Genomic DNA, 72,089 nt, shown 5'->3' with positions numbered 1-72,089 from the left:
TGTTTCTAATGTACATTTAAATTTAAAAATAAAAATAAAGAAAAAACATTAACAGCTTGATTTGCAAAGAAAAAGTCCTTTTTCACAAAGGAAATTCCCAGGGTTTGCTCAATGATTTTAAACTTCCAGAATGGAAACTCACTTCGAATGTTAAGTTAGGCATGGAAAAAAAAACACCCTATTTTTAGCCATGATTATGAAATATGTTACAAAGTAATGGAAGTATTAGCCTGGTTAATAAGTACTTCAAAATCTAGACAAGTAAGTCTTCCTTGAGAAGACATTGAAAGAAAAAAAAATGGAATAACTTAAACCCAACACACAAACTCACTTCGATACAGCACTCTTTTCCAGTGATTATTTTATATTTCTGGAAAACAAATCAATTACAGTTGTCCAAACTACCAGAATAGCTCGAAAGCCTATCAATTCCTTTCCCCAATAAATGACATTTTAATTACACTTGTGAAACATATGGAAGGGCATCGTTGCAAGAGAAAAATCACACAATATAAATTTGAAATTCCCAGAGCGGACTTTTCTTCTAACTGCCCCAGTAGCACTCAACAGACACCGTAAGCTGCCAAAAAAAAAAAAAAAAAAAAAAAAAAAGTCTGTTAACAGGTTTAAAGCAAAACGTTAAATATCACGGTGTAGATTTGCGAGGGTGAAAAACTCAGCCAACAACACCTCAGTAGGGATGGGGTATTTTTGCAATATTAGCGTATGTGATAAGAGATACCGTTTCCCCTCCTGAATACCCTTGGCACGTCCTTGACGAGCGGCTTAGCAAATCTCAAGAAACCGTATCTCAAGAGGTGGCACGGCGGGCAGAATCTAAAGGGACTCGCATTCTTGAAGTCTTACTAAAACCAAAGTCACAATTCTTGTTGCATTTCACCAGGCACGGAGTGGGCAACTGATTTACAATGATCTGATGCTTGCGGTTCGTCCAGTAGCCCGACAGCTTTTTGTGTTTTTCTTGTTTTGTTTTTTGTTTGTTTGTTTGTGTTTTTGCATCCTCCAGCCACAAGAGACCATTAGAGGCGAAGCCTATGTGACACCATGCACACACACACGCACACACACGAGCATATGCACACGCACACACACGCGCATATGCACACGCACACACACGCACACACACACACACACACACACACACACACACCAAGTTGGTCGCCGCAAGCCATACTTTTCCAGTGAGATGGTGGGTAAAGAGACTTTTTTTTTCTGGTTCGCACTGGGAAGTGGAGTGGGGGAGACGGTGGGGTGGTGATAACCGCGGTGCCTGCCTCATTTCACAAGATGAATTTCCCCAGGAAGAAGCCCACGAAAACAGCTCCAATCACAAGCAGCGCAACAGGGAGAGGCGCGGCGCGACCCCGCTTCAAGGCCGCGGCCGAGGCGAACCAGGGCTTGTGGCGGCGACGCGCGGCCTTCCTCAGTCTCAAGCCGCCCGCGTCCTGTTTGTCGTTCTCTTCCGGGATTTCAAACACGCACCTCAGCTTGGAGTCCATGAGCTCCCCGGGGCTCGCCCGCTTCCACACGGCGCCCGGATCCGAGGCGTCCGGGGGAGCGAACACGGCCTGCACCAGGAACTTGTGCTTGACCTCCTGGCTGGGGTCGTAGGAGAAGGGCTGCAGCATGGCGGTGACCGTCACCGTGCTGCCCGGCTCGACGACGCCGCTGCTGGGGCGCACGCAGTAGCAGTAAGGGTTGGTGCTCTTCACCTTGAAGCACACTTTCTTCTCCGACGGGTTGCGCAGCTTGAGGCGCCTGGTGACCACGGTGGTGAAGGGGCCTTTGAACTTGAGGACCTTGGGCGGGTTGAGGACCAGGATCTGCGGGAGCTTCTCCGGGGCGCGGGAGGCGGACGCCATGGGGACGGGAGTGGGCGGCGGTTCGCGACCCCGGGCCCCCGCGTCACAACCGCCGCCGCCGCCGCCGCGGCCACGCAAGGCCGCATCCCGGGAGGGCGAGCGGGCGGGCAGCCCCCCAGGTCCCTGGATCTCTGCACGGCTCTGTGGGGCAGGTGGGATAAACCGCGCCTGGGGATAAACGTGGGTTGCCGAGCGTGGACAGCCAAAGAACTGTAAGGTTAACGTCCCTTATGATGATTACCTACATATCTGAGCCCCACCCAGCCAGCACCTTGCTGGACGGAGGGTCCGTTCGTGTGCATTCAAAGTGGGGGTACATGAAGCGCCATCTGAGACCTGCCTCCTACCCTCCAAACTCTCCACACAGTGATGACAATCTCCCTTTAACATTATTTCGTGAACATTAAAAAAAAAGTGGGAAAACACACCGTATTTAAAAAGTTAACAACCCTCACCATTGTTAGGTGTGTGATTTGGTGGCAATAAGCAAATTTACCCCCTTTTCCATTATTGCAGGGTCATCTCCACCTTCGTTGGATAGTTTTTGTCATCAACTTGACATAACCTAGAGTCTCACGTGGGGAGAGCCTGAACTCATTGTCCTATGATAGCCTCTGTGAGACTCACTATTAATGGTTGATGTGAGAGGCCCCATCCCTAGGCCTATGAGCCTGGGCTGTGTGTGTGTGTGTGTGTGTGTGTGTGTGTGTGTGTGTGTGTGTGTGTGTGTGTGTGTGTGTGTGTATAGTTAAGCACCTGCCTGGAATTCCTGCCCCGACTTTCCTCAACAATGGACAGGAGACCTGGAAGGGTAAGCTAAAATAAACCCCTCACCTCTAAATGACTTCGGGTCGTGGTGTTTATCCCAGCAACAGAAAGAATCCAATCTAAAGAGAAGCCTACGGTCATTGTCATTGTTAATTTTCTTGGAATTTTTTTATATATATCTTCCCACTTACAGCCTTTCCTCTGGAGAGGTGGCATTTACACTTAAGGAATGTATCAGTTTTCAGACCTGGAGGTGGGACGGAAGAGACAGAATTGCCCCTTCGCTGAGTGCCATTTGCATAGCATTCCAGCCAGTCCCTTTCAGCCCCAATGTCTACAAAGCAGACACTAGGAACGCAGATGTCAGTGCTGTGCGGGTTGAGTGAAGGAATACACATCATGAGTCTTTACACACTCGAACTTGTGAGTCGTGTGCCGTTCTGGCCCTCGTTGTTACCATTAGGCTACAATCTCCTAGGTACGGCTGCCTCTTGTCTACACATAAGAGACACCCAGCCTAGAGAGGCTGCTGGCAAATACTCGTTAAAGGACCAGAGGGGTGAGATCCCACCATCCTATTACAAGATGGTTTTGTTCATTTGTTCTGCTGGGTGTCACACATGTTTACACAAGTGCCCCAGCCCAGGAGAAGGATCTTAATGTATTCCAGAGGAGAAGCAGACAGAAAACAAAGGCGTGTCTGTGTGGCCTGACACGCTGGGCCCGGAGGGTGGGAACCACTCTCACTGTCATTGCTCAGGTTCTGCCATTCACAAAGTGGTGCTTCCTAGAGCACAGCGTGGCAGAGTGCATCAAACCCTTCAGAACATCCCAATTTCACACAAAGCCCCCGTTGTGGCTTAATGAAGTCACAAGAGACGTTCAAGAGTGTGACAGCTAGTGTGGTAGCTTGGAGGGGAGAAGGCGGGATTTGGATTCCACTAAGGGGTGAGATGGAGCCTTACCAGAACCAGGGGCCAGCTGGAAACGACTCATTTTTGTCCTGCATCCTTTGGCAAAAGAAAAGCATGTCTCCCTTGAGCTTCCCCAGCCTGTGTCACCCATTGCCATTCTCTCGTGGCAAGGCGTGGTGATCAAGTAAAGTTAGGAGGTACGGGTCTATGTTCTGGGTCACTAGGTCAAGTCTAAGGCTAGAGCCACAGGGCATCCTTCCAGAGCAAACAGTGAGGCAGGAAGCTTCCAGGCAGCACAGCCAGCCAGTTCCTGCCAGACCAGGAGCAAGGCATGGGGTTCAGCCCAGAGTGACTGCTATACAGACTGACAACCTAATCTAGAGCAAAAGGAAGGGGAGCAGAACACAGAGAGCATTCCGGCCAGCCATGGGGCCACACACCTGCAAGGCCCTGTACTCTCGAGCTGGAAAGGCAGAATTAGGAACTCGAGGTCATTCTCAGATACATAGCCAGTGTGAGGCTAGCCTAGGCTACCAGAGATCGTGTCTCAAAACAAGAACAAAATTCAGAGCAATAACCAGAGAGAGGGAAAGAGAGAAGAAGAAAGAGGAGGAGGAGGAGGGTCCAGAAGTACCAGTTCCATTTTTTGAAGTTGCTACATCTTCTGGCTAACAATTGCTTAAGTCTCTTAATGTGTTCTTCCTTGCTTGTCTCTCACTCTCCTAAATCCTGGGGCTCCCCATGCCTCTACTATGGAGTACGTATGTCCATTCAAAAACCCATGGCACAGCCACAAAATTATATATTCGTCATAGACTTTTATTATCTGAAAATGTGTGACCTTGTAAACAGCCTTCTGCATCATCACAAGTTCTGAATCCTCTTGACCCACTCAGAAGAGACCAAAAACAGTTGGTCCTGTACCGAGGAGTTGAAACACCAATTGTTATTGGGTAGCAAGCGTGATCTTCCTAATAGGCATGAGCTCATAGCACAGGTTTCATAATACACGGAACTGGGGCTCAACAGATGGCTCAGAGGTTGAGAGCACTGACTGCTCTTCCAGAGGACACAGATTCAATTCCCAGCACCCACATGGCAGCTCACAACTATCTATAATTCCAAGATCTGACACCTCACACAGATATACACCAATGCACATAAAATAAGAACGAAAATTTAAAAGTAAAGAATACAGTGATTGGGGAACTTTGCTTGGTAAGGCTTTGGTTTTTAGTTGATAGGAAACCCACTATAAGTGAAAAATCAAAGACAAATGTATTGTATATAGGAAATGAAAGTTTCAAGAGTGAATAGTTGGATCCATAGTTCAGGTCAAATGATACTAGGGCTCAATCCACTTCCCTCTTGCTGAATGCTCACCAACTTTCCCTTATATTGGCTCTGTTCTCAGAGTACTGGTGGACTTCTGTCTCCCCAAGAACATTAGAGAAAATGTACAGACACTTTCTCTCCAGGAAAGGAGACCCTTTCCCCCCTACAGCTTCATTATAAGATAACTGAGAAATAAAAAATGCTTCCATTATGGCATGGAATGCTTTGGTGTATGTACATATTCTAAAGTTACTAAGTCAGACTAATCACCACATCACACACTTACCACTTTGTGACTTCTTTTTTAATTTTTGTTGAGATGAATTCTTGCTATGTAACCCTTGAACTCATGATCATTTCAGGTGTGCACCACTTCACCTTGCTTGCAACGCCTTTAGGTTTTTAGTTAAATGTAGTTGCGTGAGTCTACTTCTACTTTTTCTGCCCTTGTTTTTAAGTCATGCTGCTAAACACTGTCCAGGCCAGTCACTGCCAAGGAGATTTTACCCCCATATTTTCACATTTTAGAGACAAATTCACTCCATTCATGTTGACTTTTGCACACAAGATGGATGTCCCAACACCACTTATAAAACTACCTTTTCTCCTTTTTATCTTTAATTCTATGTGTTTGTCTGGGTGGGGTTATGTGCACCTGGGAACAGTACCTTGAGAGGTGTCTGATACCTCCAGAGTTGAAGTTACAGGCTACTGTCAACCACTCAGCGTGAGCGCTGCAAACTGAACTCATGTCCTCTTCAAGAAGAGAACACGTTAACTGCTAAGCCATCTCTCCAGCCCCCTGGAGACTATCCTTTCTTTACGGTGTGCCACTGGCACCTTTGACACTTTTGTTAAAGATCAACTGATGGTAAATTCACAAGCTTATTCCCAGCTCTCTATTCTCCATTGACCTCTATGTGTAATTTTATGTTGTACCATGCTGCTTTGATTGCTATAGCTTCATAGTGGATCCTTAAATTGGGCAGTGAGGTACCTTACTTTCTTCTTTTTGCTCACGTTTGTCTTAGATATTCAGGATCCTTTGGGTTCTATATGAATTTTAGAATTATTTCCTATTTCCGTGAAAAATATTGAAATGTTATAGGGATCACACTAATTTTCTAGATTGCTTTGAGTTGTGTAGGCATTTTAATAATAACTGTCTCAGTCCATGAATGTGCCATAAGATCCATTTGTGTCTTGAGTGTCTTTCATTTCATACCCATTTTATGGTGTGGGTTTACAGAGTGTTTACCTCTTTGGTTGAATCCCCCATCAGTTCCCTGGTGACTTAGGTTAGAACCTGCTTAAGGTGTGCTCAGAATAAGCTCTCTTTCAGCAAATCATGTGACTTGAGAGATGAACTACACTGATTGGTCAGGTTTAGTAGGAAGCCCTTCTCCAACTACTCCAAGGAAGATTTGAGGTGATGTCTCCAGGGGAAAGAAGGAAGGATGTAGGTGAGGCAAAACATTAGCTGTCCTCCTCCATGGGTGTGCCATCTTCTGTGGAGCAATGACTGAGTAAAATAAGAGCAGGGACACCTCAAGAGTCAGTGGCTACAAAGACCAGTCAGTAGGTCATAAGCCTAAAGGGGTTGGGGGAGGGGTGGAAACAGTTTTCAGAATTATTCGTGTTGGAGTTGAGTCATCATACCTCCTAAATGATGAACTAACTTGAGAAAAAAAAAAAGCCTCCTCTAACTTTAGGGAAAGGGCCTTATCCAAGCAGGTGGATTTGAAAAGGCTTCGTGATTCCTGAGGAATGTGCAGATTTAGACTGAAACCTGGAGAAGGACAGCCACCCAGATCTGTGTGAAGAAAGGAAAGGGGGATCATGGTGGTCAAGGGTCCCGAGTGAGGTAACCCTGTAGGAGAGGAGGCAGCAAGCCAAGAAACCATCTAGGAATTTCACTCCAGATCAGTGTTTCTCAACTGTTTGAGACCCCTTTGAGGGGGTCAAATGACCCTTTCACAGGGGTCACCTAAGACCATCAGAAAACAGGTGGCTTCAGAACAGTATCAAAATTGCAGTTATGAAGTAGCAATGAAAATAATTTTATGGTGGGGGAGGGGTCAGCACATCATGAGGAACTGTATTAAAGGGCTGCAGCATTAGGGAGATTCAGAACCACTGCTCTAGACCTACTCCCTATCACTGATGCTAGCAATGGGTCTTTCGGTCTTCCTTTTCCCTATACTGATCTGATTTGTAGATAGTATATTAACGTCTTCAATATTCTGAGGCTGGAGAGATGGCTCAACAGTTAAGAACCCTTTTCCAAACGGCCTAAATTCAATTCCCAGCACACATATGGTGACTTGAGGCTATCTGTCACTCTTAATTCCAAGGAACTAAACAATCTCTTCTGAACTCTGTAGGCATCAGGTACTCATGTCATGCCCAGACATACATGCAGGCAAAACACTCAAACACAGAAAATAAAATTTAAAAATCTAACAAAATGTCAATATTCAATTCAATTGGCTTGAATATGAAGGGTGTCCCCCCTCTGATTTATGCCCAGGAGCAGGGTTATACACAGGAGCTGTGTTTGAGCTGGCTCAGCTCAGATTTATGTAGGGTAGCATTCCAGTCAGTGCCTGGCACAGCAGACTGAAACAAACTGGAAAGCAGCTGTGTGACTTCCCCTGTTTAGTGGCTGCCACCGGTCTCAGATCTGCATCTTTTCATCAGTGGTTTAGGATTGCCAAAAGGCAGGAGCCCAGGCAGGACACCTGTCCTAGTCAGGGCTACCACTGCGGTGAAGAAACACCATGAACAAAACACTTTGGGGAGGAAAGGGTTTATTTGACTTACACTTCCACACCACAGTCCATCATTGAAGGAAATCAGGATTGGAACTCAAACAGGGCTAGAACCAAGAAGCAGGAGCAGATGCAGGGGCCCTGGAGGGATGTTGCCCTCTGGCTTGTTCCTCATGGTTTGCTTAGTCTGCTTCCTTATAGAACCCAGGACCACCAGCCTAGGGATGGCCCCATCCTCAGTGAACTGGTCCCTCCCCCATCAATCACTAATTAAGAAAATGCCCTACACACTTGGGTACAGCTCGGTTTTACAGAAGCATTTTCTCAGTTGAGGCTCCCTTCTCTCTGATGACTCTAGTTTGCGCCAAGTTGACATAAAGCTAACCAGCACAATTCCTATTCCTAGGCGATACAGTGGTGAAGTTACGTACAGGCGAGTGTCAGTGGTCCCCGAGAAGAGAACAAAGCCTGGGGGAGAGGAGCAGCACGGGGAGGGGGAGGAGAAGGAAGGGCTGACTTAAGGGCTGAGCAAGGAGACGCATCAGTCTGAGAAGAGCCTAGACCCACAGGCCTGCAACCAGAAAGGCCGCAGTGTGTGCCCTCCATTGACCAACTGCAGGGCAAAACTTCACCTCTCTACACCGCAAGTTCCTCACCAACAAAACGAAGATAACAAGGCATTTGTTGGATTGTAAGAATTAATAATAAAAACAAAACAAAAACACCAAAGTTTAGTGTCTGGGCCTTCAGCTGTTGCTCAGTGACTTCCCATTGGGAATCCTTCGACAGATTAACTCCACGGGGCTGTAATTTCATTGTGTGCAAAACAGAAACGATAAAAGAAAAAACACTTATCTTATAGGCTGTAGCGAGGACTGAATTAGATAATGCGCAAACAAGCTCGACATGTCTGGTGCGAGTGAACAGTCACTAAGCAGTGTTGATGTGATGGCATACTGTGGACTAATTCCGTTCTAGCTGTCTGTGAGATGTGTAGGACAAGCAGAAATGACGCACATGGGAAGCAGGGATGCTGCTTTTCTGGTGACGAGAATCCCTAAGACAAGAGCCTTCAGAATAGGTAATGTGTTGTTCCAAAACTGTCACCAAGTTGGGTACTGTGGAGCATATTGTTAATCCCTGCACTTGGGAGGCCAAGGCAAGTGGATCTCAAGATCTGTCCTCTTTTCTATCTTCACACTCAGTGCGTTGCTGTTTCCCAGCCTGGGTTGTTCCCCCAAGAAGCAAGATGGCCACATCCAGACAACCTACACAACTGTCACCACTGGTGAGAAATGGGAGGGAAGTGACACCCCTTTTAAAAAATGGACTACATCGTGATTTTGTGTGTCATCCTTGTATAGAGGCCATGCTCATCTTCTCTATCATTCCAATTAGAATATACCTCAATCTCAGATGGACCAAAAAGGAGAGAGACAGCAAAGAACCATCACTCTCAATGTGATCATTCACCTGACTCTCTGGTTGTCATGCCTTTCCCTTGGTGACGGACTGTCCCTTCACACTATGGGCCGAAATAAGCCCATCCTCCCTCAAGTTGCTCTTGCAAGTATTGTGTCACCACGATGCGAAAGATAACCAACACAGAGGTGTTCTTAAGAAAAGAGTCTTTGGGGCCAGTGGGATAGCTCAGGGGTAAGGCGCTTGCTGCCAGGCCTGACAACATGGGTCCAATCCCTGGAACCCAAATGGCAGAAGGGGAGAACCGACTTCCACAGGTTGTCTTCTGAATTCCATAAGTGGGCTGTTAGCACATGGATATCACACACACACACACACACACACACACACACACATACACACACACACACACACACAATAAGCATCATAATTTTTTTCAGAACCTATGGAGTCACAAAGCATGAAACTGAATCTGGGGCTCTGCCCCTAACTGTGTGAGCTCTGCCGTTGAAGGCCACCTGAAGAACACTTGAAAACAAAAACAAAACCAAGCCACAGACAGTAAATGCTCAGTTGATAAACTCCATCTCTGCTACTCCTGGCTTACAACAAGAACAGAAACCAGTGCCCATCTACGCTGTGAAGACAGCACGGGTCTGTGGGCTCAGCAGAGCCTTTCCTTTCTATCATGTGAGAGCTTATTCTGGCAGAAGAAGGGAAGACACGAGGACTGCTGGGGGACAAACAGGATCCCTGCTCTCCCACAGGAGTTATATCATCTCAGGGAAGTTAACAACCCACCTGGCACTTCAGTTTTTTCACCTGCAAAATGGAGCAATAGCTCATTAAGTTACGAAGAATAAACAAGCTAATTCGGAGCCTGTGGGTAAACTGTGAGTCAAGGTCAGTAACTGTTGACAGCTTCCTGTTTTCATCACACAGATGCAGGAGTTCTCTTCCGCTTCTTACTCACTACAAAGGCCACTACTAGACCAACAGCAATAACTGGAGACAAGTCATAGACCATCCCCTGATAGCCACATATCTGTTCAATAACATCAAAGTCCACACCATCCCCTCCAGGGATGAGAGGCTCCAAACACCGGGTTCTGAAGACCCAAGCCCAACCTGTATTGTCAAGATGTTGTGCTTACTATGTCTTGTGACACAGACTGCCATAGGTCTCTTATGGCCCATGCTTTTCCTTCGTTTTCTTGGCTGGGACTTTTCCCTCTGTCACTCCTTTCCTAAATCTCTGCGATCTGTTTTTCCCAGAAATCTTTATGCACCACTATTAATAATCTCTTGAGTGCTTAATATTTCTATCCTAAAGCAGTGGTAAATGTGCAGGTGCTTTTCTTTTTAAGTTTTTGCACAGCCCATGGGGACTGAACCAGCAAAGGTAAATAATTATAGAATATTGAAAAGCACTTATTAGAAACAATATTGAGCTATTGACATTTTCCTCTCAGCCCAGCCCTAACCCTGTCTCATACTACAAGGAACACTGCTGAGAATTCCCTACAGTTCCTTGCTACTCACCATGGTTCCTCTAAAACAAATGTCCACGGCCTACCTGAGGGCCCCAAATGCAAATGGTGATGATTTTATTACTCTCATAAAGCTAGGGCCACATGAGCAGGGAACTCTAGGATCCTGACACCCAGAGTATCATCTAGAAGCGTGGGCATGTGTTCTGGTGAAGTCACAGATCAACTTGAGACCCACTGAAGCCCTAAGGCCCCTCTTGTTTGGTTCTAGGATAGACACTGCTTACAGCAAGGGTCCCATTCAGCTTTCTTTGGACCACACTTCTGGTGATCCTACCACACACTGGAACATCACCTACAAGAGGCCATGTCTGGGTGATACCACCCAATGGCCAAGCCCAAGTCATTTGTCTTCCCTGGGGCTGTTCCCAGCAGGGAATGGCCCATCCTGGCTTTTGCCAAGGCCATCAGATAGCTTCCTAACTTTAAAGCAACAGCTATTGAGACTGTCTGACCCTTAATTTGGTGTTTATTCATGCTAGGTCTGGAAACATAGTTTCTGCCAAGCATGCTCAAAAGAAAACAAACATCTGTTTCCCCATTTCTTTCCTCTTCCTTCTCCTCCTTCCCTCTTCCCCATTTTTGTTTCATATATGTGTCAAAACCCAAAACAGGAAGGGAATAACAGAGAAGGAATTTGGAACACCATGGAATTCACCCTGTCATTGTTCGAATCAGTTGCTATAACAAAATTCCAGAGATTGGGTAGCTTATACAACAGAAATTCCCTTTCTCACAGTTCTGAAGGCAAAATAAATAAATAAAAAATAATAATAATATAAAATGTCAATGTGCTAGCTGATTCCACTTCTGATGAGTATTTTCTTCCTGGCTTGGTCTTTCCTTGATGTGTAAGTTTTGTGACTGAGGGAGTTCTTTGGAGTCTTATCTTACAGGATTCTAACACAAAATGAATCTGGGCCCCATCCTCATGGCCTCATGTTGTAATAATTCCTTCCATGTTAGCCCTATCTCCAAATGTAGACTCACTAGGAGTAGAGAACTTGAACCTAGGGGGTTTTGGGTGTTGGTAAGCAGAAATATTCAGTCCATAATTAAGTGAAGAGTCAGTGATCTTAAGGATTCTGGGTTTGTTTTGCTTGTATTCATTGAAAAGAGATTCAAGCACTGAAAAGTTATATCTATCTAGATCTTATGCCTCTCTAAGGGTTTAAACACTGATAGTGATTAACAAGAGGGAGACACTTTCTTCACTATTGTAGCCACTGATAGGTTTGTAAGCAAGCCTCCACCCATGATCCTCTAAGCTATCCCAATAAAACTGGACACACACCCAAAAAACACCACATGAAAATGGAAGAGGAGCTGATTAGGAAGAAAGTGATCAGAATGAGCAAAGAGGAAGGCAAGAAAGGGTAAATGAGGGGTGCATATGATCAACATACATTATTTCATCTAGAAAATAATTTCCCTCATTGTGCATAATTAATATACAATAAGGAAAACATATTGAAGATTCACATTCATGTGCAACAAGCAAAGGAAGAAAATGACCCTTTAGAAGAAGCAGCCTGGTGCTCTGATTTGTAATAATGACCACGACTGCACTGTTAAGAGGGACAAGCTAGTGGACGAACACTGTGATGAACCACATGTGTGTGTGGGAGGGGGTTACATACACATCCACACACGTGAGTTTAAAGTGTCAGGGAAAGATTATGTGGGCAACTGATCAAAGGTGGCAGGGCCTGCTGGTTGGGGCACAGAGAATGGAGGGACACTTGACAACTTTCTCTGTTGCAGTTCCTTCTGAAAGAGCATGTGTGAGCATGAGGGAAACAAGCATGGGCGTGCCCTAGAATGCTACAAAAGAGATACATGTACATGTGTTCTCTACACAGAAAGAAAAAAGAAACACATTTTGTTGATAAACCTATAGAAGCAAACCCACCACAGCAGTACTGTATGCTTAACCCACCATTGTAGTCCTACATGGCTAAATCCACCACTGCAATACTGCATAGCTAAACCCACCACTGCAGTATTGCATGGCTAAACCCATCAATGAAGTACTGATATACTGAGGAAGCCTCTCCCTGAAGCAGGGCTGTAAGCTGCTATGCTTACTATGGCCTGTGGTATTCCTTGGCTCCTGATTGCCAGAATACCTTTCCACCAGAGCTGTAACACCCAGTATTATGTGACTCCCGAGTGCCAGAATACCTTTCATTCCAAGCTGTAACACTCAGTACTCTTTGGCTCCCGAGTGCCATAATTCATCCCCATTCATCCCATTGGATCTGTTGAAATGCTTACAGAAGGGGAAGTTACTGTGTTTGCCCCCCCACTTTCTAAAAGGCATCTGATTTAGCAAGAACAGAAAATAAGTGAGGCACATGTCCCTATTCTGTCTTCCAGTATGAAAACGGGAAGCTCCTGGCACCAGCCCTCAGTTGCTGTGTTGGGATGAGATACTAGGGTAGTGCTGACAGTGGGGAGGGTGTTCAAAACCCCGTCTGGCTCCTCACCTCTCTTCTATTGGGGTCAACCTAATTCCACACATGGCCTATATACTCTCGTGCTTGAGTTAATTTGTAAGACTGCCCTACATTTTCCTTTAGAGGGCAACTATTTGAAGGTACTTCGTCATCAGGGCACAAACATCTTTTCTAAACGAGGCCTGTTTCTGCTAATTAAGGAAGACTGAAAGCAGGAAGAAGCCAAGAGGGCAGTCTCTGACTCACTCTGTGGCTTCATTTGTGCAAATGGACCATGGGGGTTCAAAGGAAGAACAAAGATAAAAAGGCTGGCATCACTGCTGGGCTCCTTAGGGAACATTTGAACATGGATTCTGTCTGACCCAGAAGCAGGGTTTCCACAAATGCATCTAAAACAAGCCTGCCTCCTCTCTCTACCAAAGCGTCCCCGAAGCCACAAAAATCTGAACTTGAATATTCCAGAACACCTCCTCCCCTTGGCAGAAAACGACCAGAGCTGTCTAATTCTGGGTCTAACAGTTGGCTTGCAATTAAAACTATATTTATATGGGCCTTGGAGGAGAGTAATTTATTTATGGGTAAATTAAGATCATTGCAATACAAACATGCTCCCACAGACCATGAATTAGCTTTGCTCCCCTGGGGACCATGAGAACTCTGCCATCTTTTACAACATGGAGCTTATTGTCCAAAAACAAGCAAAACATCAGGCACCTCTACTGTCTGAAAACGGATCTGGAGTCCACTTTTCAAAATCTGTTCCAAATGTTGCAGCATTTTAGTATCCATAATGACTCAGGCAGGTTTTTAGGTTTTTTTTCTTTTCCTGAAAAGCCACAAAATTATATTGTTACTAAAATTCAGACAGAGTATTTTTGCTTATAGTCCCATCCCACCCCCACCCCTGGCCAGAGAAGTAAACTGGAGTAGATGACAAATCTACACAATAGTTTACTTTATGTCGTGGGCTTTCTAAAATAGAATGGAGGAAAGCATGCCTTGTGCTTAAATGAGGAATGAAACAAAAATAAACAAACTTGTCCATAGTGAGGCCATTATCCTATGAGAACAGAACCATGCCCACATTCCTCGCAGCTGAGTCAGCATTACCTTTAACTTTTTAAAAATTTCCCAATCTAATCAGAGTACTTCTCCATTCCCAACACAGTGACTTATACAAAGTAAATAAAATACGCAAAACCATGTGCTGCTCCCAGCTAGTAAAAGGAAAGAATCTCCCATAGCCTTAGTGGACATCATGTTGTTCCTTTAGGCCTGCGTTTATGTTATGGTGCTGTAAAAACTCTACAGCCCACAACTAAAATTTAGTGTTGTAGCTCCCTAGTCTTTGTTGTTCTCAAGTTGAAAACTTTCTCTTGGAGTAACCTGTTACCACACTCTGTGTTAATTCTGTGTCTTCTTTTACTGCCCCACACAGGATTGGCAACGGCTCCTGGCACAGGTACTTAAACATAATTTCTAAAACAGGTACTTCCACCATCAAACCCATTCAACACGAGGAGCAGTAGGTAGCTAGTAATGACCCCTTGGCATCCATCCTAACTGTACATCCAGGCTCCCTTAACCTGGGCTTCTCATCAATGCACCACCCGTGTGGTTTCATGCTGTGTAAGACACACATGTCCATTTATTTGTTTCAGTGCTGAGGAAAATAAAATGTCTTTCTAAGTCATTGCTGTATTCCTCACCATCTCCTAGAAGACAGCCTGCTATGTAACAGGGATTCACTAAATGTGTGACTAATGACGTCTGGGAGCATTATAAACAACGGATCTCTAAATAATTTAGACTCTTCTAGAAGAAGGACTCCTATAGACAATCGACGGTAGACAGCCTAGCCGCAGGGCCACATGATGAGTGCCAGAGCTCTGTGGTCATACGGTAGCAAGGAGCTGTCAGACAGCAGGAGCATGACTGAGCATGGCTGTGTAGCCACAGAACCAGCCCTGTGAGCTAGTCTGCTGGCCACTTCCAGACCAGTGGGGCTCCAGGGAATTCTATGAAGAAGTTTTACCAAGGATCATTAAAGGAAAATAAAAGTCTTTACTGAGGTTGTTTGTAATGTTGATATTTTTTAATTTATAGACCACCCTTCTCCCCTTTTCTCTGAGTGTGTGTCCTACTTGTATTTTATTTATTGTTGTTTTAAGACAGAATCTCACTATGTAGCCCTGGCTGACCTAGAACTCCATGTAGATCAGGCTAGTCTCCAACGCTTACAAATCTGTAGTTTTGTTTGCTTGTTAGTTTGCTTGCTTACTTGTTTTGTTTTTTCCTTTTTACTCTTTGGGGGGCCTGCCGCCCAGTTCCCAAATAAATACAGCGAAACTTATCCTTATTTATGAATGCCTGGCCTTAGCTTGACTTGTTTCTAGCCAGCTTTTCCGACTTAAATTATCCGGTTTCTCTTTAACTACATTTTGCCTCTGGACTTTTTGCCTTTATTCTATATATCTTTCTTTCTTACTCCATGGCTGGCTGTGTGGCCAGGTGGCCTGGTCCTGGCATCCTCTCCTCCTCCTCTTCTTGCTCCTCCCTCTCTGCTCTTCTCTCAGGCCTAGATTTCTCCTCCTATTTGTTCTCTCTGCCTGCCATCCCCTCCTATTTCTCTCTCCTCCCTTGCTACTGGCTGTTCAGTTCTTTATTGGACCAATCAGGCGTTTCAGATAGGCAGAGTAACACAACTTCATAGTTACACAAATGCAACATAAAAGAATGCAACACATCTTTGCATAGTTAAAAGAATGTTCCACAGCATAAATGAATGTAACACATCTTAAACTACTTTTCCACAACAGAAATCTGCCTGCTTCTGCTGGGATTCAAGGTCTGTGCTACCATGCTTGGTTTGAGAATATTTCCTTTGTGTAGGGAGTGGAGGCCCTGAGTGTGTGACGGCTTGAGTGTGTGTGTGTGTGTGTGTGTGTGTGTGTGTGTGTGTGTGTGTGTTGGTGATATGGGCTAGTCATATCACCTATATGACTTCCTAAGACAAAGCCTTCCTCTGACCTGTGTATATACATTGGCGAGGTGTGTAGAAAATGTCTACCAGGGTGTTCTCCCCTCCTCTCTCCCCAGATACTTATAACATTAAGACAGCTGCTTTACAGAAGCTGCTCATACTGAGATAAACTGACTCTGCCTCCTTAATTCAACTTGACACAAGCTAAAAATCATCAGAGAGGAGGGAATCTCAATTAAAGAAATGCCTCCATAAGGTTGAACTGTACACAAGACTGTAGAGCATTTCCTAAATTAGCGACTAACGGGACAGGGTCCAGTCCATTGTGGGTGGTGCCACCCCTGGACTGGTGGTCCTAGGTTCTATAAGAAAGTAGACTGAACAAACCATGAGGAACAAGTCAGTAAGCAGCGCCCCACCATGGTCCCTGCATCAGCTCCTGGCTCCAGGTTCCTGCCCTGTGTGAGTCCCTGCTCTCACTTCTGCTGATGGACTGATATGGGACAGCCAGTGAAGTAAGCCCTTTCCTCCCCAAGTTGCTTTTGGACATGGTGTTTTGTTACAGCAATAGAAGCCTAACACAACCATAACCCTCAGCCCCCTGTTTATCTGTATGCCTTGTCTGTCTGCTCAATGTATACAGTAAGTACACTGAGCTTCCGAGATGTTGAGGTCTCTCCATCAGACAACCTGATTCCAGCTTGTCTGTGTCTCTGTTTGTCTTCTCTTTATTCCCTCCACGTGTCAGTCAGGTCTGTCCCTGGACTACGGCTGGAGGTGGCACATTAGCTAAAATTGGAGTAATGTTAAATTGATGTTGTGTTATGATCCTTTTTTTGGAGAAGCAAAATGTTAAAAACCTCAACAACCTTCCAATATATTTTTGCAAAATCCAAACAGCTGAGAAGCAGCATGCTTCCAGCCCATACATGTGCCACAGGAAACTACATGTGTGGTGAAGAGAGCCTTTCTGTCCAGAGGAAGACTTAAGATTCTCTGCTTTGCACGCTTAGTAAAATCCTGGCGCTGCCTCCCCTCTACTAGCAGCCAATAACTGCCAGGACCCAAGTCCATTCCTCCTCTACAGCCCTGTCTGCACACCTGAGACCTGAGGCAGAACCTGCCTGCAGAGACATGGAGTGTGCGGAGTTCTCCAGTCAGCCAAGGACGTTGCAGCCCCTGCTCAGAAACACACTGTGGCATCTTCCAGGAAGTGCTGATGCTGCTTGAGCTTTGGCTCTAGGGCAAGGGAACATCAATCATATGCTTTGCAGCTTAAGCAGCATCAGAGAAGGAGTGGGGGGTCTCGGGACATTTGCAGCCCATTAGTGAAAGCAGAGAAGTAAGAAAGTGCAACACTTAATGCAGTTCGGAAAACCTTCCTGATCCAGGCACATGGTAAGAAACAAGAAAAAAAACCCCACCATTCCAACAACTGAGAAGTCATTCTTTTCTCCACTTTCGGACGTATCCTTAAACTCCAAAGTTCAATAGGAGATGGTCAAGGTCACTTTTAAGATATGAGGGCTACACATGCACCTTGAAAATCTGAGGAATGTCAATGTAGCCAGTTGCTCTAAAATCCAAAGATTCTCTTTTACGCCCCATCTACTTATCCATTAAGTGTCATTTCTTTGAGATAAAAGCTATGAACACAATTTTACCAGAATGTCTGTCTTATCCTGATTGCTTGACTGTGAAGTTTCACCATGAGAGAGAAAGGAAGCACACCATGATTTCAACAGTGACCACTTCTATTTAATAGGTTTGAAATGATACTCATTCTTTATACACACACACACATGCACGCACACATGCACGCACGTACACACATATCTATTATCTATGATAATCCCCTTTAAATGGGGAACAACTTACTTTCAAACAATATACCCATATGTAGATAGAACTCATTATTAGCTTTTCATTGTATATTTATAGTTTATTAAGTACAGGATAACTTTTAAAACATGAGTATACTTGATATATTATTTCTTTCTCATTATGACTATTGAGTGGACAACATGAATAATATTTAGTAACAAATGACATTACAGATACTCCAAAAAGCCCAAGGATTCTTGGAAATATTTAAGAAGAAAAATTGTTCATTTTCTGAAAAAAGAAATGTGGCTTGATGGGGGACGTCCTTCTGTATGCTGTGAATATGTTTCTCTTATTAGTTGGTGAATAAACGCTGATTGGCCAGTAGCCAGGCAGGAAATGTAGGCCAGGCTACCAGACTAGGAATTCTGGGAAGAAAAAACAGAGAGTGAGTCACCAGAGAAAGCCACCTAGAATGTAGGATGCCTGGGAATTCTCTGGTAAACCAAGATCATAAGGAGATGCATAGATTAGTAGAAATGGGCTAATAATTTAGAGATAGTTAGCCAATAAGAAGTCTGAGCCATTGCCAGTTTATAATTAATGTAAGCATCTGTGTGTTTATTTGGGACTGAAGGGTGGCAGGGCCAGGAGGGACAGAAACCTTCTGTCCACAGTGGCTACCATGTACATTTGAAGTCCGGTTTTCTGTAAGGGGAAGAGGGAATTGAAGAAAGTGGAAAGAAGTTCACTGTGTTACAGAGAAGAAAACACACATGTATACAGTGGCTAATGTTTGCTGAAAATCTTACTAAAACTTTGTCCCCAATTTCTTAATAAAATCCAAATGACCAAAAATACCATCTGTGTATATTTATGTAACCAGTTCTCTCCTTGACTAAAAATACACTAAAAAGTCATGGCCATTGAATTTTCTAATAAAACAAATCAGAACAAAAGATGTTATGTTCAAGCGTTTGCAGTATCAAATGTCTTAGTCCATTGTCTATGCTAACAAAAATTCCATAGACCAGACAGCCTGAGCAACCAAAATATATTTCTCATGGGTTTTAGAGGCTGGAGGTCTAGGCACTGATAGAATTGCATGTCCTGAGGGTCCATGACTTAGTTCATAGGCCAGCATCTTCTTACTGTGTCCTCATAGGTGGGTCAGGGGAGTTCTGTGGGTCTGTTTCATAAAGGAAATGCCATTCATAGACGGTTACCCTCGTCACTTAATCACCTCCCCAAGCCCTACCTATTACCATCCCACTAGGACCAGGTTTCAAATTACGAATTTTAGGGATGGATGAGGCACACAAATGCTCAGTCTACAGTAGCAGGATAAGACAAAAGATCCCAGAAGGTGTTCTAAGTGATAGACTCAGCCCCTCTGCAACTACCTCTGTGAAGTGTTTCACTTCTAAAAGTAAAAGGCAAAGCTCTCAAGAGGTTGGAGCAAGCTCTACACAAAACATATCTTATTGAATTAATGTTTTATTCTTTTCCTAGGACTCATGGTTAATTTCCAATCAAAGATTTTGTTTTGTTTTGTTTTGTTTTGTTTTAAAGACAGGTTATCCCCCATGTAGCCCTGACTGGCCTAGAACTCATTATGTGGGTCACCCTGGCCTCAGACTCAAGAGATCTACCTCCCTCTGTCTCCCAAGTACTGGCATTAAGCCACCACCATCAGCACTAATTAAAGACTTTTTAGGGTCTCTATTATAGTGTTTTGAGACCTTCTTTTCCACCCACATTAAAGACACTATCTGTGGCAATCTCCAAAATGTAATCTGTATTCAGAAACTCATTTTTAAGCAGTCTTGTTCATGAACATCTAGTTGCAACTTAACCACAATTTCATGAAAATGTTAGTATTAGCACTAAGTTATTTAGGAGAGTAAAAAGGGATATATCACCGAGGGAAGGAATTAGAACCAATGTGTGTGGTCATTCCAAATTAAGTATCCCAGGGCAGAATGAAACTGATATTTGCATAGGTATTTGGAACTGGGCCACAGTCCTCTCTCCTCGTATCTATTTATGTCTACTGACCTAAATGGAGGGCAGGCTGGGAATGCATCAGAAGTTAGTTGCAGACGTGCACAGGCTGGCAATCTTCAGGGTTCTGGCAGAAGCTCAGGGGGCTTCTAGTATGATCTGGAAACAACCTGGGAGATCATGTAGCAAGTCTTCCTTATCTAAGTGGTTTTCTGATGAACATTTAAATCCATCCTGACCCAACTGCCAAGGGACATATCTGCCCCCTTAAGGCATAGGGCTGATAGAGGTTCTTCACAACTCCCTAACCACCCACCTTCTCTCTCTCTCTCAAAAAGAAAGCAGAAACAAAACATGCCAAACAAAAAGTGCACAAACAAGTCTCTTTGGTGTCAGCCAACTAGGCCTGGACATGGTTCCACTGGAGAAAACGGACCTTCCCTTTCCATACAGCAGTCAAATGCCAATGGCCCCTGAGCTAGGAGTGGGACTCATGTCCACCTTCCCTCCTCTGTCAGGCATGCTGTCTGGCTGGAGCTTCTGTGGGCCTCGTGTGTGCCGGCACAGTCTCTGTGGGTTCCTATGCGCATCAGTCCTCTTGTGTCTGAAGACACTGTTTCCCTGAAGTCATTGGCTTACCACCTCTGACTTTTAGAATCTTTCCACCTCCTCCTCTGCATAGATCCTTGAGTCTTGAGGAGAGGCTTCATAAAGACATCCCATTAAGGGCTGAGGGCTCCAGAGTCTCTCCCAATCAGTACACTGTCCTGTCATGGGTCTCTGTGTTAATTGCTATGAGAAGAAGCTTCTCTCATGAGGGTTGGTTAGTGTACTCGTCTATGGGTATAACAAAATATCATTAGGAGTCATGCATTGCTATGCTCTTCAGCTAACTAATACTAGTATGTTTTCCCTAGGGCCTATGGCTTATATGTTCTCAGGTTCTTGGGCACTTCAGCAATGTCAGGTATGGACTCTACGTCATGGAGTGGGCCTTAAATCCGACCAAGGCCACGGTCTTGGTTTCACTGTCACCTCTTCTGAGAGGCTTCTCTAACTACAAGGTCTATTTGTTTAACCCCTTCTCTTCCATCCTCAAATGTTGTTTTGATTTCTTCATGATGCTTATTGTCTTGAACCAAATTTCCTCCCAGTGGAATCTACCACTAGTTTTCTGGGTCTGGACCTTGGGCCCACATGCAGAGGACATGAGGCCTCCAGTCAGCACCAAAGGAAGCTGCTGCCTCTTTCCTGGTTAGCCCAGATAGAAAGGACAAAGAGATACAGGTCTCCTGGGGGTGAATGTGGGGTCTTGACCTGAATCAGCCATGCACACTTCGAGAGGGCTCAATGGATGGAGAGTATACCTGCTTTACAAGCCAGATCAAGGGGAAATGTGGGCTAGATCATCAGCCTCCACCATCAGTTAATTCTTCAAAGCAAGGAGTGCAGGGGAGGGGCTGACAGGGGAAATGCTAGGTAAAGGTCTTAGGTAAAGATCCTCTATCTGTTATTTTAAAAGTTTGATAAGACAAGTGGCTGAGGTGTCTTTCAATCGCGACGCAGTGCTGTCTCAGCAATGTCGTCCAACACCTTGCTTTTTAGATAGAACACTGTTCACACTTTACCAGTACCTTGTTTATGTGTTAAGTACTCACTGCCTCCCTAACACTCCTTCTGCATGAACTAGGTTGCATAAGTAAATTATCTTCCTACTCCTGTCTCTCATGTCATTTACAAGTTAAGCTGTTCTTGGCTTTGATGGCATTATTTTCTGTCTGCCTCTGACTGTCTCCTTTAAAGTGTATGTAGACCCCTCATTTCAACCAAGGTAGCATCACGGAAGTAACAGGCTTACCTTGCAGAGGGGCACATTTGAAAAATGGACAATAGAAGAGCTGAACACCCTTTCCTTCTCCCGCCTTTCAGAATAAACCCTCTTCTCTCCCCACAGCCTGGATGCGAGGACAGAACCTATTCACACCTTGCCAAATAGCCATGTCTTCATGGCCTATTCCTCTCAATTCCCTAGTCCAAGCTAGGGAATTACAAAGCCTCTTGAAAGACTTACAGAACAGGATGACAATGAATCGTGAGCGAACTCAAGGCCAAGAAGGACATGCAAGGCAAATATGGACCTGGATGAGACAGAGAGCTGTTGCTTTAAAACCCTACACAAGGGCAGCTGGGAGCTTGAGAACACCATTGCTTTAAATGAGCAGCTACATGCAGAAAGTCTCTCCGTGACCATCACGAGAACTGACGTGCAACCCGTTTCTAAACACACAGTTGCTTGGCACAGTCACCCTGAAGTCACAGCTGGAATTAGTTACTCAGAGCACAGAAGTCCACTCTCACATCCTTCCGCTTAAACAGTTTTTTAATAAGAACAGCATTTTAATAAAAAAGAGGTAATTTAAATGTTTCAGCTAGTACTTTCTCTTTGTAAGCAATAGAAACGAACCCCTGCTAGTTCCCCAGAAGAAAGAGGGGAGGCAGGAGTCATCGGGAGAGTGCAGTCACTGACCACTTGTTGAGAAACTGCTGAAGAACGAAGCAGGGGACCAGACTGCTGTGACAGCTGAGGTACGGGAACTGACAGTATCTTCTAAAATGGTCATAGCCAGGCTTTGGGTGCATCGACCATTTACTAATGTTCATGTTAAATTCAGGTTGGAACCCCAAGGATTGTACAGCTGACTTCTCCCAGACAGAAGCAGGAAGCTCTTGTCACAGGATGAAAGCAGACGACCCTAGGTGGTGGTTGGGGCGGGAGACGGATACCCATTTTCACCATCAGGTGACTCGTTGGGAATGTCGTTTCCATCTTCACTATGTATCTTATATATTAATCTCACCACACTACAACGCTGATAGTAATAACTATGTAAATCACAGAATTAATTATGTTAATGCCTTGACTTAGGAATAGGGGTCAGACTGCTCCCTGTCGTGGACTCACCCTGGTGAGACTGAGTTCTGTCCCCTTTTCCTTTAGGGGTTTCTCGGTGCCAATGCTATATGGTTATTTTATAGTCAATCCTTTTTCATCATCAGCCCATACTTTATGTCTCACTTTAACACTTAGCCTCTGTACCTTCGCATAGCCATCAGACATTGCTATCATCTGCTCCAGGAGCACCGCTGTCATATCAGGAGAAACATAGTCCACCCATGGATGCCTAAATGTACCCCCCAGAATCCCTAACAGGCTCGCATCCTATTGTGAGACTGTCTTCTGTGTTCCATGTGAATCAACAATCACAAACAGAGCTCATCTATTTAAGTTTCCTTTGTCTTTCATCACAATATTTGCTTTTTTTCTGAGACAACATTAAAATAATTGGAATGAAACATTTTAATTCTTCAGCTTTCAGCAATCCTGGTTTGGTTATACACTGCTGCCATGTTCCAGAGAGATGCATTTTATAATATTAATAAAATAACATCTGGGGCTAGAGAGATGGCTCAGTGGTTAAGAGCACTGGCTGCTCTTGCAGAGGACTTGGGTTCAGTTCCCAGCACCCACATGGCAGCTCACAACTGTCTGTAACTCCAGTTCTAGGGGATTCAATGCTCTCTCTGGCCTCCTCTGGCAAGTAGTACACAGATATGCATGCAGCCAAATACCCATACACATAAAATAAGAATAACCCTTTAAAAAAGAAAGTGACACCTGTCAAGCGTCTGACTCCTCCCCTCCTCCCTGTTCACATCCCACCCACCAGGCAGCCTTTAGGAACGCCTGATGGGCACCAGCCTACACCCTCGCGCTTCCCAGCATTCCTAGGCTCCATCTCCTTCACCTTCTGGCTGGAGCACAGGAAGAGCTCTCCTGAGGTTCCCCGCTCTCATTCACAGCAATGCGTTCCTCAGCCTGTAGTCAGACTTACCTTTCAGTGACAAGGGCATGCATGCCGCTTTCAGGACAGGCTTCCTGACACACCCAGGGTGAACTCCACACTCTTCTATCTGGCCAGCAAAGCCTGATAATGCCTACCTGCCTTCCCTCCTCTTGAACTATGTTCCTCCCATTCCTGAATCCGCAGTCTGAAGCCCACTCCCAGCCTGCACAAGGCTGCAATAGCTTGCTTCTTCCTACCTCCTTCAGGTCTCAGCTGGAGTGGCAGGTCCCTAGATAGCCTTAGGTGATTCATCATCTACAAACCCATTCCTACTCATGCTCCATCCCACTTCACTGCATATGAAGCCAACTACAGAGCACCAAGCTAAAAGTCTTGTGTCTCTCTTCCACGGGAGAACAAGCTCCATCAGGAACAGGGGCTTCATTGCTGTTGAGTCTTCACTTCCTGCAATGCTGCTATCACACAATACCTTCTCAGTTGATTCCCATTAAAAGAATGAATCTTGCCGGGCATTGGTGGGGCACGCCTTTAATCCCAGCACTCGGGAGGCAGAGGCAGGCAGATCTCTGTGAGTTCGAGACCAGCTGGTCTACAAGAGCTAGTTTCAGGACAACCTCCAAAACCATAGAGAAACCCTGTCTCAAAAAAGAAAAAAAAAAGAATGAATCTTACTACTTCTGAATACAACATTGATTCCTACAAGCTGTTTTTGAAGCCAGTTATGATAGCGGAGAACCCAGGTGAAAGGCGGGAAGCGAGGGGTAGGACAGCAGCCCAGTGGGAACTCTGGAGACCCCGCCTTTGCAGGCAGCCCCCACCACGGTGTCAGACTGCAACATCACACCTGCTTTCGGTGCCTTACAGGTCTTTGGCAAGATGCCTATTCAGCTGAGGCTAGAGTCCCTTTAGACCTAAAATAGAAAAGGAAAATGAAGGAACTCCTACTCAGAAAACAAAGACCCAGAAATAGAGGCACTCCAGGCCTGTGTCTGAATGTTGTGGAATGTGCCTCATCTCTTGGCAGCAGTGGGCTGACCTGGCTCTTGTCTGGCCTCTGACGGTGGATGCCTGGGAAGAGAAGTGTTAAACACTCTGCATTTGGGCCCAGAAAATACAGGCTTGAAGTTAATTAATCAGACTGGCACTTGCAGCCTTGCAACTTTGGTTAAGTTTCTGATGGACTCATTCCCTCCATCTGAAAGGGGAAATAGCACACCTACTTCACAGGGTACAGTGGACAGTCCTTAAGCAATGGCTGTTAAAGGGCGTGGCCCAGTGCTCGCACAGAAACACTCACAGCTGTGCATTCCCTTGGAGCTGGCAGCCACTGAAGAAGGCTTTTCATGCCGTCTGTGCTTCTGGAGCCAACACACAGGCGCACAGACAGGTCAACTAGATCTAACCATCAAGAGCTGCCCTGGCCACCACCAGCCTTAGTTTTTGAGAACACTCCTGCCTTTGCTGTGTCTCATTGTCTGTGCTCTGATAAATGGCGGGCTGCTTTTCTCAGAGTGGATCAGGAACCCTGTTTCTTAGCAACACCCTTCCCATAGGCGTAGAAGACAGAACATAACTCCCTTGGGGCATTGGGAATCTGTTCACGATACTGAAAATGTGGCCAGTTTCTCCTTACATGCAGACTAGAAATCAATCAGCTCTCTACCTCTGAAAGAAAACACAAACAAAACCCTTCAAAGGAAAGACTGTGAAATTTTTATCGTTTCTCATGTGTTTCGAGAGACATTTTTAACAGATATTGCAGAATCTTGATGTTGTCTCACAGACTTGACTGTCATGATTTAAAATTAAGAATGAAGCTGTTCTAATTCTGTTATTTCCTCCTACAATCTCCCTAGTTCATCTTTCAAAGAAAGCATATCAGTTGCTTGCTTCAAATACAAGCTTTACTCTTCAGTTTGATATTCTAAACTACAGAAAGTAAGAATTTCCTGTTTTATCAAATTAAAATGAGTTCATTGTAAATATAAAGTCCATTTAAAGGTTAAAAGCCAAAAAAAATCTAGCATCTAAAATATTGAATGTTCTGCTTTTCCACCAGTACTATACTTAATAGACATTGTGTGCCAGATGTTCTGCTTAGCTATGTTATTTATACCTCATAAAATTTATTCTCATGGATATGACATTGAGACTTCAAGGTCACACAGCTAGTAGACAAGGAAGCAATGGTGTCACATTTGCTTTCTGATACTTTATTCATTAGCTACCTTCAAGTTTTTGCAATGCATTCAGCTTATCATTTCCTTTCACTTAGTTTGTTGATTCTAATAGCTAATGTTACACAGAAGTTAAAGCTCCTAGAAATGACATGCTTTAGAACTTATCCAAGAAAACATGAACACATCCAGAATTAACACTTAATCCTTTAATGCAGTATTGTATATTCCCGAAGCTTGAAAGAATTCAATGTAGTAAAAGGAGCCTATGAGCTATGAGCTATTTTCGAGCAGATTTGTTTCTCACCAACCAGGGCCAAACTATTTTTCAGCTATTTGATAATCAGGGTAATTGACCATACCTTCTCTATGACTGCACTCTGTCATGCCCTGCCCTATGGGTTGCTAGGCAACTAGCAATCAAAACAAATGTGGTCACCATTATTTAAAGTGTGTTCCCATCTGATGGATCTAAATTTTCTAGACACCTGACACTTTTTATGACTAAAAGCAGTCTTGCCATTATGAATTAATAACCCCTGAACAACATGAGAACCCCAGCAAATGCACTGTCTGTAATCACTGGCTCAACCCGACAGTACACTTTACAATGACAGCTATGTGAAATAGTACCTATCTGTATCTAGGATAAAAATTAATGCACGGGGCTGGAGAGATGGCTCAGTAGTTAAGAGCACTGGCTGCTCTTCCAGAGGACCCAGGTTCAATTTCCAGCACCCACATGGCAGCTCACAGCTGTCTGTAACTTCAGTTCCAGGGGATCTGACACCCTCACACCAATGCACATAAAATCAAAAAAAGTTTTAAAAAATTAACGCACATACATATTTACTTATGCATTAAATGGAATGTATTGGGGGGAGTCAATGTATTAAACAGATAGCTTGTGCTATAGCTAAAATATGCCTCTTCTTTCAGTTGCTTTACAACACTAACTCACTAGTAGAGACAGAACATTATCTTAAAACATTTTTATCTTCACAAGCAGGTAAGAATAAAGATAAAAAGTGTACCTTGTACCTGAGAATAGGCATGAGTGAGTTTTCCTAGCAAATGAAAAGAATTATGCAAACTCTCACCTCCCTCTCTTGCCCTGGACCTAGCAGGAAGGTCTAGTTGAGCTGGGTCTACATCTATGACCATAAAATGTAGACAGGCTGTGTCTCAAAGGGTTTTCAGTTCCAAATACTGACTCAATGTGGGTTGCTCCAAGCAACTTTGTTTTCTGTTATGGCAGAAGAAAGATAATGATCACATTCAGAATCGAATGCCATGGGTGTACCCAAGGTCACTCATGATTCTCAGCACAACTATAATTTTACACTTTCATGTTCACAAAATAGGACTGAATTCTAGGGAGTATCAGGGTAAGCGTAAGAGTGGCCTTGAATCAGCTCTGATATATGAGACAATAAATAAATGTCTTACTGTCTTCAATAATAGTAACCCAGCACAGTTGGAAATCACAGATCAGCAGGCATAGAGAACCTTGATAAACAAAAAGTTTAATCATGTAACTGATCTTGAAAGCAAAAGTCTTAAGTTATAGAAATGAAAAGAACTCAAAGCCAGAGACCTAAGTACATACACTAACAGCCTCAGCAACAGGACCAGAGGAGAAGCAAAATGGCATTTACAAGAGGAATCTCCTTGAGTCCCTGTTTGATAAGAAGCTGGAGCTAAAATCCACACACCGTGTCAGGAAAGAGACTCAGTAAAGGAAGCCAAGAACACCTTAGCCTAGTAAAACAGCAGGAACTGAAGCTGTCTACCCATTTTACTCTGGACTGTGTCAAAACCCAACATGCTCCCATGGCAAATTGGAACTATGTGGCTGCACTTTGATAGACTCCAAAATTCTCTTGATACAGGATGTCCAAGATGGAAACTTTTTGAAAACCTGATTCTAGTGGTTGGGGCTCAGCTAGGGGTACCGGCTTGGTTGGTAGAGTGCTTCCTAGGTTTGGGAAGCCCTGAAGTCAATCTCTAGCGGCACATTACACCCGGCCTGCAATCTCAGCACTCAAGAGGTACAGGAAAGACTTGAAGGTCATCCTCGGCTATATATCAAGTTTCTGTGAGGCTTGGCAATTTGAGATCCTATCTCAAACAAAACAAAATCAAGCCAAACCAACCAACAAACCTAGCACAAACCTTCTTTCTGGGAATCCCTAGGCCCTGATGGATCTGTAGTGGGCACAGGACATACTTTTTAACCTGGTTAAATATTAACTGAATACAGTGAGGAAAGTGTATAACCAACATAAGAAAGAACCCATCATCCTCCTGTCTACTATCAAAGCGAGCATTAACAGAACCTGGGCTGGGAAGCGGGAGAGGACATGGAGTGAGGTGTTAAAATGAGATGCTCAGAAGCTGAAAAAAAGAAAGAAGGTAAATTGGGGAGGGAGCGGAAGTTCTAGAAATAAAAACAAAAGCAATGAAATTTAGAAACTTAGTATGCCAGACAACAGTCTAGCTAGGAGAAAGAATTTGTGAAAGTTAGAATGACTAAAGAAAGTCACAGAGTTCAGCAAACAGGCAGAAGGGAAGACATGAGAAAAGCTAAGACTCACAAGTCTAGCAATGTGTCTTCTAGTGGGAGTTTCAGGCACAGAATAAAGAGAACAAGAAGAATCGCAGAGATGAGTGCTGATATCTAAAACCAAAGGTAAAACCCGGAAGTGACAAGCAGGAGAAATAAACAAAACCAACACTGGTCATATCACAATACAACCGCAAAATGCCCAAGGCAGAGAAAGCCTAAAATGAAATGAGAAAAAACAACCACCCCTAATAGAATGACAGACATCAGCAACTTTAGAGGCTAAAAGGACAGAGGAGTCACAACTTCAAAGTGCTGGGGAAGAGAAGTCACAATGAGGCCAACACAGTGTGACACTCACACCCCCTTCCTCCAGAAGAACATTAAAGGAAGTAGTTGAAAAGGGAGTAAACTTTTCACCATGGGGACAGAACTCCAGCAACAGACATTGCTGTCAACAAACAGCTAACAAGCCACAACAGAACCATTCCATGGATGGAAGGTCTAAACAAGGTGGACAAATACCTCAGGCATATAACCACCTAAGAAAATGAGGATGGTGTGGCTAAGCTAAGCCATTCCATGGTGAGGTCCATAGCTTTGCCAACCAGTATGCTTGGTGTCAAGTCCCAAGGACCACCATAACAAACAACCTCCACCTCAACGGTTCAAAACAACAGAAATCTATTGGCCATGGTCATGAAGTCAGAAGTCCCAAACTAAGGAGTGAGTGTGTGTGCCTGTGTGCGTGCATGTGTGTGTGTGATACCTTCACTGGCCATTATATTTGTCACTCTTTGTATTCACTATGTTTACTTTTTTTGTCGGCTTCCTTTCTGCTTTCAACCATGTTGGACCCTGTCCTGTATAGTCTGAATCTATCTACCACCATTTTGCTTATGACAAAGACTCCTATCTGGGAATTCCCAGTTGCACTGTAACACTTTCAGAACTCTTTTGTATGTAAGTTAGAAAACCTGTGTGTAAGTTTCTCTACACTAGTGGTTCTCATACTGTGGGTCTCAAAATCTCAAACACTGAGTAAGTTTTAACTTTTTTAGATGAAAAACTCTTAGAGACATAAACTCATTAAATCATCTGCTTATAATAATAGGCCCATTACCCACTGCATGTTCCCTGAGGACCCGTTAACATTCTGAGAGCTTAGAACTCTGGAAACTTACTATCTCAGTTACCGAGATCAAAAGTAGGAAATCCAGTGGTAGCCACAGTCAAGCCTCCCCCAGAGGCTCTAAGGAAGCCACTCTCCCCTCCTATCTCATGGTTAGGAGTTCCCCTCCGAGTTCCTTGGCTGGCAGTTACATCACTGCTTCCATGTGTCCTTCTCTCCCTCTCCAGCCCCTTGGATTTTTTGAGACAGGGTTTCTTTGTGTAATCCCTGGCTGTCGTAGATCTCATTCTGTAGACCAGTCTGGCCTCTGACTCACAAGTGCTGGGATTAAGGGGTAAGTCAACATACCCATCACCTTTTCTTTTAAGAACATGTTGCTGCATTTAGGATCACCCTAGTACAAATGACACCATCTTGGGATCTTCACCTTAATTATATCTGCAGAGACTTGCTCCAAATACATTTATGCTCTTAAGTTCTGAACAGACAAATCTTCAGGGTCCAAACAAAATTCAACCCAGTATTCATGATAAAAATATAAAGGTAACCAGGTAAGAAACCTAAAAAGTAGAATGTGTAGAAGAAAATCACCCACAGAAAGCAATCTCCTTAAGGGTAGGGAAAAGGAAACGAATGCCAAATAAAGGCAGTTAAGACAACAGTGGCAGCAAGTATAAATAAAGATTGCCTGAAATATTAAGAAAACTGTCGATAGTATCATATTAGATTGAAAACAAAGTGAGACAATACACATGGCTGCTTTCAATAATTATAGACTTTGGTCTCAACTTCTTGCATGCCTTCCTCAGTGCCCTGGCTTATCAAGGAAGTCCAGTACTAATATGAGAAAGGCACTCAAACCACCTTCATGTGTATGGCGTCCTTGGGCTAATGTGTACACCTTTAAATGTGTCTGTTTGGAAGAGGTCATCAATAGAAGGGACCCAACTGAATATGTAGAGGAAAAAGAGCCAGATGAGAGCTAGCATTCCCTGCTCTCTTCTTCTTGGTCTAACCTGATGTGAGCAAGCCATCTCTACACCTTCCCACAACAGTCAGTACCCTCAAATCAGGAGCCAAAATACACCCTTCCTTCATGTTGCTGCTTGTCAGGTTATTTGGCCACAGCAACAAGAAAAGTAACTAACACAGTGTGTGACACTATTGGGAACAGACAATATAGAGGTTACAGAACATAAGTTTTAAAATTGACTTTTACAAAAGGAAACACACTCTTTTTTAAGGTAAAATACCCTTTACAGGCAGTGGCTAGGGAGCTATTTCTTCCTGGGCCAATTTCAAGGATTCGAAAAAAAATGTTTTAATTACTTCTAGATGATTTAAAAGATTAACAAAAGTTTAAAACTTAACATTGTTTTTGATCTCCTCCACGTCTTTATTCTTCAGCCAGCTCCACATCTTAATAATAAATTCCTTGAAATCCCTGGCTGCAAAGAACAAACAGATCTGAGTAATTTCCAACCGTCATCATAAATACAGTTTAGTACTACACAGGATGAACTAGTTTTAATGAGTTGATTTTTTTAGGTCATTAATAAACATACACTCACATTCAAAGGGTAATTCTATGATTTTGTAGTTGTTTGAGACAATGTTTCTTGTAGGTCAGGTTGGCTTCAGGTTGGCTTTGAACTTGTCATAATGGAGGATGACTCTGAACTCTGATCCTCCTGCCCTCACCTCTTAATTGCTGAGATTAAAGGCATACTCCATTAAGCCTGGCTTCCAATTTTATCTAAGACAAAATATAAGTTGCAATCACAAAGCACAAATTTGAGCATAATGATGATGTCTAAAAAATGAAGAAAATTGTTAATAGACTATGCATCACTCACAGAAGTTGAAGGACAGTCTGGGAAACATAAGGTCCCGCTAAAAAAAAGAAGAGATCAATTGTTAAGAACAACAGGTTTCTATTTCACCTGTCTTTATGGTGAAGGTTATGGCTGGTAGTCAGCATTTTATATCACTTTGGTTCCTAGGACACCAAAGTGATATAGATAGGTAATGGAGTCAGCAACATGGCTCAGTGAGAGAAGGTTCTTTCTGCCATGCCAAGCTTGACCCACCTGATGGAATGAGAACTGATTCCTACCCAAGTATCCTCTGACCTCCAGGTGCCCACAGTGGCATGTGTGCAAGGGTATTTACACACACATGTGAGTGCAAACACACAGAACAAACCAATCACAACTACACTGTAAATAAGAGGTTAGCTTTTCCTTGGAAAGGTACCAAAGGAGGAACAAGAAAGAATTTGAAGGTGGTAGATTAGGAGTTAGAGATACAAAGTCAGGCTTATACATACACAGGCAGAGCTGGATACTGTGGCCTGCTTAGAATTCTGACACCAGGGAAACTGAGGCAGGAGAGCTGGGAATTTCAGGTCAGCCTCAATAACATGATTAGACTCTTGTTTAAATTGTACTCAACCAAAACAAACTGAACCAAGTCAAGCCAGACCTAAAACAGACATCATTTCAGAGATGCATGTTAGGACACATCCCCAGCTTTCCTAGACTGGCTCACCAACCTCAAGACGTAGCACGTCCCAAGGGCATGAGCACATTCAGCATACACATCCCAGACTGTACAAAACTGTACTCCCACTGGAGGTGGACAATGCTTCGGGACAATGCCTGACTCCAGAGCTGGCACAGACAAAATACATGATGAGCCTAAAGGACTTGGCAGTGGTAGCAGCAGCTGGGATTGAGATAGTGACCACAAAAGGCAGATAAACTCTGGTCTGGTCTCTTGACCAGTTAGTCATTAAAAACATGGGTGTTTTCTTCTGTCCTCAGTCTCGGACTCACAAACAGGGTTGGTCAAATTGTTTAAAGGCTAGAAGCCCCTTGACTAGAAGGGCTGGACAAGACAGGTATATCTGCAATGGTCATGAAGATAAATTCACACAGATACTAAATCCCTCAAGATTATGGGGTAAACAAAGACAAATGGGGAGACTGTAATGGATGAAAAACTTCATTCCACAAGCTGGCCCCAGATATACCCTCATAACCAACAAAGTCAGATCTGCTAGCGCAACTAACTCACTGCCCTTGACTTTGGATGTCACAGTTTAGACAGACACTGGTTTCCCAATAGCTCCCTAGATCACACCTGACATTTGAATTATGGTAATAGTTGCCAAGGTTACTTTGCAAAAACTTAAAAGGCTACTTGCACTACGAATGCTGAATTTACTCAAACCTGAAAAGGTTGATGGGTGACTCAAATGAGACAAAAGTCCTCATGTTGCATCGAGCCTCTCAAGTCTTACCTGGTTCAAATCCTGCTTAGCTCTACATGCTGACCCCAAACTCCTACTCAAGGTTAAGTTGGCTTATTGCTGATTGGGGCTGGAATGCTTTTACCCCACCCTAGTGCTTTCTCAGCAGCTCAAGTACCCAAAGTCCCTCAGCCTGATCACAAGACCCAAACCAAGCCAAGACTAAGATGCTTGTGTACTACGATACACCTGCTAGGGTAAGTCAGCAGTTCCTAGGTTAAGTCAGCCACAATACTCAAACCAGAATACTTACAAAGGAAGGAAAACATCCTTCCAAGTAGTCCATGGATAATGAAACGTTATCAAACCTTAGTCTCCCCATCCTTTATCCCCAAATGAAAGCTTGAACAAAAGGAGTGGTCCAATCACCTCTTTGATCAGCACTTGCCCCTTTTTACAAAAAAAAAAAAAAAAATGAACCCCCCAGTGAAGAAGTCCAGCCTGTCTTATTCATAGTATATGGCTTGGTTTCATTTCTACTGTCTCCATACCATGAGATCCCACTGTCTGGTTTTGTGTGTGTGTGTTGAACCCAACCCAAGTATTCCAGCACTGAGCACAATCCCAGCCTTGAGCATCATGTAGTGGGTCATTTTAGCAAGAGTTGGAACAATTTAAGCAACAAAATGCCATTTTTTAGTTACAAAAAGTACATTGATAACATATATAGAAACATGATTGAGTAAATGAAAAGGATCAAATCTCCTTTACATTAGAATTCCAAGTAATACAGGCAAATGGTCCTTTCTAGAAAGTAAAGTTTAATTCTCCCCTAAGCATTGTTTGAACCTAGTGGCTTGCTTCCAGAGTATAATGTGAAATGAATGAAAAAATAGTAACTTTAAAGACCTGGTAGTTACGTTCTTAACTAAGTGACTAATGTTCACAACATCAAAGATGACAGGGCTGAAACCGTATATTCACTGAGAGAACTCAGAAGGGTAACATACCCCTCTCTAGACAACTACAGCCCTGCCCTGGTATAATAGCAAATAAATATGAATTAAGGAATGTGCTATAAGATATTTTAAAGCACTACTTTAGAAAAAAATGAAAGCTAGAGACTAATTAAGAAAACAAAAGGACTAAATGCAAATGATCTTCGAATGGGTCCAGATACAAGGACATTAGTGGAAAACTGATAAACTCTGAAGTGTTCATAGTTCACCTAATGGAAATGTCCACTGAGGGTATATGCTCTACTACATACTATAATACTCCAGTTGTTAAGATCATAGACAAGTCAGAGGTCTGTATTTTACAACCCTTTCAACAATTTCTTTACAAAATTCACATAAGCTACAGACCTTTTAACATTAGCTACCAGATAGTTGACTATTGGCCAAGAAGGTAGACTTACTAACTGGGCTTATTCCTGTAATCCCAGCACTGGAAAATGAAAACAGATACATAATAACTAACTCAGACATCCTGTATTAGTAGAACTCTCTTCACCAAAGAGAGATTTTATAATTCATAAATATAAGAGACTGAATGATACAGTTTTGGCATTATGTCAAGTCCTGGGTACCTCTTAGTTCACACCACAGCAAACAAAGTAAGACTACCCCAACTGCACTAACAAAACCAATTGTCATCAAGTCATTAAAAGGAACTCATGAGGAAAACCAACTCAATTCACATAATAATATTGTAAAGCTGTAATTTAATGAGAAAATCTTATTTAATAGGATAGGCCTTTTATAATAAACATAAAATAAAGTAACATGATACTCAGGAAACAATGATTCCTCTTAACTCCCAACGCCCAAACTTCAACGAAACATGGCATTGTGAGGAACAGGATCTCAACACATATATCTTGTTATTCAAATCCTTAAAAATAAGATACCCTTTTCCTCTCAAGCTTGGTAAGTTTTTTCTTTTAAATATCTGTGGTGATGATGTGGACAACCATTGTTAACACACAGATGGGAATAAAGACGAATGGTAAAAAGACCCCTATCAAAGGATGTACACTTGTCACAAATAAGGCACAGACAGTAATGTTCCAAAAGGGCAAAGCTATGACACTGAATTCTAATTTATACTCATGAGATTAGAATTATGACTAACTTTCTAGATCAATTAATATCTTGTATTAGATAACTTAAGACACAGGGAAAGGAACTTAGATTTTATTACTTGAAATAGGAATACAGAAAAACTACCTTCACTAGGCCCCCTAAATACCAGTGACAGTGGATGGCTTGGGCAGTTTGTAGGGCCACTGGCAGTGGGACCAGGAGCTATCCCTAATGAACTAATTGGCTTTTTGGAGCCCATTTCCTATGGAGAGACACTTTGCTCAGACTAGGTATCTAGGCTGATCCTGCCTCAATGTGGAATCCACTGTAATATATTTCCAAGTACCACTCATCAAGAATTAAAGAGTTAGTAAGAGCACACTTGGGTTTGGTGCAAACTTAATTTTATTAAACCTTACAATGCTGTGGCATATCGTTTTTTCCATTGTGTGACAATTTATTGGCTGGCATCTGGATACAGTACTTCTTTTAAAAGATACACAATGGGAACCAACAAAAGGGAGAGAAGCTAGTTGTTGAGTGATACATAAGAGGGAAAAGAGAAGAAAGAAGATGGCAAGCACTTTAAGTTTCCTTAGTACCTAACTTTAAAGTGGCCCAGGTTCCAAGTAATGGTGTTGCTGACTAGGATGGAAGAACACTACTCTTTACCCAGCCCCTGCTGGGAACTACTTACAGGGATGAACACATGTGCACATTTTGAGGGGCTCTGCTGGACAATTTGATTTCAGGAAGCTAGACTTCAAAATACAACCTGAACAACTTCTCAACTTATAGTAAATGGGGTTTTTCAAAGTAATACTTCTTTGTGAATGAGCAATCACTTAACTTCAAAATCTATCAGCTATATTGCTGAGAGAGGCTTATACTTGTCAGACTTAAGGATAAGAAGACAATGACTTGTTTGAGGAGTTTTTTGTTTTGTTTTGTTTTTGAGACAGGGTTTCTCTGTAGGTTTGGAGGCTGTCCTGGAACTCTCTTTGAAGACCAGGTTGACCTCAAACTCAGAGATCTGCCTGCTTCTGTCTCCCAAGTGCTGGGATTAAAGGCATATGTCACCACGGCCCAGAAAAAACAGTGACATTTTTAAAACTGTAGTTCATTTGCCCTTAGAAAAGAGACTGGTATCTGAATAAAATAACCATTTCTCTTTAAAAAATAATTAAATTGTAGAACATCTGAAATTCAGGGGCATTTCTAGAGAAACATTGTTGAGATTTAAACATTAATACTAGCCAATACTATCATGCTACAGTGTCTAGCTTAGTTGATTCAAATGAATACAATTAGATCATTTCCTTACCATGGACAAAAACAAACCCACAAACTTGAGAATTTTATTTTATTCAATCTCATGATTTTCAGAGGAAGACCCTAACAGCTATCTGAGGTTGCACTCCTGAACCAACTTATTCTAAAATAAAATCGTGGCCAATTTTGAGCTTCTTAACTGCTTTTTAGGAGCTCCCAATGGCATTTCTGGAGTGAGCAAACAGAAAAGGGAGAGCCACATCCTGACTGCAAAACAGCACTGTGGTTTTCAAGACTAAAGACCAGTTCCAAGTTATCTGTTCTTCTTGAAGGAAGCCACTATGTGAGGACATTCTTATTTCATACATGGTTATGAAATTCAAGTCCACCTGTCCAACAGTGAGCCTTAGGTTGAGCCTTGCACTAAGAACATGTAAGCCAGATTCTTCTGGGCAAAGCAGGGAGGCCATGTATTAAATCCCTTTAAGTCAAATTGTCATCTTTTACCCCAAAGTGAGATCAACCAAAATGGCCAAGATTTTTTTAAAAAGTAGTTCACATATAGTTTTTATACCACAAAATTACAGGCAGATGATTTCAAAAGCTAGATTTTCTAGAATATCTGTCTAAATGGCATATTATTCTTATATATAGCAGCTCAAATATCTTATCAGACTTGCCCAAAGTAAGTAAAACCTCTTCATCAAAGGGTTGAAAAGAGCCCATTGATAACTAATCCATTTTTCAATGGTAAAATTTAATTAAAAATGTAGTAAAATAAGTAAAGATACCTGTTAAAGAATTAAACCTCAATTGTTTAATGAAAAGGTCTAATGTTCTTTATTCACTACCCTTCATTACAATTACTGAATAAAGATGAATGTGATTGCAATGACAATTCTTTAAGTAACATTACATCAACCCTCAGAATAAAATATCATCCCCTAAATCCAAATGACCCAGAGTTCACAGGTGAACTGACTGGTTTTCTAGAATCAATAAGGAGCATTTCATTTCATTCAGAACATTTTTTTTTACTATATCTTCCGTGCAATGTACTATTGTAAATTCTACTGAATACAGTAAAGTGCTGAGTGATTACCTGAATCTTTTGAATTTTCACTTATCTTTTCTCAAGTCAAAAGAGCCCTTTCTGTGGTATTAACAAATCTTTGATAAGAAAAAAAAATGAGAGGGAGAGGAAAGAACGGGGAAGGGGGGAGGAGGCGCTTTCATTAAGGGGACAGAAATCACTGTGCAATCTTTTGTGTTTAATAGGGTGACAAATAATTAAGATCAAAGTAATTCATGCACGTTATCTTTAAAAGATATACATAAACTTGAAGATAAAAGAACACTGTTATTGACCTTTGATACTATGGCAGTAAATTGCATACTAAAATACCTTAATTATCTGAGATGCCTAGATCTGGCTTGACAAGCATCATGCCACTGACATGCTTTAGCCTTTTTGTAAATAAAAGTGGTCTGCAGTTCAGTGACTGAGCAGCTCAATGTGACTCATTAAGCTGTGTGATGATAAACTCTGAAGCAGATTCTCTACACCTAGGCACACCATCAGCACAAGCAGGACAACGCTGGAGCGGGAGAGGCAGGTCACTTTAGAAAGGTCTTCCTTTACTTTACTGCACGACAGACTAAGATGACAGACCTAGATTTCAACTGGGTTAATAGTTGTAATAGATTTGTTTCCCAAATTTAGCATATTAAAAACTTTCTGTAGATTGAGGAAAGAAATCAGATGTGAAGAAACAAAGCAAAAACAAACAAAACATAAAATTAAAGCTTGAGCTTAACTTGCTTACCGGCAACTCTAAAAACTGACATGCTCTACGAGTGCTCTTGAGACATGAACTTCCTAACTTAAGAACAGTGTTTTGAGTTGAAGTTGACCAATTGCTGCATAGAGAATATGCCAACACACGACAGTCCTGTTTAAGCCGGTGCATAGAGAAGATAAAGCACTTATGGTAACTGCAAATGGTGAACAAGTCCATAAGGTTTATAACCTAGCATGGATCCAATGGTTCGGGGACATTGTAGCCAAAACGGTTAGGGGAAAAAATGTGGAAACGGGCAAAACTCGAAATCAGAAGAAGGGAGCCGGGGAGGATGACTTTCAACCGTATAAAAGTCACTAACTAGTAAAGTATAAAGACATCACTGAAAACAGTTAACTCTGTCCCTAATACCCAACAGCAAACAAAACCAGAGTGGCCTTTGGCAGACAGTTTTAGAAATTTGAATATAGCATCACATTTCTCAATAATTCACAAACAATATATTATATGGTATATTTATATTAAATACTGGGAACCAATCCTGCAAATTTGATGCTTACAATGCTTTAGCCAATGAGAGCACAATGATATCAAGCTAAATGAATGCTGGTGTTATCACAACAGTGCTCATTAATGAAACAACTGTTACCAAGTCGTGCTTTAACAGTGCTGCAGTACAGTTCGAATCATCATCTATGAAGTGAAACAAAGGTCTCTAGCTTTTCTGGGATATTCCCTTTATAACATATTCTATGACTCACGATGACACGCGCAGCGAGGCACTGCAATGTGATGTGATTTATCGGCTGGATCAAATTTTTAGCTATCTCCTTCTCGTCCAGTAAGTCGCTAGCAGTTTGTTTGTGTAAGTTTGTGGCATCAAAATGTGCACCTGATTTAATAAGGAGATTCATGATGTCTGGATGGTTGTTCAGAGCAGCAATATGCAGGGGACTGTTGTCATCAGAGTCCCTGACGTTGACATCAGCACCACATTCTATCAGTATCGCAGTAACTTGCAGAGATGGAAACTTACAAACAGGGTACCGCCCTACACATGTAGTATTCTTGTCCACAGCCAGATGCAGAGGGCTGAAGTTATTTTTTCCTCTTGGGTGCAGTTTAAGAAACCTGTAGATAGTCTGCTTTTTGAAATGGTCCTGTTCTAGAGTACAAGGAACTTTTTCTAATAAGCAAATTAAGTGCAAAATGATGGAAAGAGCCTTATTCAACTGCAATGGGTCAGCTGGACACTGAGTTTGTTTGATAGCTCGCTCAATTTCAAGGACGCTTTTGCACAGTATGCCCATGAGGTCATCAAATGTAACAGTAGTACCCAGCAAGCCTTTAGCCCTGTCCTGTAGCATAAAGGAAAAGAGTTCCGCAAAAGACAGCAAGCTGCTGGCAGTCATTGGGCTTAAAGGGTCCAGATTGCTCTGCTGCATATCCAAAGCATACTTCCATAAGTTGATGCATCGCTTAAAATTTCCAGAGTCGGCATAGACAGCGCCCCTGTATCTAATGTAGTAAGAGGTATCAGGATGAGAAGGACCGAGAATACGTTCTCTAATTAACAGTGCTTGCATTCTCATTTCATCAGGGTCAGCAATGAGACCTTCCAGTTCTTCTGCACTGTTTACCTCCTTGGCATAATCATAAGCCATTATTAGTGTCTGTGGAACAGGTTTACTAATTATATTAGTCCTATCACTGTACCTCATGTTCATTGCCTTTTTCCAGTATTTCAAAGCCCCAAGTAAATCTCTTTTTTTATCTACAAATGTAGCTCCCAGAAGCTCCAGAGCATTGATACGTTCTGTTTTGCTGGTCTGGGCATGGTGTGTGAGAAAATCCACAATATTGGTGTGACCAGTCACACTTGCTGAGAGAAGAGGAGTCATTCCATAGCCATCTTTTTCCATCTTGGCACAATACATAAGCAGCATCTTCATGATGTCCAAGCTTCCAGATTCTGCACAATCGTGCAATGCAGTGTTGCCTGAAAGAGAAAGAAAAGAACACACTTTGAAGGACCAGGCTATAATGCAACCTCCCCCCAAAAAAGCCAACTGTAAGTAGGACACACTATAATTACAATGGAGAAAACAAGTATCTTCAGCACCTAATATTAGTGTCTGATACACAGCAGGAATAGAAGGAAATACTCACAAAACTTCTTGAATAAACTTCTTGAATAACTTGACTAAAATGAGTATGCAAAACAAAACAATCCACCGAAAGCCACCAGATAAAGCTTCCTTAATCAATGGCCCCTTGGCACTTTTCATTCATATTCAAATGAAAGTGATAGTCTCTGAACAGAAATGAGTGAAATGAATTTAAGCAGTTTGTAGCTTTGCTGACAGTCAAATTTCTGGGTCAGTTTCTTCATTCATAAATGAAGAATCTAGTCTTCAGAATCTAAGATTCTTCTACTTGATTTTAGTTGTGGGCAATTTTTTCTCAAAGCAACTGATTATCAAATGAGTTTTAAATTTAAAGTCAAAATTTATTACAGAGTATTCTTCATAACACTGTTCTCACAGGAGAAATAAGTTCACTAAAAATCTAAAAATATGTGTGTGGTTAATATAAACTTTCAAAGGAGATATGCAAACCCTTTTATAATGGGTTATTTCCTGTTATAATTTAATGTTTTGAGCATTCTTTTTAGATGTACTAAATGTTCTAACACTAACCTGTCACTCTACACATGGATTAAAACTGACAAAAGGCACTGGCATAGTACTTGCTATACGAGCATGAAGATCTGAGTTTGAATCCTCAGAAACATGTGAATCTGGGCATAGTAGTGTGAATCGGAAATCCCAGTGTATTTACACTAATATGGGAGGGTTTGGGAAGCCTGTGGACCAACCAGGCATATACAGCAGACTGACGAGAGCGAGAGAGACAGAGACAGAGACAGAGACAGAGAGAGAGAGAGAGAGAGAGAGAGAGAGAGAGAGAGAGAGAGAGCATGACATGGCCCATCAAGAGAGCTTTCCAAGTAATGGCACTTGCTGTCAACCCTGCTGAGTTCTGTCCCTAGGTCCTACAGAGCTGAAGGAGAGAACTGACTGTCTAGGTGTCCTCTCACTTCCACACACACCCTGCACCCCAACTTCTAAATAAGTAAATGTCATTTAAAATGATGTTTTTTTTTTAGTTACACAAAGGTTGATCTCATTTGATTTCCCACAATATCTTTAAGTACTATATGAATCATTTAGAATCTGTTTATTCTGTCCCAGATTTCAGTGATTAACAACAAAGTACTGTCAACCACCTAGGGGCAAACAGAGGTTCTGATTACTGATTGTCATTTGTTTCAAATTCCAATTAAGCATAACTACTATGCCAAGTACATAAAAAATTTAAATATTCTGAGTTACAATCCCTATTTTCACACACCTCCCAATAGATGATTTAAAAAACCAAACAAACAAAAATTTGAGCCAAAAGAAAAGGCTTGGATGGCACTCTTTCCTATTAAGAGTAATATAAAATCAAGAATAGGAATGCAACAAGTCAGTTTTAAACGAACTAAAATTCTGTATTTATTGAAAATTAGAATATGTGTATTTTGAATTCACCCATGTGCAGGCAAAAAAGTCTGTCTTGAAGACAGAGAAGAGAAGGCTCTTTCATCTAGTAATAGCAATGACAGAGCGGTTCGATTACTCAAGCCTATGTACTGAGCCAGGAGTGACTGTGCATACCTCTATTCCACCACCTGGGATTCAGAGGTGGGAAGGAAACTCAAGGCCAGCCTGCCTGGTCTATGCAGACAACACCTTACCTCAAATAAAACAATACTTTATTCATTTTTCCTAGACCATCTGTCCTTCCTTCATTTTTGTTTGCGCTTTGATACAGGTCAAAGCTATTCTCAAACTATTGAGTTCCTCCTGTCTGTACTTCCTGAATTTTGGGGTTACCAGCATTCACCATCATGTCTAATAACAAACTTTGCTTAAAAGCACTTAGGAGCCAACAGAGCAATCCAGGATGAGAAAGACTAGAAAAGTCTAGAATTGGGCAAAACTTCCCATGTTCTTCATTGGTTCTAGAAGACAGCTTAAAAAAACAAACAAGCAAACAAAAAAGCAGGCCTGTTAACAGCCTTGTACTGCATAAAGGAAACTGCAGCCACAAACTATTGGGAAATGAGCTTTGCAAACTCCCATACCCACAAACAGATTAAGTCATCATAGAAAAGTAAATCAACTTTAGTAAAATAATTGAGGGTGCTACTATATGGACACAAACTCTAGAAGCAAATATAGATGCCACTTGGAGGATGAGACTGTTACAGCAGAGCTCCAATCATGTGTGTAAATGTATATGCCCGTGGAAGCCAGCAGTGTCATCCTGCAGGTACTGTGATGGTTAATCTTGATTGTCACTTTGGCTGGACTGGAATCAATGTGCCTCTGAGAGCATGTCTGTTTAGGAAGCTAAGTGAAGAGTCAGGATCCTCATTCTACCCTGAGAGGAGAGCATCTGGTGGCATGGTACCAGAGCGTGGGATGGACAGCATGAGGGGAGCAGGCTAGGTTTTGCTGCTTGCTTTCACCCCTCTTTGTGAGCACATCTATCTTATTACTACCGCTGCTACCATCGGCCTGTGCTCACGCCAGAACCTGGTTTCTTCAGCCTTCCAAGATGGACTGAAGACCAGTGGCTCGCTCTCCAAGAATACTCCAGGTCTTCATTTCCAGATGGTAACTCCAGAGGCAATCCTCGACTGAGCAGCCACTGCTGAACTATCCTGATTTCTAAGACTATCTCCTGAAATACTGCTTCTGACTCATTTTCATGCTTTGGAATTACGGCTTTAGACATGTTGACCTTTTAGTACTGTTCCCTTTGTCTCTTACAGTCCTTTCCCACCTGTGAGTTTTCTCTCTGTATTTCCATCTGACCCACCTTCTACTTCATGAAGTTTCTAGTCTGCTGTGAGTAATCCATTTTTAAAAGCCACCCACTGATTTTTTTAGTTGTAAATGTCTATTTGGTTTTGTAGTTTTCAGATTTCCCTTTAATATCCAATTTAAAAAAATTTTTAAATGCTAAACTTCATATAAAATTTGTGTCAATAACTGTAAAGACTAAATGTCTTACTGGGCTTTTTCATAGCTCTTGTGGTTTGTATGTTCTGGTTTCTCTTTAGTGCATTATATGATGACAACAAAGACAAGTAGATTCCTGGGACTAGCCAGTCAGCCTAGCCTACTTAATACCTTCAAAGCTGTGGAGAGATCTTGTCTCCAAAATTAAGTGGAGGACACCTTTTTTAGGGTTTGCTAAGGGAGTGTGTGTTTCATATATATGAAAACTAAGGTCAAAGAGAAAAGCATTAAACCACAGAAGGCTTCCCATTTATTCTCTGCTAGAAAGTAACAAGACCAACAGCAAAGTTTCACTAGGAACAGAGCTGAGACACAGAATCACAATGAAAATCCCTAACAGAAAAGAACTGCCAAATTAGATCCACATCTTGGATAAATAAAAATAACAAACTATCAGATGCAGAAAACTAAAATACATATTTGTAGGAAAAGGCTAAATATCGTGGAGTACTTTTTTTTTTTTTTTAGCAGAAGGAATAAGTACATGGATGCCAGGACGAGGGAAAATCTGTGGGTAAATCTAAGTAAATATAACTTTCTCAACAATATCTTGTGGGCTTGAAATACTGCATAAAGTAAAATACTTGGCAGCAATATCACAAAAGCTAAGGAGAACACTGCAGCTAGCGTGTCCTAAGTCTCACTGCAGGAAAGCAAGAGATGTCTTCCAAAGTTCTAGTAAACAAGGGCAACCACTATAAAAACAGTGAGAGGATTGGGGAAGAATGTTACAAATGTGGATGTCTGGACATAACATGGCTACTACATTCATGAACTCACTGCATTTACAATTACTTGCACAGGACCAATCTAACATAAACTCCAGCAGGCAGCACTAACTAGCTTCAGTAGGTTATGGAGAACGGGAAGGAGACATGTTGGAGGTTGCCCAAGAATTAGAATAAATATGATCAAGATACACTGTATAAAAAGATAAAACTTCAGAAGTGAAAAAACACATTAGGTTCTACTTTTATAGTATTATGAAATTATTTTATTTCATTTTATTTATTTTTGGTTTTTCAAGACGGGGGTTCTCTGTATTGTTTTGGAGGCTGTCCTGGAACTCGCTCTGTAGGCCAGGCTGGCCTCGAACTCACAGAGATCTGCCTGCCTCTGCCTCCCGAGTGCTGGGATTAAAGGCGTGCACCACCAATATTTATATGACTTCTATTCCTAGTTAATGAAACATTTCCTCCTGTTGTACAAAAAATTTTTCTCCTTTAAAAAAAATTAATGAAAACCAGAATAGTGGCTCACGCCTTTAATTCTAGTACTCTGGAAGAAAAAGCAGGTCTGAGGCCAGCCAGATCTATACAGTAAGTTCCAGAACAGACAGAGATACACAGTGCCCTGTCTCAAAAAAGGGGAAAAAAAACCCACATTTATTTCAAACTGAGATTTGTCTATATATAAACTCTTTATAATCTGATAGACAATTATTTGTTACATTTACTACCAGTCATTTAAGTGATAAAATACTGCTAAATGTTGTAAAAAAATTACTATTCTATCCAAATTTAAAGATCAAAACATTATATTCTTTCTAATCATACAGGTTAAGTTTACATTCCAAAGACCATGTTTTTGACAGCTATTATCACTGATTTTAAACAATATATGCCAATTACTACACATTTGACTCAAGAATTTCCTGTATTTTAGAGCTCTTAAAACACCCCCAACAACACAATGATTGTACCTCCAAAAGATTCTAGCAGGGTTACCTTTATTATGTCTTCTACTTTCAAAGTAAGAAACAATGAAAAATAGAATGCAATGTTTAAACATAAATGCTACCAAGCATCCTAAATCAAATAAAGATATTTGGGGGCTGGAGAGACGGCTCAGCAATTAAGAGGATGTGTTCCTCTTCCAGAAGACCCAGGTTCAATTCCCAACACCCACAACTGTCTATAACTCCAGTTCCAGGGAATGCAATGCCTTCACACAGACACATGCAAGCAAAACACTAATGCACATGAAATAAAAATAAAATTTTTAAAAGTTTAAAATAAAGGTATCTGACATTGAAATTTCATGAATTAACCTTTAAAGGAAAAAAAGGAGGAAAAGAGACACACTTTGTATTACATGTCTTTCAATGCCTGAGCAAATTCATTTGAAGAAAAACAATTTCCCTTCACCAAACTCATAATGGGAACTTCTATAATTTCTCAAAAGACACCTCTATTAAGTAGACATCCTTTTAAAATTCAAACTAGCTAGCTAATGGCATATTAAACATCAACTCAAACTCTTTCTTTACAAAGTTCATATGATGTGACTACAGCTATGTATCTTCAAAACTAGATCAAAGAAAATTTAGAAGAATGAACAGGAGCAATATTCAGTGGGATGTTTCTGTGCTTATGTGTAAAAGCTTGGTTATATTCCTTAAGAAGTACTTGGAGGGAGCATTTTCACTGATATAAATGTTAAAGACTCCTGTAATTAACTGATAGTAAGCACATAAAAGAATTCATGCTGATGTATGAAAGTTTGAGCCACACAATGGGGACTGTATGTTTTTCAAAGTCAGCAACCCAAAATACTAGTGCTCTAGGAAGAATGGTTTTGAGGTTCAAGAATTCTCTGTATTCAGCTCTGCCTGGTGGTACAGAACTGTAATTCCCCTACTTGAATAGAATGCAATGTTTAAGCATATGGGTCCTACTATGCCCTGCTGTTTAGTCTAAATTTGAATGAGTCAAAGTAGGAATATAGTATATATTACAATTAAGTCACAATTTTCATCCTTGGAAAAGTTCTTAAGCCATAATCAGTGTCAGTAAACCCTATAGCTTTATCTCTGACCACCACATGTATGCTGTGACATATGTGCACCCACACATACACACTAACACAAAATAAAAATATAATAGGCAATTGTCTTAAGTCAGATATACAACAATGGGAAGCTTTGAATCTGCAAAATAATCCCAATTGCTACAAACAACATAATCAAAAATGATCCATTGGATGGGGAAAATGCTTATAAATATGTATCTGATAAAAGTCTTGTACACCCAATACAAACAACTCTTTATTGTCCCCCCACCTCAAGGCAAGGTTTCTCTGTGTAACAGCCCTAGCTGTTCTGGAACTCACTTTGTAGACCAGGCTGGCCTCAAACTTACAGAGATCCACCTGCCTCTGCATCCCAAGTGCTAGGATTAAAAGCGTGTGTGCCAACAGGCCCAGCTATATAAACTACTCTTAAAACTAAGTAATGCAAAGGCTAACTAAATAAATAGCTCGATATAAAACATACAAAAATTTATACAGAAATGACAAACACATACTTGAAGAGAGCATATGAATAGATACTAAACATTATTAGCCATGGGGAAAATATTAACCAAAACCACAATTCTAGGATGGGTATTTATAAAAAGAACAAGTGTGGAAAAATTAGGCCCTCCTGTATTCCGAGGAATGCAACTGCTCTGAAAAACAGCCTGTTACTTGCTCAAAAGTTACACAATGACCATTATAATCCTAGTCCACTCCTGGCAACACATACGTCTGAGAAACAATGAAAACATATACCCACAGAATTTTTACACAAATGCCCATGATGGCATTACTCATAATGCTGAAAAATAAAACAATAAAAGGTTCACCAATGGTCCTCAACCGTCCTAATGCTGAGACAGTTCCTCATGTTATGGTGACCCCCAACCATGAAATTATTCTGATGCTACTTCCTAACTGTAATTTCACTAATGTTATGAGTCATAATGTAAATATCTGTTTTCTGATGGTATTTGCTACCCTTGTGAATGGGTCACTCATCTATACAGAGGTATCATTTGACAATAAAAATTAAACTGACATGCTACAATTGAATGAACCTTTATGCTAAGTGAAAGAAGCCAAGTCATGAGAGACCAACCACAAAGTCTACCTGTACTTTCACAACAAGTCTAAAACAGGTGGATTTACAGGGGCATAAAGAAATTTAGTGATCATTTGAGGCTAATGCAGTAGATAATGAAAATGGAGTTTGGGGCAGGAAGATGAAAAGTTGCAGTAGTAGCTATATAACTCATTAAACACATTAAAACCCCCCACTAAATTGTATACTTTAAATAAGTGAATGGTGTGTGAATTAGATCTCAGTAAAGTTGCTTGAAAATCCAATAACAATCAAAACACTTATTATTTTGGTAAAACATAGTTTTGATCGACAGGAACAAAGAGCACACTGTAGAATATGTGTCTGAAAAATAAATAATTCATTTTTCTTCTTCAGCTTGCTATGGTTGACCAATGACTCATTCTTCCTCAACTTTGTTCTGGGCTGAGTTTACAAGTGATAGACACGAGTGGGGATGGAACACGGGCACAAGAAGGCAGATTGCTTTCCGCCCCATGTCATTTTGCACACACTGGAGGCATGAGAAATGTAGAAGCGATTTAGAATGTTAAAGGAATACCAGAAGGTTCTCTGTTTCCTTTCCCCCGTGTATATTCTATTCTATCATGGGAGACACTAAGAGGCAGGAAAAAATAAAATTAAAACCAAACCAAAACAAAAAACTAACGACAAACTGCCATGACTATTGTGTGCCTCCCTTTGTTAACTGCTTCTTCAGTCACTGAGTAGAAACACAGAAATAACACAAGCCAATGAGCTCACAACAAGATTAAACACTTTGTTGTTTCTATCTGCCAAAGTAAGGTGTAGGATGGATAAGAAAGGGTTCCAGAAGACTTGCTATGAAGTAGGGATTTCAAGACTTAAATCCCTGGAGCAGCCGGGCGGTGGTGGCGCACGCCTTTAATCCCAGCACTCGGGAGGCAGAGGCAGGCAGATCTCTGTGAGTTCGAGGCTGGACTGACAGCCTCCAAAACAATACAGAGAAACCCTGTCTCGTAAAAACCAAAAAAAACACAAACAAACAAAAAACAAAAAACAAATCCCTGGAGCACAGGAACAAGGACAGAAACCAGCTCCATCTGTAAAAAAGCTCATTTGAAGACTGAAAATAAAGTTACATCCATTTCCTTTCCAAGCTGATCTAATTCACAGGCTCCGATCTAACTACAGCTCTTCCCAAAAGGAAGGGAAAGGTGGAGGGGAGATGTTTTGGACAGATATACACCTAGTGCCTTCTTAAACTGGGTCTTTTTACCTCTGCATATCCTATTTGTCCTAATACATCAAAAAAAAAAAAAAACCAAATTGCTAAAATACCAGATTTCTAAATTTTATTTTAAGCAAAAAGATTTAACAAAGCATTGAAAAGCTGACCAAAATGAACACCATGTAGTGGCCATATATACCTAAGAGCAAATACATAAAACTTGGGACGACTGTCTTGAGTTAATGGGGCTGCCAACAACTGGGAAATAGGCACATCCCATATTGTTTATGCTCACCAACCTTAGTTTAATTCTGTGAGAATTCAAAGTTTTAAGTTCAATCTCCAAAGAAAGCTAGCCACACAGCTATTTCTCATGAACTCAGTTTACACATCTTCTATAAAGTTCAAGTAGCAAGTCAAGTATTCCTGACGATTTATAGAGACATACGGACAAAGGAAAAACAAGTCAGGAGCAACTTGAAGATCTGCATTAAAAATGCTAACGAATTCAACTAGTAAATTATTTAACCATTACTAAGCCAAATTAAAGCCAGACATCAGAGCAGCATAAAGGTTTAGGTCCTTCTGTTCTGCATGTAGAGGTACTGAAGATAACCAATGGCTGGTAAACATCCCCAAGCTCAAAAGACCAGAGAACTAATTCTAACAGTATTCAAGTACACTGAAATAACCTATCTGCCACAACAACAAACCCTACCCTAGTCTATTATCTTCAAGAGTTTTTAATTTACAAAGAGCTTTTACTAGTTGAGATTCCCATACACTTACAGTGTGGAAAAAGTATTCCTCCCATAGTCTCAATACACAGCCCAGGGGCGATCCCCAAACTTAGGATCCTCCCAACTTAGCCTCAAAACTGCTAGGACTACAGAAATGTACCACCACACAGATAGGGCTTTAAAAAGAATGATAAAAATAACTGAGTCCCTGATGAATCTACATACACACTCTAAAATGTTTTTACTATGGGAAAGAATGGAACAATACCTTGGGTTTGCTTTGAACTATTCAGAGATGACGAAATGTATCTTATTTTAAATATGTGTACACTACAGTTTGATATAGTCTCTTCATCTGTGTACATATGATTACAATACTAAAGAATCAAAGACAAAAACCTGCCCAAATTAAGTCTCAAAAATCTTTTAATACAATTATCTGTCACAGAGATTTTACTTTTTTCTGAACCCCTACCAAGTCTATCCACCACACTACTGATTTCTGTATAACCTTTTAAATTTATGTTCCTATTCCCCTATACACACAGGGCTTGCCATAAAGAGTTTACCTTAAATCCAACTTAGCCATTTAGCAAGCCTACTTACCAAATGCTGTGGACCAGATTCTTTCCCTAATATACAAAATAAGAAATACATGATGTCTCCGACCTCAAATGCTCACAGGGTACCAAAATGCTCTTTAAATTCTAGATATTTCTCTGCTGAAACATTTTGCTGGGTTACTGTTTTTGTCAACAGGACACAGGACAACATTTCTAGGAAAAGGGCCCTAAAGTCATTTGTGACAACACATCCATCAGATTGCCTGAAGGCAAGCCTACAGAACCTTTTCTTGATTAATGACTGATGTGGAAGATCCACTGGGCCACCCTTAGGCAAGTGGTCCTTTATAGAAGAAAGCAAGCTGAGCAAGCCAGTAAGCAGCTCCCCCACATTTCTTCAGTTCCTGACATGATGTCTCTTTATTATGGCCTATAATGGAGTCGCATTGGCTAAACCCTTTCCTCTCCAAGTTGCTTTTGGTCAGGATTACCACAACAATGAAAAGCAATCTATGATACCACTACATGACAAACAATTTTTTTCTTCCCCCCAAAACCACCCTTTTTCTGAGACAGAGTTTCTTTCCTATGTAGTCTTCCCTGGCTTTGAATTCTAGGATGAAAGGCATGCACCAGCACACCTGACTCAAAGTTAAACTTCTCCACCTGAATTTATTGCTTTTTATAATCTAACCCTGGATGCCTTTTGGTCCTTATTCATATCCCTACATCCCAATTCCTGGATTCTGGAGACATTTTTCTCAACATGCCTCTCCATATCATTTCCTAAGCCTGAAAAACTATCAAAACCTTTCAACACATCTCAACCCAACATCATTTTACGGAACATTTATTTTTAAAATTCTGTATCTTACAAACTATACTCATGTTTTAGGATTTTAAGAAGAATTATGTGTATTATGTCTAAGAGGTGTTTGTAGGTAACTGCAGAGGCCAGAAGACCCTATAAGATCTCCTGGAGCTGCAGTAACAGATGGATGTGACCTGCCCAACACAGATCCGGAATCAAACTCAGGTCCTGTGAAAGAGCAACAACCACTCTGAAGTAGTGATCTAGCTCTCCATCTCCCTACATTTGTGTCTGTCTCCACAAAGTACTTCAGTCAGTGCACACCCATTTAGCAGTCGTAGCTCAGAGCCTCCAAAGTGCCACAATAATTATCTCATTACCAACTTACTTCATCACCTGAATATATAAAATGACTGACCCATGAGTGAAGATATGATGTCTTCTAGGCCCAATTTCCAACCCAACTAGAGAGTTGCTATTACTGGTCTGCAGTATCTAGTCAAGCACTCTAGCCTGCTAAATTCCCAGCAGTTTGGATATAAAAGCAGACATCAAGGGATTAAGTAATTTTACTTAAGATCTGCAAAATCAAAATTCCAAGCATACACAAAAACAATCTCAAAGGAAACAGAAGCAAAAGAAGCTAAAGATGACTGTAAATGTGAAGTGCTAAGTGGCAGTTGTGGGGGTTAATATAATCTCTTCAGATTTGGAGGTCATTGGTTTTAAACAGGAACCAGCTTGTCTCAAAGATCAACTGCTGGGGCTGGAGAGATGGCTCAGTGGTTAAGAGCACTGGCTGCTCTTCCAGAGGACCAGGGTTCAACTACCAGCACCCACACAGCAGTTCCCCAGTTCCAGGGAATCCCACACCCTCACATAGACAAATGTGCACATAAAATAAATACTTCTAAAAATCAACTGTTATAGGGCTAAAGAGATGGTTAAGAGTATGGGTTGCCCTTCCAAAGGATCTGAGTTTGGTCCCCAGCACCCACATGACAGCTCAAAGCTGTCTGTAACTCTAGTCCCAGACAGTCCCAGAAGGATCTGACCCCCACCCCCCAATCTCTACAAGCACAGCAAATCCATGATAGAGACATACATGCAGACAAAACATCCATATGCATAAAATAAAAATAAAGATCAAAAAATTAAAAAAATCAACTGTTATGTTAAACTAGCAAGATACTCCTGAGTATTTGAAATATTTTTCCCCTTATGGAATACTATGGGAAAAGAAGGAACCCACTGCCCTTTAGGAAGTGTTGTTAGGGTAAACTCTTTCCCATACATTTGATAGTATCTGCTTATGAAGCTATCTCTAAGATCAAACCTTAAAGGCAGGGGATCAAGAACAGGGACCTTGTCTAACAGCCCAGTGGCATACTGAGGAACTGAAGTGCCATCTTAACTAATGAATCAATTCTACCTTCCCTTTAAATATATTCAAAAATGCCAACAGTCTGTTAAAAAGTAACAGGAAAAGTTTAAGTAATAGTCACTTGTCAACTACATATTAAAAAGGAAAGGAATGAAGAACTCTCTTATATTTTAAAGTAAGACCAAACAATATATTGGTATTATTTTTCAGAGTACTTTCCAATGCATGACATATAATATAAGAAACTGGGCCAAAGAGGTAGCTCAGAAGTGCCTCTCATGCACGAGACCTTGGGTTCCCAGGTCTCCCAACCACTAAAAAGAAAATATATTCTATTCTACACCTAGTCTTATCAGCATTTATCACTTTTAAAATAGAGCTGAAAATTGGAAGAAAACCCTTCTTCACTGCTAAGTCAGGTATGACACTCTCTGCACCAGCTTTAGGTGGTTCCTCTTCTCTGATTACCAATGACTTCCCTTTCCCCCACAACCATAAACCTAAGCATCAATCAAAGAACAATTATCAAAGAATCAAAGCTTCAGGATCAGAGTACAGGAAGGCCAGTGTGTGTACAGTGGAATCTGTCGCAAATATTCATAAAGAACCATGGCCCAAAACAAGTGGCTTCACAAAAAGGTTAGTACAGCATACACAAAATGATAAAATCTGTGTATGCATTTAAAACTGAAGGTATCTGAAACAACACTTGGTATAACTCATTCCCTACTTGTTTTATTTTGGGGGGTGGGAAGGTCCAAGACAGGGTCTATCTGTGTAGCCCTGGTCCTGGAACTCACTCTGTAGACCAGGCTATCCTCAAACTCAGAGATCCTCCTCCACTGACTTAACAATTGAAAACATACCCCAATTTGACTTCTACATCTGGCTGTATCAGTCATAGGGACATTATCAAACTGATAAAGCCTCACCAAGGCATCATATCTTTTAGCCATTCCCCCACTTCTTTTAATTATCTTTAAGCATTTCCAATATTGACATGACAAAACATTCTTTACTAGGATTAAAAAAGTCTAGTCTTGTAACCCATCAACCTACCTATAAGGACAATCAAGAACAAGAAACACACCGAAGAATGCTTACAAAGCACTTGTTTACCATCAAAAGTCCCCAGCAGTGTAAGCTCCACTAGAAGAGCATACACTTTTTTTGGGCTCTTTGGGACAGGGTTTCTCTGTGTAGCGTCATTTGTCCTGAATTTGCTCTGTGGACCAAGATGGCCTCAAACTCAGATCCGCCTGCCTTGGCCTCCAGAGTGCTGGGATTAAAGGTGTGCATCACCATTGGCAGGCAAGTATGCAGTTCCTGAACCAAAATTACTTTGAGATTTCATCTTATACCCATCAGAATGGCTAAGATAAAAAAGTAAGTGATAGCTCGTGCTGGTTAGGATGCAGAGTAAGGGGAGGGGAGCACTCATCCATTGCTAGTGGGAGTGCAAACTTGCATGGCCATTATGGAATCATGGGGAAGATAGGAAATGACCTACCGCAAGATCCATCCATAGATACCACTCTTGGGCATATACCCAAAGGATGCTTCATCCTGTCATAGCTCTTGCTCAACCATGTTTACTGCTGCTCTATTCCTAACAGCCAGAATTTGGAAACAATTTAGTTGTCCCTAAACAGAAGAATGGATTAAAAAAAAAAGTGACACATTTACACAATGGAGTATTATTCAGCTATAAAAAAAAAACATGAAATTTGCAGGATGGAACTAGAAAAAAAAAACATTCTTAGTGTAGTAACTCAGACACAGAAAGACAAATATGATATGTATTCACTTATATGTGTATACTGGCTGTTAAATCAATGATAGCCAAACTATTATCCACACAGCCACACAAGTTAGGTAGAGAGTAAGGGACTGGGGGAACCACCAAAACTCATGAAGAAGGGGAAATGGAAGAGATAGCTATGGATAGACGGGTGGGGGGACACAAGAATCAAGCAGGGAAGGGAGAAGGAGGTGAGGGGGGAGCATGGGGAGAGACAGCTAAAATTAAGGGCCATTTGAGGAGTAGTATGGAAACCCAACACAACAGAAGCTTCCTAAATATATACATAAGTGAAAGCAAGCTAAAAGAAAGTCAAATGGGGAAGACAGCCCCAACTGACCATCTCTTGTCACCAAATAAAGCTTCCAGTACTGGGACTGGGTTATATCTAACTGAGTTGTTGGTCAAAGGGGGTCCAATGGGAATCCCCAAACAACCCAGGCTCTTGCCAAGACTATGTTGCTCTCCACAAAGTGATGGTAAGGTCCTACTGCTGAAGACAACACCTTTACAATTCCCTAGATATGGAGAAGTAAACTGGCACCTATAAAGAGTCTTCACCCCATACTCTAGCATCTTTGGTACCAGAAGGTACTATGCACTATACATCAAAAGAGAAATGTAAACACCAAGCCAGCCACTAACAGTGTGATCTACAATGGTGTACTGCCTGCAAGATATGCTACTGCAATGGCGGCACAAAGCTTGTGGAAATAGCCAACCAATATCTTAAATGCCCAATCCATGAGATTGAGCCCATACCCAGCACTGCCTGGATGACTATGGGTCTGAGACTCAACAGCCCAGAGACCTAGGGTAAAACCAAATACTCTTGTCCTTAGCGCCTAATGATATTCTACTACTATCAGTACCTTGCTCAGTCATCATCAGAAATGCTTCCTCCTGCAAATGGGAAGAAAGACAGAGACCCACAGACAGACATTATGGAGAGAGTGAGATACCTTGGAACACTCAGTCCTAAATGGAATGTCTCCACTAAATCCTTCTATGACTGACAGATAAACTCAAGAGACTGAGGCAGCATGCACAGGTCTAAAGCAGGTCCCCTATACATATTGTGACTCCCGGTTCAGGGTTTCTATGGGATTCCCAATTGTGCAAATGGGTCTCTGTTTCTTGTGCCTTTTCTTAGCTCCTTTTCCTTCTATTTGTTTTTGTCCAATTCCAATGTATTAGTTTTTGTTTTATCATAGTATATTATATTATTATTCCTTTAGAAGTGTGAATGTTTTCTACTGAGACAGAAAGGAGTGGATCTGGATGGGAAGAGAATTGAGGAAGAACTGGGAGGAGAGAAGGAAACCATAACCAGGATATAGAAAAAAATCTACTTTTAATAAAAGGAAAAATACTAAAGAAACTGTATATCCTGTAGTATTAACTATCCTGACAAGATTTAATTATTTTATAAAAACATATTAAAAATGAACAAGCACATCTATCTCATTACTACACAAAAAGAGGAATGCTAAGTTCTTGAAATTATGGAGCTACCATTAAGAATTTAAAAAACAGGTTATAGAACAAGATATACCTTTGAGGTAAACCGTCACAAACACGCTCAGTAACCATACAGTGCCCCACAGCATGCCTGCCCTCTGGCACAGCGCATTCTTTGCTTCATACTAGCTATTCTCACACAAGTGTGTCGATTCTCATTTCCTCAAGAATATTCACAGCAGGACTACCTAGCACAATCCTACATCAATTCATTATGCACATTCAATGAAAAATTGTATCAAGCAAGAATGAGTCAGCCATGTTTGCTGAAACCAAATGGCATAACCTAGAATTAAGACGCGCGCACACACACACACACACACTCTCTCTCTCTCTCTCTCTCTCTCTCTCTCTCTCTCTCTCTCTCTCTCTCTCTCTCTCACTCAGGTGTGGGGGTATTAACCAACAGCAAAAGCAAAGCAAAGGAGGGGGTGCAGTCTATCTCTAGAAGAATGAAACAAACTGTAAATGATTGTGGTCTTCTACAGACGTCGAGAAGGCAGCGGTACTGAGACATTTTTCACTGTAAGCAATGCAAGCCAATACATGATGTTTGAAAAATTCTTCACCTGATTTATGCTACTGTTAAATCTTAACAGCTACTGCTGTGCGGATTTACTTAAGTAAGATCTTCAGGTTATCAAACTGTGCAGACAAAGTCTCTTTTTAAGGTCTGAAGAATTAGTAGCCTATTGCTGTGGAAGTTATACTCATCTGTAAACCTAAGGTCTTCCTGACCAAGGTCCTTAAATTGCTGCCAGCAAATCCACACTGGTTTAACCTAGTCCGGGTTTAGCTTTTTCAGCCCTGAGCAGGTCTTTAGAATCCATTATCTGTTTTACTACATTTAATACATGTTCTACATAAAAGGATTTCCTATTGGCCACAAATAAGTGGAATGGGGAACAGATATCCCTTTCAGATTGAATCCTTTCAAGGCAGTGTGGTGTAGCCTTCTATGACAGAGTAACAAATAAATGCCCACCTAGAATAAATAAGATGGTGACTCACTACTCCAAAGTGATTCTAAAAAAAAGTTCAAAACAATGCATTGCATTTCACTACATTTCTTTCCAAATGGATCAAATTATGAGCCAGAAAGGTTCAGTTCACCTGCCACAATACACTCTGGAACCTTAGGGAAGACAGAGAAAATGTTGTTTAACATAGTGTCTGGAATCCTTTGTCACATTTGCTTAATGCACTCTCAAGTAACAGAGTCAAGGAAATACTGGAAAGGTTACCTAATAAACACAGTTCTGTCAATACAGGCCTACTCAACAACGTTGCTGAAAATTAACAAACTTCCTGAAAATAAGAGGCAGTCACTTAAAAAGAAAAAAAAAGCTGAACTCACCTTTAACACTTTTTCTATTAACATCTGCCCCCTTTTCAAGTAAATACTGAGCAATCTCTTTGTGTCCTTTGTAGCATGAAATCATCAAGCATGTATGCCCATGTCGGTTGGACACCTCCAAATCGGCTTTGTGTTCTACAAGGTACTTCACTATTTCCAAATGGCCATCGAAGCACGCAGCTCGAAGAGGAGTTGAATTGGTTAAAGTCGTGTTGTTGACGGATGCTCCGTGATTTAACAAAGACTGGACAACCTTCAGGTGTCCTGCTGCAGAAGCGGCCCACAAAGGGGGGGCCCCCTCGATGGTTTCCCCATCGAAATTGACAGAGCCCCCGACTTCTATGGAAGCACTGCACTGCTCCAGAAGGAACTCCACCATGTCGAGGTGTCCATATCTAGCAGCCATCAAGAGTGGTGTGGCCCCATTCGTTTTTTCCGAGATCAAGGAGGAAACCTCCTCTTTAGATTTGCTAGCCAGTAACTTGGTGAGGAGCCGGAGTTTGCCATCGCGCGCTGCGTTGAACACGGCCGTCTTTAGATCCATTTATGTCCTGTCGGGAGGCTGAGCTTTATTTATCCCTCAAAGCAAAACTCCAGCTTAACTCTCCACGCAGGCAAGTTACAGGAGCCAAAGTTCAGTGTTAGTCACCGCGCCCCAGAACGGATGTAAAACCACCGAGAGTATGTTGGGTTCTATCGCACTCCAACATCGGAGAAGCCGAGCACCAAACTAGAAATTAAGAAAGAAAGAAAGAAAGAAAGAAAGAAAGAAAGAAAGAAAGAAAGAAAGAAAGAAAGAAAGAAAGAAAGAAAGAAAGAAAGAAAGAAAGAGAGAGAAGCAGTTTTAGTATTTTCCTTACAAGTAAAGGCAAAACACAACACGATTTGGGCTTTCGTATTTCCTAATTTGGGGGAAGAATCAGGAAAAAGGCCCTACTTTAGGAACGATCTGCCCCCCCCACCCTTCCTTCAAAAGAGATTCGAAAGGAAGCTACAAAGGAGTTCTCACGGGGACCAGACTGTTTCGGAGGGAGGCAGTTTGTCCCCGTGTGCGGAAAATGAAACACTACAGGCAGTCGGTTCCCTCGTGTCCGCTCTAGCCAGCCCAGCTTTGTTCTGGTTTGGCATTTGCACACGCCCAGCGAGTAACCGAAAGCGGCAGGAGCCGCGGCGGCGGGCTCCCAAGTGTTTCTTTCTGGCATCTGCAGGGAACCCGCCGAGGGCGCGCGCGAGGCTGGAAGGCCTCATGGTGGCCAGGATGGGTTTCGACAGGGAACAAAAAGGTCAGACGCACCAACCCTCGGCCCGCTCACGCTGAAACCTCGCCGGAAAGCCCTGCTTCCCTTCAAACTACTCGAGGCGCTCAGGAAATCCAGCCGCCTCCCAGCCTGTCGCTTCGCCCGCCGCCGACGGCTCGACGGCCGCAATCGCCTGTCACCTTCGCCCCACCCCTCCAGCCGGGCTCCGCGGCCCGCACGACACCGCCGGCGGCCTTCCGCCCCGCCGCCCTCCTCCCGCCCGGGGGCCCCCGGCCGCCGCCACCTCTACCTGCCCCGGGGCTGGTACTCCCGCCGTCCGCAGCTCCGCCTCCGACCGCCCCTTCAAATGGAAACCGTTGTCCCTGTCGTCGCCCGGACTGGCCCGCTCCGCCTGCGGCCGCACAGCTCCTCCATGCCCCGCGCCCCACGGGAATGAATCCGGCCGCGCTGCTCGCTCCGCCCCGCCCCGCGGAGCTGTCTGCACCCGCCCTCCCAGGCCGTTCGCGATGCAGCGGCTGCCGCGGCCGGTGGTGTAATGGGCTGCAGGCCCGGGGGCCGGACGAGCCAGCGCACGGCTTCACATTACTGACGCCGCCGCCGCGCCATTGGGTCGAGGGAGGGCGGCGGCCGCCGCCAGCAACCGCCTCGGGGCGGGGCTGGGCAGGGCGGCGGGGGCGGGGCGGCGGGAGGGGGCGGGGCCTGCGCGAGCCCCACGAAGGACGCGCTTGCGTGCGACGCGAGTGGCGGGAGCGCCGCCATACGAGGGTGCGAGGGCCTGAGACCGCGCTCCGGAAAAATGCGCCTGCGTGCTACGGAAGGGGCGGGGACCTGAGAGGGCTACCCTGAAGACGCGCCTGCGTGCTATTGGCGAGGCGGAGCATCCTGAAAGGAAGCTCGGGCGCCCCGAGAGCGCCAAGGGGAACGCGCCTGCGTGCTGCGGGGGAAACGGGGCGTCCCGGGCTGGGGGCGAGGGAGGGAGTGGAAGACGCGCCTGCGTACTACGGATAGGGGCGGGGCCGCACCATGCAGGCTTTAGGTGGCTCCCTGAGAAAGTGGCTCTTGTCGCTTGTGTGTCTTCTCCTGTTTCCCCTCAGCGCCCTGTAAAGTCTCGGGATGCAGCTCCAGAACGCCCAGTCTTACTGTCCCACTCATCAGAACTTCAGACACATCCCTCTGTCCTTCTGTTGATGGACTGAGAATACACGGAGCTTGTCCAAACAGAAACTCCAGACAAACGTTTCCGACAATGAAACGTTTTGGAACGGGCCAAACGTGATTTTTTTTAATGGCCATGCGCTTTCTTGCTTCTCTCTCGGCTTGCCCTCTCTTCCTCTCGTTTTTTCCCACCGCTCCCCGTCATGGCCAGGTTAAGTCCAGATGCCTCTGGCTGTAGGGGGCCAGGTGAGAAGTCTGTGTGTGTGTGTGTGTGTGTGTGTGTGTGCGTGCGCGTGTGTGTGTGTGTGCGTGTGTGTGTGTGCAGAGGGCCAGGTGAGAAGTCTGTGTGTGTGTGCGCATGTGTGTATATGTGCGTGCGTGTGTGCATGTGTGTGTGCGTGCACGTGTGCGTGTGTGTGTGCGTGCACGTGTGTGTGTGTGCAGGGGGCCAGGTGAGAAGTCTGTGTGTGTGTGCGCATGTGTGTATATGTGCGTGCGTGTGTGCATGTGTGTGTGTAGGGGGCCAGGTGAGAAATCTATGTGTGTGTGCACGTGTGTGTATGCAGGGGGCTAGGTGAGAAATCTGCGTGTGTGAGTGCGTGTGTGTGCGCGCGCAGGGGGCCAGGTGAGAAGACACTGTGTGTGTGTGTGTGTGTGTGTGTGCGCGCGCGTGCGCGCGTGTGTGTTTAGAGGGCCAGGTGAGAAGTCTGTGTGTGTGTGTGTAGGGGGCCAGGTGAGAAATCTATGTGTGTGTGCACATGTATGTATGCAGGGGGCTAGGTGAGAAATCTGCGTGTGTGAGTGCGTGTGTGTGCGCACGCAGGGGGCCAGGTGAGAAGACACTGTGCGCGCGCAGGGGGCCAGGTGAGAAGTCTGTGTGTGTGTGTGTGTAGGGGGCCAGGTGAGAAGTCTGTGTGTGTGTGTGTAGGGGGCCAGGTGAGAAGTCTGTGTGCTCGTGTAAAACCAGAGCCCCACATAGCTGAAATGACCTTGAACTCCTGATCCATTTGCCTTCACGTCTCACCTCGTTTTTACCGTCTTAAATAATTTTGAAGAGGGACACACTGGCCAAGGAAATCAGTATGTATACTCACCATCAGATCCTCAAGTGTGAAGTTAGCCCAGCTTGGTGGTGCTTGTGTTTAATCGCAGCACTGGGGAAGCAGACACAGGTTGGTTTCTGTTGAATTCAAGGCCAGTCTGATCTCCACAGCAAATTCGAGGCCGGCCAACTACAGAACAAGACCCTGTCTCAAAAACAAAGCAAGTATGATTAATAGTACTAAGAAGACAATCTAAGACAGATGATTCACCTATAAAAATTAGGAGGACAGGTCACAGCTTCGTATTCTTGAACCAATGAAGTCTAACTTCATGAAATGGTTCTCTCTTATAAGATGATGTAAAATAAGCATACAATAAGATGATGTAAAAGTTTAAATAGTTATTGGTCTGAGTGTGTGTCCTCCATAGGAATCCTATTTTGGGGAGCAAGGGGAGGTTTCCAGGCAGGGTTTCTCTGTGTGTAGCCCTCAACATCCTAGAACTCTTTCTGTAGACCAGAATGGCCTTGAACTCAGAGATCCATTGGCTTCTGCCCCCCAAGTGTTGGGATTAATGGCCCTGCTCCTCCATAGGATTCTTAAAAGATAGTCAGACTCTTAATTTTAAGGCCAATTCAGATTTCTGGACCTTCAATGTATGTCTGTACTCTTTCCTAAAACCCATGTGCTGGTAGAGAAATGCATTCAATGCATCTTGCTAGTTCATTTCCCAGCTCTTTTGCAATAGCATTGGTGGCACATGCCATTAATCCCAGCACTTGGGAGACAGAGGCAGGTGAATCTCTGAGTTCAAGGCCAGCCTGGTCTACAGAGAGAGTTCCAGGACAGCTTCCAAAACAATACAGAGAAACCCTGTCTCCCAAATAAACAAAAAATAAAAAAGACAGGCATACCTTTTACTCCCTGAGAATCTTTTTTTTTAATGATAAAGTGATGCATTACTCTGGAACGTAAGAACCTCAAGGACTTCACTTGATGTTTTTGTTTTGTTTTCATTCTTCCTAGCATGTATATGCAAAATGATACAAGCAGGTTTCTCAAATTCACTTGGTCATCCTTTTGATTTCGGTTTGGGGGGGGGTGCCTATGTGATCTGTAATTGGTAGCATATTTCTTCTACATTATTCTGAGAATTTTCAATTATTTGAAGCCCCTGGCAGCTTTTGTTTGAACTAGAAGCCTTAATTAAGCAATCTTCACAGTACTAGTAAACTTTGTTAACTAGGTATAATTTGGGGACAGGACAGATGAATCACAAATATCTCTAGTTCTTAGTAACTAACTGGGCAACAGACCAATTTTGGAGATCATCAAAGAAGCCTACTTTCCTGATTTCAAGTAATTAGTAATTTGAAGGCTTGGGGTAAGTTTAGTGATAGAACAGTTAGTTACGGGGGTATGCATGAGGCCCTGGCCTTGATCCATGGAGCTAGGAGTGGGGAGGCGGAAAGCTGGGTGAGAACTGATTGTGGGCTCCTTCTAGCTATAAACAAACCAGTGCAAGCCAGCCGTAGTATGCACGCCTTTAATCCCAGCACTCGGGAGGCAGAGGCAATAAAATCCCTGTGAGTTTGAGGCCAGCCTGGTCTACATAATGAGTTCCAGGACAGTCAGAACTGCATAGTGAGACCCTGTCTCAAAATGATAAAGAGAGAGAGAGACAGAGACAATCAGACAGACAGACAGACAGACAGAGAGAGAGAGAGAGAGAGAGAGAGAGAGAGAGAGAGCGCCAATGCAAAATATAAACAACAGTGAGAGCCCACAGTACAAAGCTTCTAACCATACTGTGTCAAACCTGAGAAGGAGGTGATGGTTAACCCTTAAACAACCAGCAGGAACAGACAGACCCAGGCTGGAGGAGAAGTAGAGAAACACAGTTCTGAAAGCAGAGAGCAAGAGAACCCCTGAGGTGGCCCCTTCTCTATGTCTTCTTCGTCTGCATGCATCAAGGCCCTGACTCCCCGCCCTCAAGTACACTCCAGTAACCCATCTCTTCTCTCTGCAGCTTAACCAATATTCCCATTCTCTCCTTGCTGATGTTCTCTTGCAGTTTTTAGGAGTGCAGTCTGATTAAAGAGCTCATAAGCCCCAGATTACCTTAAAACTATAGATATGTGCAGGGCAGGATTCTTTTAGAAGTGAGAATTCTGGGTTCCCCTTTCATATTTCAGTTTTGTCTCCAAATCTCTGAATGATATAAGAAAAAACAGGTAACCAGAGTCTGATCGTTTCTCTTGGCGCGGACTCTATCACTTTCTCCTTAGGATGGGGTAGAAATCTTGTGTCATTATAAAAGTACCCTTTCTTGCCCAAGGTTGTCATAGCACCAACTCTAGCTCCCTAGGAGTAAACAGTGAGGGAGAATCTAAAATGTCTTGAGAATTAGCTCCAACTTCAGCCCAGCTTGCTCCAAGAGTGTGCAGCCTTCAGAGGGCTGAGGATGCACTCAGTGCCAGGGGGGTCTGTTCTTAAGACTCGTTACAACTTAAAGGAGTTGCCTAGTGAAGCGGGGGAGTAGTGGAGGTTGAGGAGGAGAGCCGGCCAGAGCCGCTCCCAGATACAAAGCTACTATCAGTATCAGACTCCTTCCAGACTAGGAACTGCTGGAAAAGATTTCCGGGTGTTGCTGACCTTGGCTACAGCTTGAGCCTCAGTCTGTCCTCCTCCTGTGATCTCTGGCCGTGACCCTGACTGGCCCTCCACGCCTGTGTGAATGCCTAGCCCATGAGGGCTGGCTCCAACTTTACCGGTAACTCCATAGCCTCGGCTCCATTCTGGCTGGCAATATAGTCTCAGAAATTGCCCAGTCTTGCTTCTGTTCGTCAGCTCTCGTTTGCTAAGCAGTCTGACTGACCACATCTCTCACAAACGCCTCATGATCGCTTTTCCAAAGTTTTGCCCAGTCCTCACAAGGTCAAAACCCTATCTCTGCTTCCTTTGGCCTTGGCATTGCTGCTCCCTGGAAATTCATATCCCCCAGTTCTGAATGTGCATTTTAATAGCTTTGTTTTATTAAAGTAAAACTTGTTTAAGTGTCCATTTTTAATAGATTCTAGAAATGATTCTTATGCCTGCTAAGTTTGGGGCCCACGGCCTCTGTAAGAGCACTCGCTGCCCCTGATTTTCTAAAGAGACAGCGCTTCTGTGAATCCCAGTTCCTTGATTGGTTGCTGCGAGTGCCAGTCATGATTCCTTCTTACTAAGTTGGTGCCTGGTGAGAAGGACAGAAACTCCATGGCTGCTGGAGTTCTCTGTTCTGCCTTCAGAGTTTAGGGCCCGATGACTACCCCACCAATGTTGTGAGAAGGACAGAAACTCCATGGCTGCTGGAGTTCTCTGTTCTGCCTTCAGAGTTTAGGGCCCGATGACTACCCCACCAATGTTGTGAGAAGGACAGAAACTCCATGGCTGCTGGAGTTCTCTATTCTGCCTTCAGAGTTTAGGGCCCGATGACTACCCCACCAATGTTGTGAGGTTGCCCATGAGTGAGGGTGGTGGTTTGAATAAGAATGTCCCCTGTTGGCTCACGTTTTCCAAGGGTTAGTCACCACGTAGTGTGTCTGTTCAATAGGATTAGAAGGATTAGAAGGATTAGAAGGATTAGGCCACGTGGGCCTGTTGGAGGAAGTGTGTCACCGAGCGTGGACTTTAAAGTTTCTACAGCTCATGCCAGACCCAGCCTCACTTTCTCTGCCCGTGGATGAGGATGTAGCTCTCAATCACTTCCCCTGCCAAGCCTGCCACCACCCTCCCCACCATTATAATGGACTAAGCCTCTGAAACTGAAAGCAAACCCCCAATTAAATGCTTTCTCTTGTAAGAGTTGCCTCGGTCATGGTGCCTCTTCTCAGCAGTACAACAGTGACTGAGACAGTGGGTTTATTAGCTTATGGCCTGATGAGACACTAGTCATGAGTTTTCTACCACCACCCAGATGGATGTCAGATGGGACCACTTTACTATCAGTTGCAAATAGACCGTTAGAGAAGAGTGAGACCTCTTGTCACCCAGTAGTCTATCAGGTCCTACACAGAGCAGTGAATACACACTGCCTCCCCTGCCCGAGTCTTGGGCAAGTCTAGGACGCTGGAGAGAGTGCCTGCTGCAGAGGCCCTGTTACCTGTCCCTAAATGCTCGAGTGACCCTCTGGGGCTTCTTTCCAGCCTTCTAAATCATTTGCCTTGCGAAATGCAACTTCGTCGTTTTTACATCCTTCTCCAATTCTATACTTAATTTCAAAGTTGCTTGCCCAGACTGAAGATACACTCAGTGGGAGAACACTTGCCGAACGTGGGCAAAGCCCTGGGTGCCATCTCCAGCACCGAGAAAAGCAAAGGCAAGCAAAGTAGAAAAGAAACAAAACAAGAGAAACAGAGCTATCTTCCCACACACCACTAATACAATGCCCACACACACAGGAGCTCCTAGCCACCTCCTCAAAACTCAGCTTGAAAGCCTTCTTCCTACCATGTGGTTGGGGTGAATCATTACTGGTGCTGTGCCCTCTACAAGATGACTACCCCAAATTCCAGAACTCCTTCAGTGCCCCAGGTGCTGGCAGCTCTAGGATCACCCTGCCATCGCTCCTCTCAATGGAATCTATGACATCCCTGGTGTGGAATTCTGTAAGATGATTCTAGCCCAGGGTCAGCTCCATCTCATCCCCAATCCCTCCGACTTCCTGAGCATCTGGACCAGTGTGGTTCTCAACCTTCCCACTGCTGTGACCCTTTACAACAGTTCCTCATGTGGTGGTGACCCTGAACCATAAAATAATGTCCCTTGCTACTTCATAACTGCAACTTTGCCACTGTTCTGAGTCATAACGTACATATCTGTGGTCACCAGTGGTCTTAGGTGACCCCTATGAAAGGTTCATCTGACCTCCGAGGGGTCGCAAACCACAGGTTGAGAACCGCTGATCTAGAGACTGTATTCACTGACTCTGTGTCTCCCACTCCAACTTGGATTCTTTCTACACAGGGCCAGCATGTTTTGCTGCTTACCACTTTTCAGACTTCAGCAGGGTCTCTTTCTTTTCTACCTGCTTCTGGCTTCTTTCTCCTGTTGTTGCAGAATAGTTTACTCCTACCCCAGGCCTGACCTCAACCCTAATAGTAGGGAACTTCCTCTTGACTTTCTTGCTGAAGCCAAGCATGAACACTTTTTTGAACTCCCAACATTTCTGACTGGAAAATCCCTTGCCCATTGTTTTCTGACCGAGGCTGTTATGCCTTTTGATAAGAATGGCTCCTGTCCGGTCCTTTCACTGGCATTGTTCTCCGCTACACGGTTAGAAAGGAGGCTTCATGCCAAGTCTCGGCCTTGCTTCCTGCCCAGAGTAGCCTCTCATACTTCCAATCCAGCCTTGATTCGCAATTCCTATTTGGAGAGTCAATTTTGAATGCACTCTTTTTGCAGCCCCTCAAGAAGCCATCTGAAGGGTGACATTGCAGAGGTCTGTAAAGTGGTCCTGAGGGGCCTCCCTTTGAGAAGCCCACATCCCATCCTCAGGAGAAGGCTAGATGATGTAAAACTAAGGGCTGCTGGACATCCATCCTTCACAGGCTTGGCTCAATCAGGTTGCTACGATTCATTTTCATTAAATCAGTTTTTATTGCTATTCCAAATAGTAAGCACTTTTCCATAGCCTTCAGACATCTAATCTAAGAATTAGAAAATCCCCTCATCTTTTGAGTCCCTATTAAAAATAGCCCTCTGATTGATTAGTAATGGAATTCAGGCATCCATGCATCCATCTATCTGTTCATTCACTTATCCAGTCAGCTATCCCCCCTCTCTGTCTCTCTCTGTCTCTGTCTCTGTCTCTCTCTGTGTGTGAGTGAGTAAGTGAGTGTGTGTGTGTGTGTGTGTGTGTGTGTGTGTGTTGTTAAGAATGGAACCCAATGCCTTGCACGTAGCAGGCAAGTATTCTACTACTGGGTTGCAATCCCAGTCTTCCTTTTACATTGATTTTAAGGCAGGAGATCAGTAAGTTGCCCAGACGAAACTTGAACCTCTTCTGTGTTCTAGGAAGGCCTTGAATTTGTGATCCTCTTACTTCAGCCTGCTGAGTAGCCGTGATTACAGCCCTGTGCTACCTCACCCAACTTCATCCTGTCAGTGGATGCTGATTGCTGACTCTGTGTATCACCCAGGCTGGGAATGTAGTGTGTGTGAGCAAGATCATGTTACACATGTTCTCCTGGGACATTTGAAGCATTGTATGTGGGTTGGGCAAAGGGTAGAGGAAGAAGACTTCAAGAGGCAATGGTGACTAAGCAAAACTGAAGGGCAAGTGGATGTTTTCACTGACAAAGAAAAGATAAGAAGAAGTAGAGAAACGCTCCAAGGCAAGACAGGGATTGGCTGTTAAGAATTTAAAGAAACCGGGCATGCATGTGTATTAGCACACATCCGGAATCCAGCACGGGGAGGTGGAGTCAGGTGGATCAGGACCTCAAGGCCATCCTTAGCTATATAGTTTGAAACCATTCTTGACTACACGAGAGCCTATCTCAAACAAACAACCAAACACACACACACACACAAATAACCACAACAAAAATGAAACCCACAGAGCTGAAAAGATGCTACTCTGACTGGATAATACTATGCACCAGGGAAATAGTGGAAATCGAAGGCAGAGTTTTTGAAGCAGGCTGGTCATGAAACGTTTTAGGGGTTCACCTGAGCCTGAGTGGCAGGGCAGGGCAGACCTGGCTTCTGCTAGTCTTGACAGCATCATGCACAAGTCAACTTCTGACTTTACCCGGAGTGAGCAGGCGCAGTGCTGGAATCTGCCCAGCTAAGCCATGGGCTCCACGGCCACCAGATCACAAGACTTCTATAGACCTCAAAGCTTGCTTTTGAGCAGAGAGTTTAAAAATGTAATTTGCCCTTATTAGATCTCAGAAAATAAAAATGAGACAAAAACAATAAGGTACACACCCAACTAATCCAGTGTGTATGCAGCAGGTTCTGGCAGTGGAAGCCTGTTTGTCCTGATCAGAAGAGCCCTGCCTGTTGCAGTTCTTCATCTTGATACAAGAATAAACAGCAATTCTCAGGGTGTGTTTGTCTTAGCAAAATCACCAGCTTGGATCCCTGTGTTACCACAATGTGAAATCCCCACCCACTATTCCTGGGACAGCATGCGGCTGCCACTGTCGCCAGGGAAATAATAGACATGCTGGGGAAGTCCAGTACTTTGAACAGTGCCCCGCTGCCATGGCTAGGAAGGGAAAGAAAGGCCCAGTTTTTAGAAACCTCTCCTGGAGGGGTAAATGGGTCAGTGGAAGTGTAACCTTGCCTAAAGTGTGGCTCCTAAGTTGGCTTCAATTTTCTTGGAACTCTTATTGTCGCTATTGGAGTCACTTATAGGACTTGATAGAATTAGAGACACTTCTTTGGTAAGAGCTTATAAGTCTTACCTTGGCATGAGAAGATTTAGGTTGAGAGCCGGAGTCTCCAGTAGATTCTCTACTATCTACAGCTATGGCCACCTCCATCGGTGGGGGGCAAAACGGTGAAGCCCCACTTTTGCTGTTTACAACCTCCTGTCAATAATCTTCAGATTCAACCATTCCATCACCAACATGCTACAATGGTAATAATCATGATGATGGTAACCACCACTGTGTGTGCGCGAGTGTGCGTGTGTGTGAGTGTGTATGTATGTGTGTGTGTATATGTGTGTATGTATGTGAGCGTGTGTGTGTGTGAGAGTATGTGTGTGTGTGTGTGTGTATGTATGTGTGTGTGTATGTATGTGTGTGCGTGTGTGTATGTGTATGTGTGTGTGTATGTGTGTGTATGTATATGTGAGTATGTGTATGTGTGTGTGTATGTGTGTGCGTGTGAGTATGTGTGTGTGAGTATGTGTGTGTATGTGTGTGTGTATGTATGTGTGTGTGTGTGTGTTCGTGGTGTTCGCATGTATGCGTTCCCATGGTGTGAATACTTACAGATGTCAAGTGTCTTCCAAGATTATGCTCTACTTTATTTCACTGAGTCAGGGTCTCCTGATGAACCCAGAGATCACCATTTGGCTGGTCTAGCTAGCCAACGTGGCCCAGAGACCTCCTACCTCCTCCTCAGTGCTGGGGCGCAAGGCTGCCATGCGATGGAGGTTGGTGTGGATGCTGGGATGTGGAGGTCAGTCCTCACACTCTCGCTGTCATGGCTGAGAACTGATTCTTTCCCCATCCGGTTATTTCGGTGTGTGGTGCTTCAGATTAAAGCTGCTTCCCACTTTTGATGTTTTCTCTCTCCTTCTCCATGTCTCCTCATCTGCATGCTAGCGATACACTCTGCTCCAGTGTCAGGCTTTCCCATGTGTGGTTCTTCATGGCTCAGCCCTAGCTAACCATGCCACCACAGGGCTCTACTGGAATGTTTGCCCCATCCTAAAGATCTGGTGTATCTCCTGGCCTATCCTCACAGCCCTGTGCTCCTCACTATGGCCATGACTTATATCTTAGTTGGGGGTTTCCACTGTGTGATAAAACACCAAGACCAGGGCAGTTTAGAGAAGTGAGGATTTACTTGTGCTTATTGCACCAGACAGATAAATCTATGGTCATCATTGATTAAGGGAAGCATGGAAGCAGGTATAGAGACCAGAGCTGAAAGCTGAGAGCTCACATGCCCCCACCCCCACCCCCCATCCCCAGACAGGTTTCTCTGTGTAGCCTTGGCTGTCCTGGAACTTGCACTATAGACCAAGTTAGCCTTGAACTCACAGAGATCTACCTGCCTCTGCCTCCCAGGTGTTGGAATTTAAAGGTATGTGCCATGGCCCAGCTGAGAGCTCTTAAAAGGAAAGCAGGAAGAAAAGAACAAACTGGGAGTGATGTGAGGATTTGAAACTTCAAAACCCACTGCCAGTGACATTCTCCCTCCAACAAGATCACCCTTCCTTCCTTCCTTTCTTTTTTTTTTTTTTTGTTTTTTTGTTTTTTTGTATTGCTTTGAAGTCTGGCCTGGAACTCATTCTGTAGACCAGGCTGGCCTCCAGAGTGCTGGGATTAAAGGCATGTGCCACAACTTTTGCTGAATTTCTGCCGTTATCCTGTGTGTTCTTCAGACAGGACAGAGAAAACTAGAAAAAGAACTTTTACAAGAGCTTCTAAGTTCTCTTCATGAAGTACATTTTCTCTTCACTAAGAGAATTTGCACAATCATAGAATATTGAGAATGAAGTCTTCTGAAGAAAAAGACACTTCTAACAGCCCTTTTATTACTAATATCATGTGCTATCTAGGTCTAATTGTGTCCGGCTGTGTTTTTGTATTGCTATGACTCCTGCGTTTGCATCAGGCCAGATGATACACAGCACAAGCTATGTATACAGAAAGCTCAGTCTGACACAGGTCTATTACCCACAAAAAGTCCAGTCGATCTCTCTCTCTCCATGCCCCCCTAAGGTCATTATGACAACAGACATCAATAGACAAACTATTTTATTATATTAATTTATTTCATTGAAACAGGTCGTATGGCCTCCAACTTGCTACTATGCAGCAGCCTCTCATGGTCTTGCTTCTACACCCCCCCCCCGCCCCCGCCCAGTGCTGGAATAACGGGTTTGTACCACCATAGCTGACTAATGAGATTCTGGGGATCAAACCCAAAGCTTCCCACATGCAGGGAGAGCAATACTCTACCAACTGAGCTACATCCCCAGCCAGCAAACTCCCTTCAACGGAAAAGTCACGAGAAAGCACAGAGACAACCACAGCTTGCCTGCTGATTGTTCTCAGGAAGACAGTATCTCTCAGACACCCCATTTCCTCACCTTTAGGATGAGGTCAAAAGTCCAGTTATCAGAAGACTGCCTTGAGACCTAAGTAAGATAACATTCATAAAGCACAGTGTTTTACACACGGTAGGCACTCAATATGTCGCAGCTATGTAATTATCTAATAAGGCCAAACTCCAACATCCTTATTCTGGATGTGCCAGCTAAATGTGTGTGTCTTTCCTGCCACACGCTGGATTTGTACACAGCCCGATCCAAGGTGGTAACTGTAATGATAGCCCACTATAATCTTTGCCTTTGCTCACAAGCAAGTCTGAACAGGAAATGGAGACCACATCAGCACAAACCCATGATTGCTATTCACAAATGCCCTCAGAGAACACTCTGTGCTGACAGCAGGCCAGAACCATTGTTCTAATGTGTGAAGAACAAAGTGTCCATATTATCCTGTAATTTCTCCCCTTCTCCTCTCCTTGCTATTATCCTGGTCTGGTCCATTTACTACTCTATTGCCAAGGTTACATCTGGCTTGCTGTTCCAACAATATTAACCCTCCGCTGCCTCTGCTCGGAGATCTGAAAGGCTGTTCCTGAATCACAATCAGATACGTAAGTTTGTCCAGAGTTTCCGTGCTGGCTGGTCCTTCCCTTTGCCCATCTGCTACAGTTTGTTAAAGACAGTCTCTCCACTCCATCCATGTCAATCTTCCCCATGATCTTTCCCACGGGTCCCATTCAGGATAGCCTTGCGTGGGTATGCTCTCCAAGGCTGAATGATTTAAAATCTCCCAGATGGCTCTTATGTGCTGGGCACTGGACCTTGATTAGGTCTTGGGAAATCTCTCGTTTCTCTTGTTAGAAACTGACTAACAAATGCAATTGAGAGTTTTGTAGACTTTTTTCTTGTTACTAAGACTGAGTATTCTAGAGAAACCTCAAAGAAATGCTTTGGCCTTTCTCGTGCACGCAGCTTTGGAGGAATCGGCGCAGCGCATCCACGGTTTCCCCGACTTCCCCATCCCCGGGGTGCTGTTTAGGGATATCTCGCCTCTCCAGAAGGACCACGACTCCTTCTGAGCTTTTATCCGCCTCCTGGCCAGTCACCTGAAGTCCACGCATGGCGACAAGATCGACTACATCGCAGGCCTAGACTCCAGGGGTTTCTTGTTTGGCCGCTCTCTGGCTCAGGAGCTGGGCCTGGGCTGTGTGCTCATCCGGAAGTGCGAGAAACTGCCGGGCCCCACAGTGTCTGCCTCCTATGCTCTGGAGTATGGCAAGGCTGATCTGGAAATCCAGAGAGATGCCTTAGAACCCGGGCAGAAAGTGGTTGTCGTGGATGATCTCCTGACCCCTGGAGGAGCCATGCCCACTGCCTGTGAGCTGCTGGGCCAGCTGCAGGCTGAGGCGGTAGAGTGTGTGAGCCTGGTGGAGCTGGCCTAGCTTAAGGATAGAGAGAAGCTGGGCTCTGTACCATTCTTCTCCCTCCGGCAATATGAGTGACTAAGGGGCTGGGATGGTTGCTGCATCCCTGCCCCCAGCATCTCTGGCTGGACAGTGGATCAGCCTTACCACCTAAGTAACCTTTGTGAGCCACCAGCCTTCTGTAGCTCATTTCATTCATCAGCTGATCACCATGCCTACGGACCACCTGGGGCCTGGCATTTTCTATATGTGCGGAGTTCGGGAGCAGAGCAGAGCTACTGCTGGTTATGACACAGCAAAATTAATAAACGGTTTGGTACAAAAAAAAAGAAATGCTTTGTTTATAACATTCATTTTAGATATGTTTCTTGGTTCTCTGATTTTCCTCATACTTGTTTATTGATATAATTATCTATTAGATCACCATCACCATTAAATGTTCCAGACCTCAGGGAGCCATGGGTATGAAATCACTACTGGGGAAACGACCAAGGGACTTATTCATAATGTGGCATATGGTGGCTGACGTTGTCATGCTTAAAAAATGAGGCGCTGTTTCACTGACTTCATAAATGTTGATTTATATTGTGTCTTTGCCACAGTACCATGCATTCCTGCTATGGGTCCTCAAGATACGGCAACTGTGGGCTGCACCCCTCCCTGGGCAGATCATACACTTCTATGGGAAAAGCCAACAGTCTAATAGATGAAGCAGAGTCAAGGAGAATTACTGCAGTCTCCATCTTCAAAGCCTAATGGAACCGGCCTAGCTGGATACGCACATTGAGCTAGACGGGAAAATTTATCCGTAACCTTGTTTTGTCATGTGTTTTTTAATTTGCTTATTTTGTGTTGTATTCTGCCGACAGGTTTGATTGTGTATTCGCTTATGTGTCTGGTGCTTTCAGAGGCTAGAAGAAGGCATTGGATCCCCTGGAATTTGAGTTAATA

General features: G+C 43.2%; 2 protein-coding genes, 1 non-coding gene and 1 pseudogene across 4 annotated transcripts; 1 reads left to right on the top strand and 3 right to left on the bottom strand.

The window, feature by feature from the left end:
- Positions 1-346: 346 nt before the first annotated feature.
- LOC101833835 (vesicle-associated membrane protein-associated protein A-like) lies at positions 347-2,043 on the bottom strand. The gene has a single exon (XM_040741843.1). It carries the CDS (start codon positions 1,881-1,883, stop codon positions 1,302-1,304), a length of 582 nt encoding a protein of 193 aa, XP_040597777.1. The 5' UTR covers positions 1,884-2,043; the 3' UTR covers positions 347-1,301.
- Positions 2,044-8,990: 6,947 nt separating this feature from the next.
- On the bottom strand, positions 8,991-9,092 carry LOC121139031. The gene has a single exon (XR_005875890.1). It is a non-coding gene; the product is annotated as a U6 spliceosomal RNA (small nuclear RNA).
- A 26,289-nt stretch (positions 9,093-35,381) lies between these two features.
- Fem1c (fem-1 homolog C) lies at positions 35,382-58,387 on the bottom strand. Of its 2 annotated transcripts, none has more exons than XM_005069145.4 (3): positions 58,022-58,387; positions 56,474-57,203; positions 35,382-40,067 (listed from the first exon to the last, which is right to left on the bottom strand). In XM_005069145.4, the coding sequence occupies exons 2-3, from the start codon at positions 57,015-57,017 to the stop codon at positions 38,758-38,760; spliced, it is 1,854 nt and encodes a 617-aa protein (XP_005069202.1). In that variant the 5' UTR covers positions 57,018-57,203; positions 58,022-58,387; the 3' UTR covers positions 35,382-38,757. The 2 variants fall into 2 exon arrangements, with proteins under 2 accessions (XP_005069202.1, XP_012968208.1); XM_013112754.3 differs by lacking the exon at positions 58,022-58,387 and adding an exon at positions 57,768-57,918.
- Positions 58,388-68,079: 9,692 nt separating this feature from the next.
- On the top strand, positions 68,080-71,216 carry LOC101828442 (annotated as a pseudogene).
- Positions 71,217-72,089: the final 873 nt, after the last annotated feature.

This window comes from Mesocricetus auratus, unplaced genomic scaffold (genome assembly GCF_017639785.1).
Source record: "Mesocricetus auratus isolate SY011 unplaced genomic scaffold, BCM_Maur_2.0 Super-Scaffold_6730, whole genome shotgun sequence".
Classification (NCBI taxonomy): Eukaryota; Metazoa; Chordata; class Mammalia; order Rodentia; family Cricetidae; genus Mesocricetus; species Mesocricetus auratus.
The sequence above is the reverse complement of the archived record's forward strand: the minus strand, read 5'-3'. Positions and strand labels throughout refer to the sequence as shown.

Coding starts and splice junctions, on each gene's coding strand:
- LOC101833835 (XM_040741843.1), bottom strand. CDS start 1,883: ATGGCGTCCGCCTCCCGCGCCCCGGAGAAGCTCCCGCAGATCCTGGTC.
- Fem1c (XM_005069145.4), bottom strand. CDS start 57,017: ATGGATCTAAAGACGGCCGTGTTCAACGCAGCGCGCGATGGCAAACTC. Junction 40,068..56,473: donor TAATAGAAAAAGTGTTAAAG/GTGAGTTCAGCT, acceptor TTTCTCTTTCAG/GCAACACTGCATTGCACGAT.